Below are 71,274 nucleotides of genomic sequence, written 5' to 3'. Positions count from 1 at the left end.
CCTCCCTCCCTCCCTCTCTTTTCTTTCTTTCTTTCTTTCTTTCTTTCTTTCTTTCTTTCTTTCTTTCTTTCTTCTTTCCTTTCTTTCTCATTATAAATCTTAATACATTGCATTATTTCAATACAGGACAGAGATATTTATACAATATTAATGTAAGATGATTGACATTCTATTCTTTAGATAAGTTAGAGGGTTGAAAATGGAGAAGAGCTTTTGATCAATGCAATATTAATTACAGTGTAGGATGTCAATATTACAAGCATGAAATCATTTAACTTTTTCAGTCCGAGTTGAGTATGCCATTAAAAAGAAAAAGAACTGCTGAGAACTTCATCCAAGTGTGTGTTGTATGCCAAAGGTTTTTCTTGACAACTTCCCTGTGTCTATATACTGAAAACAGAGAGGACTTGTATCACGAGTCTACGTAAGAACAAGGCAAACTGCCAAAGCTGTCACAGCCACCCTGTTTAGTGATAATGATGTTAATGGAAGCCATCATGGACTAAAGTAGCCAGAATATGATGGCTTTATATTCATCTCTGAGTTTCATTTCATTTTCAGCTCTCTCTGGAAAACCTCAACCTATAGTAATGGTCTGCTTGGAACGTTTCCATTGTTCAAGGAAAAAGGGCTGCTGTCTTTGATCATGATTCTCTGGGCAGCATCTGCCAGGGAAATCTAAGTACAATTGCAAAGGGTGTCACTTGCATAAAAGTGTGAATTGATGGACTGAATGGACTTGAGGGAAGGAGCCATTAGGCTTTGTATGTGTCATGCAAATTTAGTTGCTTTCTTCTTCACATGTTTATATAACTCAGTGTTTTGCACCCTCAGCAACTTTAAGATGGACGAACAATTCATTAACAATATCCGTGAGTTCTGAGATCCATTTTGCATGGATAGCATTGTATCATTAGTTTGCGGACTTTCTGGAGCATTCTTGAATGACTCCCCCTACATGGACAACCTCAACTTTCATGAAAAGCAATGCCAAGTTAATGGTATAGTTAACCATCTATCTATTGCAATTTTCCCCAAATTAGTGATCGATAGACAGCAGTTTCCAGGGTTTTTTTTAAAGCTGGTATATGGGTTGGTCAGACAGTTCCATCTTCTGTATTATGATATCAATAAAATTATTATTAAAATATTATGCACCACTCACTACCTATTGCACAGTGCCAAATGTAGACCAAGATGATTTACAAGTGTTAGAATTTCCTCTTTTACACGTTTAACAGTGTCTTGATGGGCAAACTATTCCATTATTAAAGGAAAAGGGTTGGTATCTTTGAGCCATGGTGACCCAGTGGTTGGAATGAGGTATTGCAGGCTAATTTTGCCAACTGCCAGCAGTTTGATCCAGACCGGCTCAAGGTTGACTCAGCTTTCCCTCCTTCTGAGGTCGGTAAAATGAGGACCCAGATTATTGGGGGCAAATATGCTGACTCTGTAAACCACTTAGAGAGACCTGTAAAGTAGTGCGAAGTGGTATACAAGTCTAAGTGCTGTTGCTATTGCCCTTCCTTCTATCCATCCATCCATCCATCCATCCATCCATCCATCCATCCATCCATCCATCCATCCACGAATGATGCACAGTGGTTAGAATGCAGCATTGCAGGCCAATTCTGCCAGCTGCCAGCAGTTTGATCCTCACCAGCTCAAGTTTGACTCAGAATTTGCACGCTTCCGGGGTCAGTAAAATGAGGATCCAGATTGTGGGGGGCAACATGCTGACTCTGTAAACCACTTAGGCTGTAAAACACTGTGTAGCTGTATATAAGTCTAAGTGCTTTTGTTATTTATATTGCTAAACATTAATTTGCAGGTGTGAAAAGCTTTGCTAGCAAATGTCCTACTCATGAAGCCTTTAACATGTCTCCCACCTGATTCAGCATTCTGGTTGTTGCTGAAGTGATTTTCCCAGCTTGGTGCCCTGGACAAATGTTGCACAGCCCAAAGGCATGTTTCTAAATATGCAGATGAAGTAAGTCATGTGTAAATGAGACTGTGAAATTGCCATTTCTGCAATTCTCTAGAAAAGATTTCCCAAGGCAGCAGCATATGTCTTGCCAGACAAAGGTGTGTTTTGTAATGGCATAATACAGTTGTGCAATTGCAGTACTAAGTACTGTAATTCAAAAAAAATTTGGCTCCCTCCATTGGCAACAAATGCTGAGTGCAGGGCATGGAAAAATAACTGGAAGGACCACGGTAAGTGTAAGTGTGAGTGTGTGTGTGCATTTTGCAATTTAAAAACCAGCCATAAAAGCCAAGTAACATTTAGGAAAATCAGAAATCTAATTCACAAGCTTAATCTATTTAAATGAAAGTCCTACAATATTGCAAAGTGCGCATATCTCTCACGAGCGTAAACAAGACCAGCTTTTAAAAAAAACTAACCATTTAAATGATTTTAACATTTTAAAATTGTGTTTGGTTTAATTTTGTAATGTACAATAACTGGCTGTGCCCTAACCTACAAATCAAATTCAAATCTACTTAAGCCCCTTGAGGAGTCCTTGGGACTCTGCTTGTTATCTTGCAGACGTTTTATTCCCCAATCATTCATTCCCCATCAGTGCTAGCTGATGATGTTACCTAGTTGGGTAATGAAATGTCTGCAAGAAAACAAGCAAGCTCAGAGAGCCCCCAAGGACCCCACAGTCCTCTTCCTCTTCCTCTTCCTCCTCCTCCTCCTCTCATTCATTCCCCATCAGTGCTAGCTGATGATGTTATCTAGTTGGGTAATGAAATGTCTGCCAGAAAACAAGCAATTACCACACATACATGTCTGTGAGAAGACCCTGGAGATTGCTAGATACATCCTTGCATTTTTCTTGGCAGGATTTCAGTAGTTGTTTGCCATTGCCAGCTTCCTAGCTCTGAGAAAGCCAGACTAGTCCAAGATCACTCAGCTGACTTTGGGCCTAAGGCAAGAGCAGAACTCATGGACCCTCAATCTCTAGCCTCATCCATTCACCAGCCTGGCTCTCTAAATAATCTATGGTGTTCCCGAAAGGTGGTACCTTGGTACTCAACTGCTTTGAAACTCATCGAATTTGGTATTCGACACATTTTGACGTGAAATTTTTCTCCCGGTCCTCATCGTTTGTTTGGTATTCAATGCACAAGCTAGAACTTGTCGGTGTCGGCTGCCTTGTGGCTCACTACATTATTCCTTATGGGGGAAAAAATTGTTTGGTGCTGATTGTTTTTGGTGCTCATTGTACCTCACAGAACGAATTAACAATGAGTAACCGAGGTATCGCTGTGTTATGAAAAAGTTCTTTAGCATGACGAAGTCTGCTAGCAACACCAAATTCTTTAGACTGGTTCAAGCAGCACCAAAAAGAACTCTTCAAACTAGAGGAAAGGACTTCAAATAGCAAATCAATGTCTTGAGCAAGTGAAGAGCAATAACGGTCTTTGGACAAAATGCACACACAAGCAAGTCCCTGGTAATAACCAACCAAGGCAGATCCTCGGATTACAATGTGGAGGTCAACTCAATGTAAACATCAACTCAGAGAAGAGCTGTTGTGAAAAGGAAGATGAGGGAAGGAATTGCAAACAGAAACAGCCAGGACCATCATGTCTTTAAGAAAAGCTGTTTGTTTTTTTTTTTTTAGCAAAAGGGTGCACAGTGAAGAAGCAGAAAAATCAGAAGGCTTGACCAAATTTAAACAAGAGCGATTTCTCTATGAATAGTAGGCAAACCTAGGTAGAGTTTTGTTTTTAATAGAAAACAATTTATGAAAGAATTGGAATCAGAATCAAATATAATCATAATTGTAATCATAACTGTAATCATAATTATAATTATAATAGAATTGGAAGGGACCTTGGAGGTCATCTAGTCCAACCCCCTGCTCAGGCAGGAAACCCTAGACCATTTCAGACAAATGGCTGTCCAGTCTCTTCTTAAAAACTTCGTGTTGGAGCACTGCTGTCTGTTATTAAGTTTAACATATTTTTTTTAATATCGTTCTTTTTTGGTTTTCATCATTTTTTTTTCTCTTTTGTTTAACTGTGGTTTTCTGAATGTATTGCGGTAGTTTGTCACTGTAGCGGGGGGGGAGAGAGAAGTATATCTTTAATAGATTTTTTCAAGAGAGTAAAAGTGTATAAAACAAAAAAAGAGGGGGGGGAGAAAAAAGGAATGAAAAAAGCAAAAAAGAATAAAAAAGAGATTCATTTATGCCCTCTTCCCTTCTTTCCCTCAAGTAATTATCATCTTATTCTTCTTCCCATCCTCTTCGGCTTCTTTTAATGGCCTTGTCTGCATTTTGTATTCTGAAAAATAGCCGAAATAAATAACTTCCTAACAAACTTCCTGACAGTTAGAACAATAAACCAGTGGAACCAACCTGCCTCCAGAAGCGGTGAATGCTCCAACACTGGAAGTTTTTAAGAAGAGACTGGAGAGCCATTTGTACGAAATGCTATAGGGTTTCCTGCCTGAGCAGGGGGTTGGACTTGATGATCTCCAAGGTCCCTTCCAACTACTACTACTACTACTACTACTACTACTACTACTACTACTACTACTACTACTGTTGTTATTACTACTACTGCTACTACAGAAGAAGAAGAAGAAGAAGAGCTAGTTCTGATCCAGCTCTCAGCTAATCATCTCCTAAGTCACACCAAAAAGATAAGCCAAGCAGAACAGTCAGGTGCCTTTCTGCATTCTTTCCAAAGTGTCTACAGGATGAGTACCTGGACCCAACCTTCCTTATCTCCTCAGTACAGGTGAGCTCCGGCTTCAGCTTCCTTGTTTTGTTATGATCCTTTTTTTAAAGTCGTCACCAGGAGGCAGCAGATATCCACGCCATGAAAAGGAGACCACAAGTGCTGGCTATTTGCTCCAGGTAACCTGGCTAGGCTACCTCTGCGACAGGAAGAACAGGTGTAACAGGCCACACGTGAAATGTACAGCAAACATAGTGTAATAATTAGCATTGCAGAATATTGTGCAACAAGCTTTTCATGAGAAAACATTTCCGGAAGCTAGTGGGTTCGGACACTTCTTCGGGCACTTTTTAGTATTTCACGTACTTAACGTTTTAAGGTCTTATACTTGGGGAAATGGAAATGGGCTGATCACATAACAAGACGAACCAATGGCAGGTGGACCAAGGCAGTCATAGAATGGATCCTGCTTGATAAAAAGTGTCCACGAAAGAGACCTTTATTGCCATGGGTGGAGAAGTACAAGCAGTCTTTGACGTAGCACCACAATTGAGTCCAACATTTCTCTTGCCAAGTGAGACATTTGTTAAGTGAATTCTGCCCCATTTTATAACCTTTCTTGCCACAATTATGAAGTGAATCCCTGCAGTTGTTAAGTTAGTAACACGGCTGTTAAGTGAAACCGGCTTCCCCATTGACGTTGCTCACCAGAAGATTGCAAAAGGTGATCACGTGATTCCGGGACACTGCAGGATTTCCATTCGTGGACTCCCCCCTACTGTTTCTCTTAGCTTGTTGAAGTCAGCTCTCTTGAAATCTAGAAATCTAGCTACTTTGAGTTCTCCTTGCCTGCAGTAGGGAATTTATGCTCATTCTCTCCCTAGATCCCTCTTACTTTCTCTTCTTTGACTACTACTTAATTTTAGTAAACATTAAGTTTCAATATGGATGATCTTCTAGTTCCTTTCTCCACCTTTTGGATTAAAAAAAAATTGGCTGAAAGGCACATCAAAAACCTGTGGGAGCTCAATTTGATTCCCAATTGATATCAAGGTAGTTGAAATTCCATGTTATCACAGGTGTGTGTGTGTGTGTAAAAGATACTTTGGTCATCTGATTTGCAAAGACTTCATCTATGACTTCTGCTTGTAGTCCACACCCACAAATAATTCTACTTTGGTTTTCTTTTCCCCTTAATACTCAACCAGATACTTTCAGGAGAGTTTTCATCCTTGGGATCACGAAAGAGAGTCCACAGGATGTAGTGTTGACAGTGTTGGATTAAAAATGGGGAGACACAGTAAAGGTGAAGCCTTCTTTCAATCAAACTCAACTCCTGGTGATGACTATTGGGTTCTTCCAAGGTTTTAATTCCAATTTCACAGCTACAGTCCTGGGATTTTCGGCTGGTATCTCCATTCCAGTTGAGCTTTTTGAGATGAACAAAGGTCAGCCAGACTGTCATCAAGTTACAGCAGGTAAAACTGGGGAGATCCAAGTTTTAAAAACTCACCTCAAAGGAGTTATTAGAAAATCATGGGATATTTTTCTCTCTGTAGCTTAGATTACTGTTAATTTTTAAGTCTGGAACTTGCACTGTTGATGATCTTCTGGCTGTCACTCTCCAAAAAAGTTCGGCTTCTGCTTTCAGTTTAGAAATCTAAGACACATCTCCATTTTCTTTCATAATAATGATGTAGCTGTGTGGTTTAGTCTCTCAAAAATAGGAAAACCAAGGCTCAGCAGAAAACAAAGAGGATGTGAAACCGTGATTGAAGATCTCTCAGTGCTGGCAGCGTAGAGAGAGTTGAGGCATTTTCTGTCATCTTCTACTCTGATGAAGAGGCCAGCCCTCTTGCTGCTCCAGATGTAGAGGACGATATGCACCCTGAATAACAACTGGATAAATCCAATCTGTGGGCTAGATCAAAATGACTCCACCTACAGAAATTGAAGATTACCTGCCAATGTCAGTGGCAAAGATTTTCATCTGTCTGATCCTGAGTTTTTCCTTTGTCCTTGGAATCCCTGGAAATTCTTTGGTCATCTGGACCATTTGTGGACGAATGAAGAGGAAGCCTCCAACCGTTGTGCTCATCCTACAACTGGCCGTGGCTGATCTCCTGATTCTTCTGACCCTGCCAATCTGGATCTATTCTTTTGCCAACCAGTGGCCCTTTGGGATCGGCGCCTGCAAAGGTCTGGTGTTTGTCATTTACTGTAGCTTGTATGCCAGCGTCTTCTTCATCATGTGTCTCAGTCTTGAGCGGTTCCTGGCTGTCGTTCATCCCTTTGCTCTTCAGCGATGGAAGAAGACGATGGTCATCCACCTGGTGGTGGTCATGATCTGGTTCTTCTCCATCGTCCTTGGATCAGCTATCATCCCATTTCAGACCATCAATGACACCATAGGGGACCTGCAGTGTGCCACTCGTGAGTATGCAACTGAAGCTCAAGCTGTTATCCACCTCTTGTCTGAGACCATTTTGGGCTTCGTAGTTCCCTTCACCGTCATCTGCACCTGCTACATCTACGTGGGCAAAAGAATTGGGGCCATGGCTTGTCCATCCAAGCGACGCTCCACCAAGTTGATTACATCCGTGGTAGTGATTTTTTGTCTGTGTTGGTTCCCCCACCACTTTTTCAACCTCGTGACAGTCATCTCAGTTCTGCTGCAGGACTCAAATTCAGAGACCGCTCAAACCTTGGAGAAGATTTCAGAGGCAGGAGTGTGGATTGCGGGCGCAGTTATTTTTATTAGCAGTTGCATCAACCCGCTCCTCTATGCTTTTGCTGCTAGGAACATTCAAAGCAGTGCCAGGTTTACAAAGTTGTCCAAACTCTTCGAACAAGTGGCCCCTTCGGAGAGGCAGGAGCCCAACCTGGAAACAACTTCTCCAGATGAAAAAGAGGAAAGTTTGACAAGCACAGAGATTGTCTAGTGCCAACGCCAGGAAAAGTGTCCTCAGCCTATAGCAAGGACTTTCCCTAAAATTTAGACACCATTCTTGGCTTTTGATGAGTTTTTAATCAACCATCTAAATCCTACTCAGATTTGTTAATATGAAAACTGCCACATTTCTCTTGATTTTTTTTTCTAGACTGGGTTCTATATTTGTGTGCTACTTGGGTGTAGAATTCTGTGCAGTTTTGCACAGTACACAGCTCCAAATATCTGTTAGGTTTTAGATCTTCAGAAAGGAGGGACGGAACCATGCACTCCAAAAGTGATGGGTGTCACAACTGTATGAAGCCATTTGTGAATGTAACGTAATGCAATTAAATGCACTCTGGCTTTGTCACTCCACTCTTGGACTGTGATCCTGCTTAGACAAATAAAAATAGGATCGTCTTTAAAGATTCTTTTTCTAAGGAGGATCTGTGGTACATTATTGATTATGGCTCTTAACAATATCCAGATAGTTTCTCCAGCCCAGTATTTCCTGCTATTGGTTCAACTTCACAAGTGCTGGAGAAATCAAAAACTTTGCTCAATATTCTACGATTTGTTGATATTTTTGTATTGGTTCTAATGAAGGTAATTGGTCAACTGGTAATTGGTCAAAAACATCTCTTATCTGCTTTTTGTACAAAAGGAGTTTATTGATTAATGAGGTTTGAGCTAATTAGATGTTTTGGCATATATTTTGGCATGATAAATAAAATATGAGTTTGGGGGCTGAGTCCCACAAGGTGTAACAGCATAATGTTTTTCTAGGGAAAATTTCCTTTGCCAATGAACTATCTGATTTATTGTATAATTATCGGATGTATTATAATTATTTTTAAATTTAAATTTAAACCTCCAGATTACACCCTTTCCCCTCACTCATGCAAATTACTGGGCAATCTTTTATGAAAGGAGTGAAAACTATCACAACCAGGAAAACATGGACAGCTTAGTCTCATCTGATTCAAATATGGTTTACCCCCATGAGGCTGATAGAAGGCGTGCTTGATTTTTAGGAAACTCCAATGAATTTCCTAGAATCACGTTCAGGATCTTCTCAAATTGTTCAATAAAGTGAGCTTTATTGATGCACAGAGCGTCAAGTGAACAGTTGAAATTCCCCTCCAGAGTTGCATAACTTTTCATCCATTAGAGGAACAGAAAACTCACAGCTTGATGGATCAAACATCCCTTAGTTTGTGGTAGTGCTGCTATAAATGCTTTGTCCATGGCTACTAGTTTTGGAATTTCAGTAGATGTTTACCAGTTTTCTTGCATGTTGGATTTTACTGGAAATTCTTTCATCTCATAGTTTTATTTGGGTAGTGATTTGTTTGGTTTGGATTGGTGTGTGTATGTGTGTGTAGGATCTGCTTTTGTAATTTAGTACACTGGCATTTTTTTCTTTTTGTAAACTTCTGAAGATTGTGACCATCAGATTGTGACTTTATTAAAATTTAATAAATAAACCATTATTTCCTTTAAATTGCACTCTGCCATATGGATGTCATTGGCTATGGATCTTTCAAGTTGTTCTGATTTAGAAAGAGTGACAAATCTACAGTGATTTGTTCAAATGTTTACATCATGTTATGGTGGAAGAACAAAGCCCAGAATAAAATCAGTAACATTGCAGAAGGGCATAAAATAACTTGAGGAGATGGATTCTCACTAGTTGGCTGAACATGAATCCCATTAGAACCAAGCATAATTCACAAACTATAATTTAATGTGCCTTAAACATTCCCTTTTCAACCTCTATTTTTGAACGATAGAACTGTAGGAACTTAAAGAACTCATTACTCAGAGGAATTACATTCCTGAGGAGGATCCTGGTTATCCAGGCTAGGAAACAATACCTTGCCAGATCTTTGGGAAGATGGGAAAATAGCTTACTTTTGAGTTTCAGTTTTTGCTTTTGAGTTGAGTTCATCATGCATTCTTCCAAGCAACAATAGAGAAGTGGTTTTTTGCTGTCTTCTTTGGATCAGTTTCGTTCGTTTTGATTTTTAAACTTCTCAGTCTAGTCTACATCTCTGAAATTTCCAATCTTGCTTGTTTTTTTCAAGGTCAGTGCAGCTGGTCCCCTTTGGAAAGAATGCCCACCAAATTTAGGGAACCAGTTTTCTTAAACCTACTTACAGAGTCAAGGATTAGAAGATTTTGCCTGTTTGCCTATATTTAATGTTGGTGAAATACTTTCCATTGATTTTATCAGCTGGAGTCAGAGACCGTTTTGTCCCAGAAAAAAAATAGTTTGTCAAACTAAGGTCACTTAACAACTGAATAAGCTTCAGAAAGAAAGAAAAAAAAAAGTACTGCAAAAATATCCAGGCAACATATTAACTTCCAAATTGTACTGTGCTTAAAAATAACTTCCTTATCTCTATTCTACCAATATAATTTCCTTTTTTAATACAACGTCCTTATATATTATTTGTATTCTGCAATGTATTATTTGTATTGTACAAGAAAACAATTTAGGGGAAAATATAGAATTAAGAGGAAGAACAGGGAACTTGGTTGCTAACTTAAAAGACAAATTTGGAAGTTAGCAACAAATTCCAATCCCCTGTACTCCCTCTTAAATCTGTTATTGGACTGCACAGGACAGGACTTCAAAATAAAGGAATATTTTCAAACAGAGGACCGTTCTATTCCTGCAAAGATGGTTCCCAGCAATAATTCTCACACTTCGCTAGTTAAGGGACTCCTGGGAGTTGGCGTCCACTCATCTTAAAATGGCTAAGGTTGAGAAACAATGCTATAGACCAGGGGTCCCCAACCTTGGCAACTTTAAGACCTGTGGACTTCAACTCCCAGAATTCCCCAGCCAGCATAGCTATAGACCCTGCTATAGACCCTCATCCCTAAACAAGTGCAAGGATGCTTCATTCCTAGCCCTAAGATTTTTCCTCTGATTTTTCTTCTCCTCTGAAAGAAATTTTCAAAGCAGATTTTTTTTAACAAAGTCAGAAACAATAGATAGAACAAAAAAAAATATATTTTTTGTTAAGCACGGAAGTAATTACAGCACTTCACCAAATGATAACCAAATCAGCAGGATTGCATATCTTACTTACTCCTAGGGTGTATTTCTCCTAGTTCTAGTACAAGCCTGGGAACAAAGCTATTAGCTGCCTCCCCTCCTCAACACACCCAGTTTTTTTCTGTGCACCTTTCTGGCTCCAGCGAACCTGTTTGCTGTTCCTGGGCCCAATCCACTGTACAATCACTCCCAAAGAGAAGGACGAGTTATCCAGTACGAGAAATCTGGAGCATGTGCTTCATTCTTCATTGCTCATGTTTCAAAATGCATGCATTTATTATTTTATTTATCTATCCTATTTAGAAACCGCCCATCTCCCTCACTGGTGACTGGGTAGTTTTTAGTATAGGGACAAGGGCTGTATGTAGGATAGAGACAGAGAATAGCCTGTTTGACATATTCTCTCTGGTTTCCATTAAATCCCAATAAAAGATGGATACCAGGAAGAAAATTCCACTGATTAATTGTTTTCACTGTCAGGAAATTCCTCCTTAGTTCTAGGTTGCCTCTCTCTTTAACAAGTTTCCATCCGTTGCTTCTTGTCCTGCCTTCAGGTGCTTTGGAGAATAAGTCCACCCCTTCTTCTCTGGGACAGCCTCTCAAGTATTGGAAGACAGTTATCATTGTCTTCCTGCTCTATCATCGCTGGTTCTTCTCTTTGATAGGCTAGTCACACCTAGGTCCCTCAACTGTTCATCATATGTTTTAGCCTCCTTTATCATTCTTGTTGCCCTTCTCTGCATGTTTTTCAGGGTCTCCATTTTTTTTATTTTATTTTATCGTGGTGACCAGAATTGGATGCGGTATTCCAAGTGTGGCAACGAAAAGCCAAACTCAGTTGGTGCCCAGTGTACATGCAGCATTTTTTTTCTCCTGTTGTTGAGTCAAGTCAAGTCACAGACAGATCAATAGACTGCTGGCCAAGTCAAAGGTATAATTTTTGAAATCCTCTCCTCTGCCACCGGGCTTCATCAGAGACTTTGCGCATGGGTGAAAAGGCACTGATCCTGATCACCAGCCGGCTGCAGCCCCAACACTAGGAGGACTGGATTCCAATCACCTCCACCACAGCCTATTATGCATGGATTATTGACTACAAGAAACTGTGAAAAGTGACCCTTCCGTTTTCCAGGTCATTGGACAGCTAACAAATCCTCCACGTGCTATTCAGTAGCACAAGACCCATCTCTAAACAAGTCCTCCCCTGCCACCGAATAGGACAGCCTGTCTAATACAATAATTAGGATTTCATATCATCTGAAGCTGAGGAAAGGTTATCGGAAGTGATGTCTTTTCCAATTAGCAGGCAGAGATGTGCCATTTTACACTAAATGTGTGTCTTCTTAACAAGGCCGAGATTTGTATTGGCAAGCGAGGTGCTCTTAAGAATGCCTTCGGTATGGTTTTTAACTGAGTGCAGTTGTAATAGCAACAACATTGTCCAGACTGCGCCGATTAAAAGCCTTGCTTAGCCACAAAGTTTTATGTTAGTCTGCTTCCTAGCAAAGTCTTCCCTGCAGGGTTTCTGTAACGGCCGAGGGAAACTCAGATTCATCACTGTGAACTATGTGAAATAAGGGTTAATAATAATAATAATGATGATAATGATAATAAAACAAACAAACCATAAAGAGCAAAATGAGATCATTTGAGATAAGATGTAGATTTAGTTTCAAGAGAGCATCTGAATCTCAAGGACAGGGGAACTGTGTGGTTTTCAGAGTTTTAGGATTACAATTCTCAGCCTCCCTGAGGATTGGTCTTTTCCGTTGGGGCTGATGGAAGAGATTCAACCATCCCTAGAATGCTGCAGGTTCAACGGTCAGAGTTTTAAAGAGCTTTCCCTCAAGTGGATGCCCTCCAGGTGTGCAGGAGGTTGGGTGGGTAAAAATGTCCAGAAAGCAGCAGTAACTGTCCAATTGAAGCTGCTATCTTGGTTTTTCTGGCTGCCTTTCCCAATGCTTCTAGCTGGACTTAGTTCGCTATAATCCTTTGTACCCAAAACATCTGGAGGCACCATTTTGGGAAAGGCTGGTAGCCAGCAGAAGAAGGTTGCACTAGAAATGATGATAGAGTCTTCCAAGAATCCCCAAATAACCTGTACAGGAAAGTCCCTGTCTTATGGCCATCATTGGGACTGGAACTTTCATCATGACTTGTAATCATTTGTTTAGCAACCATTTTAAGCTACAACAGTGTGGAGAAAAGCCTTGTCCTCCCACTTACTACTGGTCCTCACACTTATAACCATCACATCATTCCCCACCCCAAAGTTGTATGATCCCAATTCAGGCCCTTGGCAATCGGCTCACATTTACAACTGGTTGCGGTCATGTGATCAAAATGTGCAACCCGAGGGTTTGTGGCATTCAGTTTATGACCACAGTATTTTACTTAGTGATTGTCGTTAAAATGGTCCTAAAATTGGGTCCAACTCTACTTATGACTGCAGTGGCTTAGGATGGAAATTCCAGTCTCAATTAGAGTCATACGTTGTAGGTATGGAGTCATACCTACAAACAGAGTTTATCTTGGATTCCAGGACAATCACTAATAGAATGAAAGTAGATTAAAACACTAAAGTTTTCTTAAATCGGGTGTCTTCATTCTTCCATTAAAATGTTAATTTTAGAAGTATCCAACTCTGTTGTTGAGTCATATTTTCATGTTTCGAGCACGTCTGCAGTCGGTGAATGCAATGAAAAATAGGTACGATAACTCGCTTTTCCTCTTTCGCCTTGGGATGGTGGTTCAGCAGCCAAAAAGTACAAATGCATCAGCTGCACGTGATGAACAAAACCACAGCAGAAGAAAAAAAAAATATCTCAGCTCTACGTTGGACAAAAGAAAGCTGCTTCTCCTAAAAATATTAAATCCAGAAGCCAGATGGAAATCTAAGCAGCTTTAATAGAACACTGATAGGTGTGAGCTGCAACGGATTCTGAACCATTTGTCTTCCAGGTGAAGAAGAGAAATAATTTTTCAATTATCTCTCTTAAGTCCTCCGAAGATGTTGGGTTACATGAATGAGAACTGAGAACAAGCATGATTAATCTTGCAAATTGCTCAATCGCTTGGTCTCTCCAAGTAACTGGGCAATCTGTAAGATATAAATTTGTGAAGGTGTCTTTTTTCAAGCTGTTCATTTCTGGCCCACAGCACTTTCTCTGAAATCAAGCCAGGAACAATGACCTATATATGATTACATCAAGATTGAGACAGAACAAACCATTATTTCTTTCATCAGTCAGAATTTCTCACAGAGGATGTCTTCATTTGTGGTGCCCATTCTACTGCTAAGGTGGACTCAAGCCACCCAATTTCCCCAGCCACAAACTGAGCAGAGAATTTCAAAAGCTCGTCCCAACCGTAAGGGAAGGACATGGGTTAGGACAGCAACCCAAGACATTTTGCTACTTGTGGTAAAATACAAGATGGCTTCACAACAGCTCCACCGTTCCAAGTACAAATTAAATGCATTAATTGCTAAATGGTACTTCGAGAATAACAAGGAATAGATTCCACCACTTGTCTTGAGTGCAGGAAATGTGTGCGATCCATAGAAAGATTCAAGCAACTCTTCATTTTTCTTTTTAAGCTCCAATGTTCCAGTACACATACAGATAGTTTCCAGCCAATCATTGGCTGTATGGCAGCAGCCAAAAAAGCCAATGCAGTCCTAGGCTGTATTAATAGAAGGATAGAATCAAGATCACGTGAAGTGTTAATACCGCTTTACAAAGCTTACTACGGCCACACTTGGAATATTGCACCCAGTTTTGGTCACCACAATATAAAGAAGATGTTGAGACTCTGGAAAGAGTACAGAGAAGAGCAACAAATGTTATTAGGAGGCTAAAAGCTAAAACAGAGGAAGAATTGGGTATCTCTAGTCTAGTGAAAAGAAGGACTAAGGACATCGGTGTTCTAGTATTTGAGCGGCTGCCTCAAAGACGAAGGAGTCAAGCTATTCTCCAAAGCACCAGAAGACAGGACAAGAACCAATGGATGGAAACTAATCAAGGAGAGAAGCAACCTAGAACTAAGGAGAATTTTTCTAACAATGAGAACAATCAACCAGTAGAACCATTTGCCTTCAGAAATTGTGGGTGCCCCATCACTGGAGGATTTCAAGAAGAGACTGGACAGCCATTTAATCGAAATGCTATAGACCAGTGGTTCTCCACCTGTGGGTTGGGACCCCATTTGGGGTCAAACGACCATTTCACGGGGGTCGCCAAACAACGCAGTCCGCCTTTTTTCCCCCTTTTCCTTAGCTGTGCTGCTCCCTTTTATTCTATTGGCTTTTGAAAACCAATAGAAGAGACTCTCTTGAATAGAGTCTAATTCTATTGGCTTTCAAAAGCCAGTAGGAATTGTCCAGGCTGTCTCTGCCCTGCTGAGCCCGCCAAAAGTCCCATTCTGCAAATGGTGCTGCACCAGTTGAGTAGTCCTCGACTTACGACCGGTTGAGTAGTCCTCGACTTACGACCGGTTGGGGGTCGCGGCATTAAAAAGGTTGAGAACCACTGCTATAGACTCTCCTGCTCAGCAGAGGGTTAGATTAGAAGACTTCCAAGGTCTCTTCCAACTCTGTTATTCTATGTTTTATATCAGCTACAGGTGCCAGATTAAAACAGGAGGCCGTTCCTGGCAATTGTCTTATTATCAGTGACCCCGCAGTATGCTGCCTTGACATTCAGTAAAATGTTAAACCTTTTAAAAGATAAGTTTAATTAAAAAGCAAGGGAAAGTAGCCTGCAGTTCAAACCCATTTATTTTTCAAGGATGTTTTAGGGGCACACGATCTTCCCTAGATAGAGAAGGGGGGGGGGATTGTTGCAGCCTAATGTGTTTTGAAATATGTCCAGAAAACAGAGAAATAAAAGTGAGATAAAATAACAGAGAGCAATCTTACAGGGTAGAAAGGAGAGCAGGGAATAACTCACCAGCATGTCTTCTGGTTAAATGAATGTTTGGGGACTCGTCCAACCGGTTACGGTTGCCATTTTGTGAATGCGTCCTTGCTGCCTCTATTCCTGATGTGCTCAGCGTTGTCAGCAAGAAGTCAGCCTCTGTGGGAAAGATGTTTGATTCAGAAAAAAAAGGGGTGAAGGGAGAAAAATTGTAAGTAGAATACAGATGCACTTTCTGCCTCCCATATTAGCTTGCTTCTTAATCTCACCCTGGGAATTCTAGTTTTCAAAGTCTGCAAGCCAAGTAAAGAATCCCAGAAAAGCCGCTGACATTTTCCTAGCTTGAAAGTTGACAAGGGCCCATTTCAAAAAAAAAAAAAAAATCCTACTAGGATGAAACAAGGAAACACCTCGATTCAGGTTGAAATCAAAGCTGCCAAGGAAAGCATGTTTTGACAAGCACATCAAATGAGGGTGATGGTGAAAGAGACTATAAATAATCCATGCTGGGGGAGTGTGCTCCCATCCCACTTCGCCCAAGGGTTTACACACTGGTGGGAAACTCAGATGCTGTGGTTCCCAAATTTCAGATATTTGTACATCTTCCCCCTTCCCTCCCCTCCCCTCCCCAAAAAAGAGATTCAACCTAGAAATAAGGAGAAATTTCCCGACAGCGAAACAATCAACCAGATTGCCTTCAGAGGTTGCGGATGCTCCATCAACAGGAGGCTTTGAAGAAGAGACTGGACAGCCATTTGTCTGAAATGGTATAGGGTCTCCTGCTTGAGCAAGGAGTTGGACTAGAAGACCTCCAAGGTCCCTTCCAACTCTTTTATTCTGTTCTGTTCAGTTCAGTTGTAGTCCAGCAGTAGGCTGGTTGATAATCAGATAATAGAAGACACTGGTTGATAACCAAAGGCGTCTATAGGATACGATGCAAGGTGCAGCAGAAAACCTTCTCTGTCCTGATCCAGGCCCTTTGGAACATCTTGCCCACTAAGGTGAGATTGGCCTCTGAGCTTCTATAAGAGCTTGAAGACCTGGCTCTGCCAGTTGACTTGGGGACCCTAATGGGGGGAGTACCACATTGTACATGGTTGATCGACCAAAAGCAGCTCCCACCTCCTTCCCTGGACATTCTACTCCCTTCTTCCCCATCTTTTAGTTTTAATTATCATCTGTATTTTCACTGTGCTTTTATTGTGCTTTTATACGTGGGTATATATCTATATCTCTATCTATCTATCTATCTATCTATCTATCTATCTATCTATCTATCTATCTATCTATCTATCTATCTATCTATCTATCTATCTATATGTTTTCTGAGGTTTTCGTGGGTGTTTGTATGTAGGTCTTTCGTTATTCGGGTTTTCTCCCGCATCAAATTGGAAGTGTCTTGGCGACGTTTCGACGAAGTCTCATTCGTCATTTTCAGGCTGATGTTTTCAGCTTCGTGCTCCTAGAAGCACGAAGCTGAAAACACCAGCCTGAAGATGATGAATGAGACTTCGTCGAAATGTCGCCAAGACACTTCCAATTTGACGCAGGAGAAAACCCGAATAACCAAAGACCTACATATGTATATGTGTGTGTGTGTGTGTGTGTGTGTGTGTGTGCTTTTATTTTGATGCTGTAAGCCACCCAGAGTTACCTTGCAGTGAGACAGGCAGAAAACAAAGTTGATAAATAATTAATTATAACGAGATGAGAAAAGCAGCATAGTATTGTCACAGGGCAAGCCCCGCCCTTTCTGTATATGCATTGGATGAGGCAAAGTGCTTACATAAAGGGGGCGGAGTTTGCCATCATAGTGCAGGGCTTCTTTCATCATCTGTCAACCCTTGATCCTTCCCAGAAGCAGCTCTCTTTGTACCATAATACAAGCTTTATTTACAGTCAAAGACTAGTGTCTGTTCCATATAAGAAGCAATAAAGAAAGTGGGAAGATCTTTAGAGAGCATTAAGCAAGATCATGTTTGTAAAAACATCTAGGAATATGAGGCTCATTTTGGCATAGTGGTAAAGGCATCAGGCTAGTAACCAGGAGATGGTGAGTTCTAGTTTTGCCTTACTCACAAAGCCAACTTTCCTGTTGCTCAACCTTAGGAAGAAGAAGGCAATAGCCAACCACTTCCAAAAATCAAGCCTAGAGAATTGAGGCAACTAGTCACCAAGAATCAAGAGGAGGCATACATAGACCTCCAAAATCTACTTATGTAGTTGACCAGCAAAGTTGTGCTTTGGAGCAGAACTTGGCAACCTCTGGACATCTCAGCTGAATGGGCCAGTTGTGGAGAGGAGTGTCAGTTATTCTCAATGTCCAGCTAAATAGAGACCATATTATTGGAATGATTTATGACAGAGATAAATTAAGATCCCATTATATCCTCCCGATTAGACCTTCTATTTTATTTTGTTTCGTTTAGAAGCTGCTCAACTCAAGGCAACTCTGGACAATTTAGACTTAACAGTAAGACGACCAGAGGAATAAAGAAAAAAACATGCACATCGACATTTTTTTTTAAAAAAATTACAATACACACAGGAATAACTGAGATGGGCTCTGAGACCACCCTACCCCAAGGCCAGGGAGAGAGGGCTGATCTTCAAAGACTTTCAGAAGCTCACAAGGGTGGGAACTTCCTTAATTAGGACCAGGGAATTGTTAGTTTTCTAACCCTATGCCAAGAATGCCAAAATGCTTCCAGCCCTACTGGTTTCATACTGGCTACAATTAAGAAGGCATCTATCCCTATCTCTGGTTCTGGGTGTCTCTAAAATAAATCCTCTTCTTAAAACAGAGGTGGGGTTTGGTTCTGTACAACATAAAATGGAACTATTATTTTCCACGGTTTGGAAACTGAACTCTTTTTGAAACACCCCAAAATTGCATTTGTTGTTTTTTGCAGTGACGTTAATCCCGTTGGATCCTACTCAGGTGAATCAACCGCCTTCTTTTCACAATTATTACTATTGGTCCAAGTATCTCCTTGCCGATTGGTACATTTGATTTCTGCTTCTCCTTCCCACTTTTTGTCCTGCTAAAATTTAAATTCTGTTTTAAAATATGACTCTGCTCTATGTAATAATAATAATAATAATAATTGTGCAAAAATCGATGGCACAATGGAAGACACAGTTGCAGATCAATGGTGAGAAGCTGGGAGAGGTTAATATCAAGAGAGGAATATTTCAAGGAGATTCATTATCACCATTACTATTTGTTATTGCACTGTTTCCTCTGTCAACAATACTGAATAACTCAGGACATGGTTATCAAACATCAAAAACATCTGCTAGACTATCCCACCTCCTTTACATGGATGATCTGAAGCTGTATGGAAAAACATCATCTGAAATAGAATCGCTGTTCAACACTGTCCGTATATATAGCCAAGATATTGTAATGGAGTTTGGCTTGGACAAATGTGCCACACTTACTATTAAACAAGGAAAAATAGTGAAAACTGAAGGAATCAAGATGCCCCATGAAAATAACATTAAGAGTCTGGATGAGGAAGAGTACTACAAATACTTGGGTATCCTTCAAGCTGACAACATCAAGCACACTGAAGTCAAGAAAAAGATTAGAGGTGAATACATCAAGAGAGTGAAGAAGATCTTAAAGTCCAAACTCAATGGAGAAAATACCATAAAGGCAATCAACACCTGGGCAATCCCAGTCATTAGGTACACAGCTGGAATAGTGGACTGGACTCAAGCAGAACTAAAAGCAATGGATAGGCAGACCAGAAAAATAATGACAATGAATCATGCCCTTCATCCACGCAGTGACATTGATAGACTTTATCTACCAAGGCAAATAGGTGGGCGTGGAATGCTACAAGTACATCAGATGGTTGAAGAAGAAAAAATGGCTTTGGAAGAATATCTGAAGAACAATGATGAAGATGCACTGAAATTAGTATATCAGGAAGGCTTACTGACTACTGGAGAGACCAAACTGGCCTACAAGAAAGACCAAATGAAGAACAGAATAGAGGCATGGGAAGACAAAGCACTACATGGCCAATACATGAAAAAAATAGCTGGGAAAGCAAATAATAATAAAACCTGGCAATGGCTAAGAGCAGGAAAATTGAAGAAAGAGACCGAGGGACTAATTCTGGCTGCACAAGACCAAGCCTTAAGGACAAATGCATACAAAGTCAAAATTGAGAAGACAGCAACAGACAGTAAGTGCCGCCTATGCAAAGAAGCTGAAGAAACAGTGGACCACTTGGTAAGCTGTTGCAAGAAGATTGCACAGACTGATTACAAGCAGCGGCATGACAAAGTAGCAACAATGGTGCATTGGAAGATCTGCAAAAAATATCATTTGCCTGTAAGCAAAAACTGGTGGGATCATAAAATAGAGAAAGTCATAGAAAATGATAAAATTAAACTGCTCTGGGACTTCAGAATTCAAACAGACAAGCACCTGCAACATAACTCCCCAGACTTAACAATTGTCGATAAGAAAGACAAAAAAGTCTGGATAGTGGACCTGGCAGTGCCTGGAGATAGCAGAATAGAAGAGAAAGAACTGGAGAAGATAACAAAATACAAAGACCTACAAATAAAAATAGAAAGACTGTGGCAAAAGCAAGCAAGGGTAGTACCAATAGTAATAGGCTCCTTGGGTGCAATCCCAAAACAACTGGAGCACCACTTGAACACCATTGGCATTGACAAATTTGCTATTAGTCAATTGCAAAAGGCGGCCTTATTAGGAACTGCTTCCATCCTGCGACGATACCTGTAATACCATCAAACATCCACATCTGCCTATCCCAGGTCCTGGGTAAGGACTCGATAGGTAGACAAAATGCCAAATCCAGTCTGAACATCTGGCTGACTGTGCGATGATCCATAATAATAATAATAAAGTTGGAAGGGACCTTGAAGGTCATCTAGTCCAACCCCCTGCTCAGGCAGGAAACCCTATACCATTTCTGACAAATGGCTGTCCAGTTTCTTCTTAAAAACTTCCAATGTTGGCGCATTCACTGCTTCTCGAAGCAGGTTGTTCCACTGGTTAATTGTTCTGTCAGGAAGTTGCTCCTTAATTCTAGGTTGCTTCTCTCCTTGATTAGTTTTCATCCATTGCTTCTTGTCCTGCCTTCAGGGGCTTTGGAGAATAGCTTGACTCCCTCTTCTTTGTGGCAATCCCTGAGATATTAGAACACGGCTGTCATGTCCCCCTTCGTCCTTCTCTTCATTAAACTAGACATACTCAGTTCCAGCAACCGTTCCTTATATGTTTTAGCCTCCAGTCCCCTGATCATTTGTTGCTCTTCTCTGTACTCTTTCTAGAGTCTCAACATCTTTTTTACATCATGGTGACCAAAACTGGATGCAGTATTCCAAGGGTGGCCTTACTAAGGCCTTGTAAAGTGGTATTAATACTTCAAGTGATCTTGATTCTATCCCTCTGTTAATGCAGCCTAGCACTGTGTTGGCTTTTTTTTTGGCAGCTGCAGCACATGGCTGGCTCATATTTAAATGATTGTCCACTAGGATTCCGAGATCCCTCTCACAGTTACTACTATTGAGCAAGGTACCAAGAATGTTCCAAGAAGACCATGTTTGAAAGTTGGCCTCTGGAAAACTCTGCTTTCTGTGATAGGTTTCCTTATTAAACATCCATAGCCAATCACTGGGACCTACCCTTTTGCCTGCAGAGATTTTATGAGGTCAACCTGTGCAGTTTGCTTTGCTCTTTCTGAGTCACCTGGGTGGTGTTCACAAAGGTGTGGCTGCCTCTCAAACATTCCCATGGCAACTAGGGCACAGTAAACTTAGAAGATAAAGTCTCCTTCAGGCTGAGTTCAGCTAACTCTCAGTGACCGGCCGATTCCTGCCATTTTGTTCACAACAATCTAGAAGTGGCTTGACGTTACCGTCTTCACAGAATTTTTTTTTCATTTCCCAATCTAGTCTACTATCATGGGGTTTCTTACTGGTCTCCTCCCCAAGCATTAACTGATGAACTATCTATAATGCCAAATAAATCTACTCTGTTGAAATCTAAAGCAGGGAATGCAGAGTTGTTTTCCTCTCCCATTTCCACTCTCCTTTTAAAGATGTTGGAATATCTGAGTCGAGTTCACCCGGAATCATAGAAGTTCTTGGAGTGATTTTGGGCCACTCCCTCTTCCTTAGCTCAGTCTCCTTCCCAGAATTGCTAATGAAGAGAGAGTCCTATGCAAATCCACTGGAGTTCCTAGAGGAAAAGTGGAAAATAAGCCTAAGGAGTAAATAAATAAATAAATCTGTTGACTTGACCAACTCTGAAGAATTGACACCATTGGGATTAGAGTCCCAATCCATCTGAAGGAAACCTGGCTTCAGAAGACCAACTTAATATAGTTCCCCATCAGTCTTCAAAAGGATTGGTCTTTCAGAAAGAAGCTACATTTTCACTCAATGTGTTATCAGCTTCTTTCCACCAGGATCTGTGGGTGTGTCTGATGTTACTCCCTTTAGGGCCAACCTAAAACAGTCAGTGGGAGAGGGAGGATGAGCAATAGAGAATGCCTGGGGAGGACTTGTAACCATTCCCCCCATTCTATCTTCTCAGATGTAATTCTTCCCTACTCATTTCTGCTAATTGCTCCTGACTGATTCTCAAAGATTGCCCACCACTGAGCAAAGAAGAGTGCCAGCTGGGGGATTGAACAGAGAACATCAGTCAGGCAAAGAGTCGAACAGAATAAACAAGGACCATGGATGGAATGGGCTTGGCCAGGTTCAGAATTGCATGTAGAACAACCTGCTGTGACCCAAGGTTTGATCCATTGCAAAATTCTGTTGCACAAAGGACAGCTCTTGGAAGGAAGACTTCCCCTTCAACTTTCCTCTGTTATTTCGCTTTTCCCAACCTGTGGCTCTTGCTGGATGTAAATTTGAGAAGTCCCAGCCCAGAGAGAGAATGTCAGAGGCTGTGTCATATGCTAGCAGAGCCAAGAAAAAGGTTTTTGGGGGCATTTTTGACTCGGGTACCAAAATGCTGTGGTTTCTTTGCTTTGCTTTCACAACCAAAGCTTTGTGTATGATCAGTGTGGTCTTCGAAGCCAAACTATGTGCTAAAGTGGGTGGGTGTGGAGCTGGCAACTGAGGACATCTGGGAAGGCCAGGTCAGGGCATGTCCTTCTATTAAATAGGATTCTGGGAGAGAGGAGCAAGGGACACCATATTCTGCACCTGTTGTGCATATACTTAGTATTTGAAAAAAAGTCAATATTGTCATGTCGTTCCTTGACTAATAAAATCCTACCACGGATTCATGCTGTTCTTTCCGAACACATTCTTATCCTCGATTGTCCCTTCCCTGGAAAATACCTGGGGCCAGCTCACCTGAATTTTTCCCAAACTCCGCCCTTTCTCCCTTGTTACCTACAACTCCTGCCTGCCACCCCTGCTTGTTGTGAAAGTCTATGCAAGATCAGTTCTTCTCAAGAAGGAAAGGAAGTAATCTGGGGCACAGAACATGCAGACAGCAAACTCAAAGGTGCCACCAAGTTAGATGGTATGTCTCCAGGGATTCAGGCAGAATTCTCCCTCCTAGTCCTGTATAATTTAAAGCAACTTGGGAACTTTGGCTGAGGAATTCTGAGAGCTGAAGTCCACAAGTCTTTAAATTGCGGAGATTGGAGACCCCTGATTTAAAGCAAAGAGGGGGGGAGTAAACCTCTCAAAACTAGCACATTTATTCTGACAATGCTCATATCTCATAGAACAACACTATAACAGGTCTGAACATTTCAGTTTCATTCTGCTCAGTCATTCATTCTGTTTGGAAGAAGGGGGAAAGGCAGAACAGAGAGGAATATCATTAAGCAGAATGATGCTTTGAAAGTTTAGCTATAGGCAATTAAATCAATTATCACCATGCACATGACCTGGGTTATAACCTGAAAACAAGAAGTTTCTACAAATATGACCAAAACAAGTCATGTTAAAGCAAGAAAATGTCTTTTCTTTGGCAAAATCCCAGTTTCGCTTAAACTTTGCTCGCTCTGAGCACCTGGAATCCCACATCACTGCAAAAATGCATCCCTGATGCTGACACTATCCAGCATCATTACAGAAAGTGGCATTTTATACCACGACAACTTGAGAAAAATGTCAAGATGGAAAGTGACAACCCATGGAAGAGAATGGCCGATAATCTAGGTTTGTGTGTGTGTGTGGGGGGGGAAATTGGCCAATAGGAGGGCCAATGAAAATATAGTTTGGTAGGGGAGTCCCCGTTTCACAACCTTTCATTTAGCAAGTATTCAAAGTAACACTGGCACTGAAAAAGTTGGGATGCGACTTGTCTGCTTACTTATGACCTTCACAGCATCCCTAAAATCATGTGATCAAAATTTAGGTACTTGGCCACTGGCATGTATTTACCATGATTGCAGCATTCTGGGTCACATGATCAAAATTTGCCATTTTCCCAGTCAGCTTCTGGGAAATGAAGGAAGGTGGATTTGCTTAACAGTGGCATGATTCATTTAATAACGTCTCTGGTCATGAGTCAAGAAACATTTGTGTTTGAAATGACACAGGGATGAAATACTTTCCATCAAAGCAACCAAAATGAATCCACTTAGTCGAGAATCCCAAATTCTTTAGGTATTGTGGACCTGGCTGAATTGTTGACTATAAAGAAGTGGGTTTTCTCCAGCGCCGTCGTAACTTCAAACGGTCACTAAACAATTGTTAAGTCAATGACAACGTCTAACAGTGAACCGATACACACTCTTATATGTACATATAATTAGCTCCTTTTGACAAAGACTCACTTCACAATAGACAACAAGCTACTCCCCCATTTTCAGAAAAGCAAAAACATTATTTCATCTATTACAGAGGTCTTCAAACTTGGCCCTTTTATGACTTGTAGACTTCAACTCCCAGAATTCCTCAGCCAGCATGCCTGGGTTAGGAATTCTGGGAGTTGAAGTCCACAAGTTATAAAAGGGCCAACTTTGAAGACCCCTGATCTATTGGCTCTAGATTTTTAGTTTTTTTAGTTTTTTTACTATTATGTATAACTTACAATTGTCTACTCCAACTTTCCTCTCAGAAAGAACTGCCTTGGTCTTTGATGCTTGGATCCTGAATTAATTTGCATTGTTCTTTATTTGTAATCTGATCTTTCTCCCAAAGGAGCTGGAAAGATCTATTAAAAGAGAACAATATATTCTTTAATTAAAAGCAGGGGAAGCAATAATTTAAAAATCTGTCGCAACACAGATTTTTATAATGCAAATGCTATATTTAAAAGCAAAGTTCATCCCAAAAGATAGTCTGAAATTTGACTGAGTGTTTGCAGGATATAATCATGAAATTCAAAATGGAGGTGACTTCAGCCAAAGCTCTACCTGTTGGATATATGTCTGAAAGCCTTAATAACTACCAACAGTGCTGATCCCTTTGCAGAATTCTTTAGATATGCTAGATAGCTGGGGTAGAGGAGTACAGAAATAAACTTGGAGAAAATATGTGGTGATCATGAGCTTAGCCAGGGAAAACAGGAAAGCATAGCAAAGAAGCTCAAGATTGCATTGCCTTCATTCTCTTTGGTATAAAAAGGAGGGAAACATAAACAGAAACAGTTTGGACTAGCAGTTAAGAAATCAAGCCAAAAACCAGGAGGTGGTGAGGTTTAATCCCACCTTAGTCATAAAAGCCAACTGGATGACCTTGGGCCAGTCACACTCTCAGACCAACCCACCTCACAGGGTTTGTAGTGGGGAAAAGAGGAGGAAAAAACATTCAATATATTTGCAGCCTTGAGTTATTTATGAAAATAATAAAGGGATATAAATAAACAGTCATTCTTTCAAGATTCTATTACGGTAGTCTCTATCAGTGTTTCTCAAACCCAGTGACTTTAAGACATGTGGACTTCAACTCCCAGAATTCCCCAGCCATGCTTAAAATTGCTGCTCTTAAGAAACACTGACCTATCACAATACAGTAGAGCAGGGGTCTCCAAACTTGGCTGGCTGAGGAAAAGTCACTAAATGAATGGTTGTAAGTCGAGGACTGCCTATACAGGAGAAGGAAATGTCTGGGGAAAGTGCAAAGCAAATTGAATCTGTCTGCCTTATTCCTAGCCCCCTCCAAGATGGCCGCTTGCTATACCAATCTCCCCCTCCACAATACAATACAATACAATACAATACAATACAATACAATACAATACAATACAATGGACTGTTTTCCTCTTCCCCCTCCCCACGTTGGACCAGATAACAAAGCAGCTGCTGTTAAAGGCATTTTGCAGACTCCCTTCACAGCCTACCTGTGCAAATGACCTGTGTGTTCCAGGCACACAATTCCATTTTCTTAGGTCCTGAAGGCCATTAATTTCTACTCAAGGGACAGGTATTCCCCCAGCCAGGTAAAGGAGACTCACACTACCACCCATCTCTGGACCAACAAACAACCTCAGTTTTAGCTTGAGCATCATATAAACAGAATACTTGGATGTCTTTCGAGTCGTCACTGGCCCTTTTAGGTTCCCAGGTTCTTGTTTTCTTTCAGCTTCCTCAGTTGTGAGGAGTCTTCCCCTGTAAGCTGTGATTCAGGCAACCTCGTTTTTTTCTATTATTTGGTCCCTTTGGACTTTGGGGAATGAGAAGTGGAGGTTTTCCCAAAAAGGGCTGCTAGAAAGGCTGGTTGGTACCCTCACAAAATGGCTGCCAGGATGGATATGACCGGTTTCCATTTTCCCAGAAGGCAAATTAGGTGAAATGGCTTCCTGCCCTCCATTCCAGCCACGAAGGGTGCTTTCCTTCATTTTAATTTCCTGTTTTTTAATTGAGAAGGGGAGCCACTTACAGCAAATGTAAGGAGCACCCTATTATTACATTTTTGTGGTACTTTCTATTTTCTAAGATATATGTGGCCTACCCACACCCTTGTGAAGGAAAGCAACTTTTCAAGTTTTATATAATAAATAATGACAAATGAAGAGGAGGTCTGCCAGTTTGCCTGAAATTATTTATATAATATTTCTGTTACATTGTGACCATCTCTAGAAAGACATTTACCTACAGCTAAATTAAGCAAGATTCCCTTTATAACACCAAGATGGAGAATTAAGATAGTAACTCACAAGAAGGATTCTGAAATTGGGATGAAAGTTCCTCCACCTTCAGAGTATTTAGCTACTCTATTGCCAGTTCTCTGCTTATTTATTTGGAAGATTTATAAACAAAATGTATGCACAATTCACCTATTTCTCTAAGTAGCTTGTTTGCTTCACTTAAAAAAAATAGAGTTCACCTTAAAACATAAAACCAGAAGCTACAACAGTAGCAAAGCGTAGGATATTTATTATGTGTTTATTGATTTATTAGACTCACCTCACTTTTCACTCAGAACTGAAGGCAGAATATAGTGAGGTGGTGCAATGCTTCAAATTGGATTATGTGTTGTGGGTTGTGTGGGATAGTACAAGTAGACCTTGCTTAACAATGGTAATTGGGACCAGAAATTCTGTTGCTGAGCGGCTCAACCATTAAATGCAACTTTATATCACTTCACCTGCAATTCCAGCAGTTACTAACTTAACAATAGCTGGGATTCACTTAGCAATTTGTGCCAAGAAAGGTGGTAAAAGGGAGTAAAACTCATTTAACAACTGTCTTGCTTAGCAACAAAACATTTGGGCTCAGTGGTGGTTGTAAGTTGAGGACCACAACTTACAAGTGCCCAAATCACAACCCTGTGGCTATGGGGATGGTGCAACAGCCACAACTGAGAGAACACTTGTAAATCCCACCAGTTCAGCTCTGTTGTAACTCTGAACAGTCACTGAACAAGCAGTCATTAAGTGAGACATTTGTACCTGTTTGCAATTCCTCAAAGCAGTTGTAGAGGGCCCACTGAAATGGGGGCTGCTTTAAAGATTCCCACCCGGGTGTTTTCTTTCAATACCTGTTAATTCCAGAGGATGTTTCTAGAATCTGATCTCAAGATTCATACCTTGAGGTATGAAGATTTAGCATAATCTCCTGCATGCAAAATGTGAATTTTTCCAAGGGGCTTCGTTGTTCAAGTTTAAGAAGAGAAATGCAGGTCTAAATAGATAGGGCTCTGTGGTCTGTGGCTCATACAGTGTAGCTGCTTTTAATAAAGACAGATTTTCTGCTGAGATTCATTTTAAAAGGGAATTGAAATTTAAACAGGCAATGGTTTTTTTTTTCATAGACATTGGTGATCTGCCAATGCATTTGGAAGACTTGTCCAGTTGGTCGCTATTCTTTAGAATCTTGTTTTCCAAACATGGCAACTCTTAGGATCTGTGGACTTCAACTCCAGAATTCTTGAAGTTATCACGTTTGAAAAACACTGCTTCAGAAGCTGGTTTTCTTCAACCCCAAAATGTTTTGCTTCTCCATAAACTGAGAAAACTAGCCTTAGAATTTGAGATTGTGGCTTTTGACTCACATCAGCAGGGACATTTCATTTTGTGCGAGTTTTGCCCTGTGGAGGATCCGGTTATAACTCCTACGGCTTTATAAAATGGACTCTTCACTTCAACGATTTTGGCCACATTCCTTGTGATCCAAAGAGAACTGTTCTTACGTTTCAGGTGACAGAAATAGGCAGGTGACCAGAGGGGAGCCAAACACAAAATATTTGGAACCAAAAAACCTTTGGAGGGAGCTCGTCAATGGTGGGATTCAAATAGGTGAACAACCGGTTCTCTGTGTGGGTGCCGCTTCTGGAAGTCCAGTCTGGGCCTGGGCAACAAAAAATGAGCTACCGGTTCTGCCAAAGTGGTGCAAACTGGCTGAATCCCATCACTGGAGCTTGTGCATTTTGGACAGGAGTTTGCATTCCACCTGCTGATAAAGAACTCCTGAAATAGAGGAGAGAGAGAGACAGAGAGGCAGAGAGCGAGAGGGAGAAAAAAAAATCAGAACAGGTTAAGGCGCTTCCTGAAATTAAAGTTAAAATTGAGAAAGGGAGTTTCCCTCCTGATCTCTCTTGTCTCCCTCCCTCCCTCTCCAACCAAACATACACAAACCCAATCAGGTAGATGCAGCTGGGCGTGGATTTTATTCCAGGTCCCACCTCTACCTTTCCTGCAGGCCCAATGGCCTCGCCTGTTGGGAAATTGACTCAGGTCATGTGCTTCTACCGAGGGGCAGGTAACTTAGGAAAAAGAGAGCTAGGAAAAAAAGATTTATTTTTTTTTAAACCTAGGCTGGGTTCCTGCCATGATGTCAGAGGGAGACAAACGGACTGCTTGTTAAATTTTATCCCCCAGTTAGACCTGGGGAGAAAGAGTTCACCTAAAATCCAGGTACAACGGCAAATAGATAACACTTTTTCCCCCTTTATTAGATATTATTTGAATCTTAGCTACCTTCACCCTGTTCCCCTTCCCCATAGTTCTGGCTTTTCTGAGATTGTCCTTTTTATATCTTCCCTTTGATCACTTGGGGAAAGGGGTGCCCTTTATTTGTAAGTTTTTGTGTTTGGCTTGTTTTATACTTTTTCTCTCTTTCTTTCTCTCTCTCCTTTTTTCTTTTTTCTTTTTTTCTTTCTTTCTTCTCTCTTCCTCCTTTCCCCCCCTCCTTTACCTCTGCTTTTGATTGTAGCTGTTCCCCCCCCTCTGTGGTCATGACGGCTTCTTCTCCGCACAGTGACTGTTTGGTGGTCTTGTTTGGGGCAACCGCTGGTGGAAATGGGGCTAAGCTGGGGTCCGATGAGAGGGAACTAATTCTGTTGGTGTGGCAAGTTGTGGATCTTCCCAGCAAGAAGGTATGACTTCCCAAACTCTTCATACGCTGTTGGGCAATTTGCAAAAGAGAGGCAGAAAAAGGAAAGAGAGGTGAATGCATTTAATCGAGATCCCTCTTCTCTCTCCTTTCAGCCATCCCAGTGGGATTTCTGCTTGAGCAAAGAGGGCTGAAATAAGCTTTGCTTTTCTCCCCCAAACTTGGCTTGGGGGTGGTGGGGGCTGGTGGGATGGGAGAAAGCAGGGAGAAACTATTAAGTTTGGACCAGTGTGCAATCAATGAAAACTCAGTTCAAACTTTCCCCTTGAAATTAATGAGGAGAGCCAAATCCAGATGACAAAAATCCAGATTACTAAAGAATTAAATCTCCTTACCCCCTTGTTCTCGGTCAGTAGAAACATTTTAGCGACTCTAAAGGCTTCTTGTAAAAACTGACCTTTTAACCGTGTTTGGGATATTGGATATGTACCTTTTTGTTTCTGTGTTTGAAATCAGGCCTGCATGTTTGCTTGGGAAACCTGTCGCTTGATACAGGGAATTAAACTGGAGTGGGAGGAAAACCTGTTTTTATGCAACCCAAAAGAACTAGGTCCAATCCCTCTGTTTATTCGCCCCCCTCCCCCGGCCCCCAATGAATTTCAGATGAATAATTTGAAAAAAAAAATCACAGAGGGAGGGTCAAGGGCTGCCCCTGGGATCCCTAAATCGAGTCCATTCTGATGGGATCATCTGATTTTTTTCTCCCCCACTATACTAGAATGATGCAAGAATTGCAGCTGGGTCTCTTAAAAATAATCTATATTTTTATGGGAAGGCTGTGAGTCTCCTTGAAGGCAACGATGGGATGTTTGTGAAATTAGCAACTGCATCTCCGAGCCATCCCTTCCCGTTTCGATGGGGCCAGCTGTGGTTCTAGTTTCCTTTTAATACACATTATTTTTACAGTCGCTCCATCCAGTTCCTGGAGTTTTACTTTTGTCTCTCCCCTCCCCCTCTCCCTCTGCTCTCTTTGTTAAACATTTTCAGGTAGGGACGCTGCACAAATGCCTGGTGAAGGCAGACAATTTGGAACTAAGCGAGCCTTGCCGAGAACTGACAGGGTTAACCCCCGAAAGCTTGACCAAAGCAGAGCCTCTGGATCGGGTTCTCCAACAGGTGAGGGTTAACTTGTGAATGCAGGGAGCAGGGTTCCAACGGATGCAATCAAGCAAAAAGGAGACTTTCGCTTTGAAAATTGTCAAGCAACTGCAGTTGTTCACCCCTGCCAAGTAAAGCATGTTTATTCTACACCAAGGCTGGCTGGCACCAACTGCCACGTGTGCGGCCACATTGGATGGGGCCTGCAGCAGCTGAGTTCAACCAGTTAACCCTAAACCCATGCGCCGTTTGCTTTCCTTTCTTTTGAACCCCACCGTGGCGTTTGCAGCCAATCTGAACTGCAGTTAAGCCAGGGTTTGTGAATGTAGCCAACTGACGTTTATTCAGTAAACGGAGTTAAATCAAGCCTAGCTTAGTTGTGTGGAATGATCACTGTCAATGGTGTTTAGTTGACCAGTGATGAATGCTAGAAGTTGGTACAGTTAGAAAGTGCAAATGTGAGGACAGTCCGTAGCTAAAACATCTCTCCTTCACTATAAATTACTAGTTTACCACCATGTGCCCAGTCTTTCATCATCCTAGGGAGTGTCTCTTTGGTTTCTACCTGAAATGTACCAACTCTTCGTGTTACCTGTCAACTACTCCTCCATGAGTTGTTCAGAGAATCTTTTTTGTTATTATTGAAAATCCTCGCTTGGTATCGTGTGTGTGTGAGCTATTTTAAAAACTTGGATGTCCTAAGTCATTGCTAAGAATGATTACGACTGGAACGTTCAGTTAGCAAGTTCATGTTGACCATTTAGATATAGATGAATATATTAGTTGCTTAACTAAGTAGTTGTTGAACACAGTGACAAATCTGCACAGGCGAATTCACTTGGAAATTTTTTAGATGAGCTTAGATGACTTGTGTGGCAGTTTGGTTTGGAAGCTTTCAAGGATTGTAATAAACTTCTGAAACGTGTAACGGAAATTTAGCATCCTTTGCAGCAAGGGGTCCTTCAACCCCTGGGCCACGGACCAGTACCATTGTATGGGGACTGTTAGGAACCGGGCTATGCAAGTGTCAGGCAAGTGAGTAAAGCTTCATCTGCACACATGTATGATCTAGGTTGCACACAAAATCATCCTCTCCTTCCTCCTGCCCCCAGTCTTGGGAAGACTGTTTTTCTTCTCAAACCAATCCCTGGTGCCGGAAAGATTGGAGACTGCTGTTCTGCAGCAAAGTTGTACAGGAGCCAGACCATAGCAAGATATCCCAAAGCATATGGGAAAATGCTTAATTAAGTTCAACACATTTTAATAGTGTTGATTTGATTTAATCTCCTTGTTTTTAATGATGGCCAGCCTTTCAAGGTAGGCCAGATTAGGAAAAAGAGACCAGGTAGATTTCCAAAATTTTACTTTATTGATGTGGCATTGAATAGCAGAATTTCAGAAGCTGACAAGAGTTCTCTCTGTCCCCAGATTGAATCAAGGTCAAGGCTATTCCGAAATTTTTGTTCCTACTTCCCACTTTCCCAGGACTGAGTAGCTGTTTCCCATCCCTTAACCCAGGGTCTTCAAATTCGGCCCTTTTATGATATATGCACTTCAACTCCCAGAATTCCTCAGCCAGCGTTTTTCATCATCTTTTTAATTTAAATGTATTGCTTGTAATGGTTTTTAATAGATTGTTTTATTATACATGCCTATGAGATGGATGGCTGTACAAATCCAATTCAGTAAATCTTACTCATCTAGGAGACACCAGGTTGAAGAAGGCTGACCTAGAGTTTTAGGAAGTTGGCTTGCATGCTTGGTAGAATATCACGTGATTGGTCTGTTCTGGCTTAGAACAATGTATGAATTCGCCCAGTACTTTTCTTTCTGACGTCCTTGCGGAATAACGTTGCTCCTTTTCTGTGGGTTATTCTAAACACGAGGAATAGCTTGGCTTACTTAGTTCAAATCACATGTGAACGTAAATATTTGCTGGAAATTGGAGGAAAAAATTGAAAGTAGATAAATGCAGTTGCAAAGCTTTGTTGAATGTGTGTGTGTGGGGGGGGGGGGGTTTGCATCTCCTTTGAATCACTGCAAGTGGATTTGCTGAGGAGGTGAACCCAGTTACTAGGTTGCTGTTTCTTTGACAAGTATCTGTCTGGAAAATAGACCTGAATATGCTGTGTTGTTTCAAGGCTGCTGGTGTTTTGTGTTTTTTTTTCTCTTCATGCTGAGCTGAATCACCCTTAATTACAGGAGAACAGAAGCCTCTGGAAAAACTGAAGTATTTTGAGGGGGGGGGAGGGAGGGAGGAGGCATGATATATTTCTATTCTTTCACTCTCCAGTTGGATAAATTTCATGAAAAACCAGTTAAGATTGCAAAGTGAGTTTTGGTGGTTTAGAAATTATTCCAAAATGAGTATTCTGGCTGCAAGTTAGATCTTGCCCTGCTTCTTTCAACCAAAGACAGCTGAAGCAGCTTAAATACACTTTGCCATTCTTCTGCCTCCATGCCTCCCTCTCAGTCACACTTCTTAAGCAACACACCGTAATTACATTCAATACTTTTTATTAGACAGTATCCTGTTATCACCAATTGCAACTTAGGTTTACCCACCCTCAATGGATTTGTCCACCTTCGCCTGCTGTACCAAGTCACAGATTGTTGTAATCGTGAATAATGGGAAAGGCCACAGTTGGCTGGGTACACAAATTAAATTATGCTACGATTTAAAAAAAAACAAGTTGTACTGCACAGAAGAAGCCCCAGTGAATAAGCTAATTAATGCATGATGAAAATCACAAACTGTAAATCATTCTCCCCCCCCCCCACTCCACTTCAAAGGTTAATGCAGTCTTGAAAAAGCTGGCCTTCTCTGGCCCCCTTGCTTTATAAGGCCACAGTGACTGAGTTCACACATTTAAGTTCTTAAATGCTTGTTGAATCAGCCAACTAGCTTCACAAATTGTTGTATCTATGGGTCATGGTTTTCAAACCCAGATTGCTGAATTCACATGGACACGCTAAGCCAAAACCAAACTCCAGGCATCTTCGGGTACAATGTGATATGTACACCAAGGTGATTCAAGACCATTTATTGCAGTGGTGGCGAACCTATGGCACGGGTGCCAGAGGCGGCACTCAGAGCCCTCTCTGTGGCACGCGCGCCGTCGCCCCAGTCCTAGGCCTTCAGCTGGGTTTTATAAAACCTTTTCGCTTTAGGCCTCCACCGCCATGTGCAAAAAAAAAAAAAAAGGTTCAATCAATCAATTTCATCTTCTCGTGAGAAAAAAAAGATCTTGCAAAGTTGGAAGAACTTTTTAGTCCCACCCAGTCTGCCATTACCACCGCAGCCACGCCCACCCAATGGGCCATACCCACCCGGCACCCAACGATGCATAAGTGGGTTTTGGGTTGCAGTTTGGGCACTCGGTCTCTAAAAGGTTCGCCATTGTTGATCTATTGTCTAACAGAAATAGAACAACAGATGTTCTTGACCATTTCAGGATACCTTTGCCAAGTCTGAAGAACAGAATCAAGAGGCTGTGCAAAAGTCAGTGTGCTAAAGTAAGGGCAGCTTTTAGGAATACAGGTAGTCCTTGTGTTACAACCACAACTGAGCCCCAAATTTATGTTGCTAAGTGAGGCATTTGTTAAGTGAGTTTTGCCCCATTTTACGACCTTTCTTGCCACAGTTCTTAAGTGAATCACCGAAGTTATTAAATTAGTAACCTGCTTGTTAAGTGAATCTGGCTTTCTCCATTGACTTTGCTTGTCAAAAGGTTGCAGAAGGGGATCATGTGACCCAGGGATGCTGCAACCGTCATAAGTATGAGTTAGTTGCCAAGCATCTGAATTTTGATCACACAATCATGGGGAGGTTGCAAAGTTCGTGACTATGAAAAATGGACATGTCATTTTTTTTCATTTAACTCTGAATGGTCACTAAGTGAACCGTTGTAAGCCAAGGACGACCTGTACCAATAGAAGACAATATTAGTAGCTCAGGGTTGAACAGTGGCGTCCTTGGTGCCCACCGAGCTTGATTGTTTTCTTGACGTTTCATGACCCAACTAGGTAGCATCATCAGTGCTAGAAGGGAGTGGGGTTTGCAGGAAGGATGATGATGATGGTGGTGATGGTGATGATGATGGGGTCCTTGGTGTCTTCTGAGCTTGGTTGTTTCTTTGTAGACATTTCATGACCCAACTAGGTAACATCATAAAGGGGGAAGGGAGCATGGTTTGCTCTCTGCTAGAGAATGAATGAAAGGTTTGCCAAAAAAAAAAAAAACCCAAGCTCAGAGAGCACCAAGGACTCCAGAATTTTCAAGGAATGTTACTATTCTTGGCAAGGGTCCCCCAAAAGGCCTAATACAATGCATGACTTTGGACGGGAAAAAATGACATGTATCCTAACAATGTCTGGCCCTGCGAGCATGGGTTTAGAAAGGGAAAGTGGACCTCCAGGCGATTCAAGCGAGCAGACTTTGGGCAGACCAAGGAAAAGCAGTCAGGTGAGCCCCACCCTCTGCAGGGTGTTAGCAGATTGCTCTTTGTCCTGGTGAACGAAGCCGGATTTTTGTGGAATTAGTTAACCTGAACAATAGGAGTGACACTGTATACTTTGCACTGTAAACACACAGGCTCCTTCAGAAACACCGTGAACCTTGAGATCGGCAAAAGTATCCATGGGAATGCACAGTCTGAAGACTTGCAAACATGTCTTTGTGCTTATCAGAAAGAAATACAAGTACACCTCAACTTATGTGGTCACAATTCAGGCGCTTGGCACTGAATTTATGATGGGCATGTATTTACGGCAGTTGCAAAGTCCTAAGGTCCATGCAATCACCATTTGCAACCTTCCCAGCTGGCTTCCAACAAGGAGAGTCCATGGGAGAAGCCGGATTCATTTCACAACCGCATAATTCACTTCACAATCGCAGTGATTTGCTTAGCACCTGTCACAAAAGTCGTAAAATGGAGCACAACCCAACCTTCTTGCTTAGCTTTGAAAACGTTGGGCTCCGTTGTCATCGTAAGTCGAAGACCCCCTGTGTTAAGGAGGCTTTCCTTAGCAGCAACGGCAGCTTGATTTACGCAAGGCAGTTCTAGGCTGGTTCCCTTTCCTTGTTTCTGTTCACACTGAGTCTAGACAGTCACCTGTCCGGGCATCTGTTGGCAGAGGGATAGAAAATGGCTAGTCTCTATTTTGCATTGTTGGCAATGTTTTCTAGTGTATTTACGCGCCTCTGTTTATTCGGAGATCTTGTTCAGCTTCCAAGTTGGCTGTGAAGACGCTTGTGCTTTTTTATTGACCATGTATATTTTATTTAAATGGTGTCAGCTAATTCTCCCTGGTTCTTTTAATTCCCACTGAGGATCTTCTTGTCTGTTGATGGAGAATTGAAAACACGGAAACCTGTCTCAAAATAGGAGTTGATGTAAGGTCAGGTCCATGTTAGAAGACGTTTAAATAGATAAGATACTGCTTCTTTATGCTGTCAAGTGCACAATCTCTCAAAACAAAGTGTGGATTTCCCTGTTTTATGGTGTATCCTGAATAAAAGGGGTGCAAACGTAGAGATGTTTCTTTGGGAAGAGGATTTCTCTGATTTAAGGTAAAAAAAAAAATCCTTCATATCAAGCTTGATTCCTGCTGTCTACATGGACAGGGCCATGTGGTTCTTTGGCAAGAATAAAACATTGTGTATCTCTTGCCAAGAGTTGTATTTTGCTACGTTTTGCTTTTGTTTTTTAAAGTTTGGTCTAGTGGTGAAGGTGCTGACCTGGAAACCAGAAGACTCTGAGTTCTAGTCCTGCCTTAGCTGTGAAAGCTGGCTGGGTGATGTTGGGTCAGTCCCACTCTTAGCCCAACCCACTTCACAGGGTTGTTCTGGGCAAAAGAGGAGGAGGAAGGTGTGTTGGATATGTTTGCCAATTTGAGCTATTTGTAAAGATAACAAATACCAATAAATAAATATAAAGTAGGAGGAAAGAGTATTAGATATGTTTGCCCCCTTGAGTTATTAAAATAATAATAAAGGCAGGAAATAAGCAAAGAAACAAATTAATAAAATGTTTGTTTAGAATCCTGGGATTTCTTGGTAGTTCTATCCAGATGTTGTCCAGCCATGCTTAGCTTTTCAAGCTCAGCTAATAAGATTTTAGGTGCAGAAAAACTGCTCAGTAGGTAGAGGTGAGCATCTCAGGTGGAGAAAAGAGGCAGAGTTGTAAGTGCACATCAATGGGACGTATTTGACTGGAATGGTGTAAGGTAGTAGTAGTAGTAGTAGTAGTAGTAATAGTAGTAATAATAATAATAATCATAATCATAATAATAATAATAATATAACACCCTGGACTTAACAATTGTCAATAAGAAAGACAAAAAAGTCTGGATAGTGGACGTGGCAGTGCCTGGAGACAGCAGAATAGACGAGAAAGAACTGGAGAAGATAATAAAATACAAAGACCTACAAATAGAAATAGAAAGACTGTGGCAAAAGCAAGCAAGGGTAGTACCAATAGTAATAGGCTCCTTGGGTGCAATCCCAAAACAACTGGAGCACCACTTGAACACTATTGGCATTGACAAATTCGCTATTAGTCAATTGCAAAAGGCGGCCTTATTAGGAACTGCTTCCATCCTGAGACAATATCTGTAATACCATCAAACATCCACATCTGCCTATCCCAGGTTCTTGGTAAGGACTCGATAGGTAGACAAAATGCTAAATCCAGTCTGAACATCTGGCTGACTGTGCACTGATCCATAATAATAATAATAACAACAACAACAACAACAATGTGGTGGCGCAGCAGTTAGAGTGCAGTACTGCAGGCCACTTTAGCTGACTGTGTTCAGCAGGTCAGCGGTTCAAATCTCACCGGCTCAAGTTGACTCAGCCTTCCATCCTTCCGAGGTAGGTAAAATGAGGACCCAGATTGTTGGGGGCAATGTAAATATATATATACATTGCTTACTGGTGTACACCGCTTAGAGAGTGCTTGCACTTAAAGCGGTATATAAGTCTCATAAATAAATAAATCAATAAATAAATAATAATAAAAAGTTGGAAGGGACCTTGGAGGTCTTCTAGTCCAACCCCCTGCTCAGGCAGGAGACCCTATATACCATTTCAGACAAGTGGCTGTCCAGTCTCCTTTTAAAAGCCTCCTGCCTCTCCCCCACTGAACCCTTTTGCATCTGGAGATGTTGAGAATTGTCTCTTTCAAACCATTTTAGTTGGACTTGATACAAGCATTGCCCATTTCTGGTTTTTAAACTGTAGATATAGAAGTGTGTCTGTACATATGGGACGGATGTGGAGTTTAATAACACAAAACAAAGCAAGTGTCAACTGTTTTCCCTTGTATGTTATTCCACTAGGATGACGGCTTAAGACTCAAGAGTGTCTGGGCGAAAATGCTCTTGGTCATGCATTACAAGCTGAGGTTTCCATTGCCCGTGTGACCGTAGCATTAGCGAAAGGTACTTCTTATGAGTACAGGGAATAGTATAGGTATTCCTCAATTTATAACAGTTCATTTAGTGACGATTCAAAGTTACAACAGCAGTAGAAAAAGGTGACTTGTGACCGTTTTTCAGGGTTACGACCTTTGCAGCATCCCCATGATCAGATGATCAAAATTCAGATGCTCAGCAACTGGTTCGTATTTTGTGTGGTGGCGCAAGAGTTAGAATGCAGTAATTCAGCTCACTGTCAGCAGTTCGATCCTGACAGGGGTCAAGGTTAACTCAGTAAAATGAGGACCCAGATTGTTGGGGGGGGCAAAATGCTGACTCTGTAAACCTCTTAGAGAGGGCTGTAAAAGCACTGTGAAGCAATATATAAGTCTAAGTGCTATTGCCATATTTTGTGATTTTGGTGTGCATAGCTATGGCGAGAGGGCGGTGTTTATTATAGCAAAACATTTTGAGCATGTGTTCCCTCCTTTGGTTTTTCCAACTTCAACGCATCTACTAGTCACCCTTGCACCTGCAGCAAATCATAGCTCTGAAGGGTAGAAATGGGCATGCCAGATGTTTCTGAACTCTCTCCCATGCTATTTCTATAGCTGCTAGGAGTTGAGATCCAGGAACATCTGGAATGCCACAGGTTAAATAGGACTCTACGAAGACATCTTTCAGTTCCCACCAAAAGCAACACAGAAAATAGGAGTCTATGGTGGCTGAAGATGATAGGAACTGAATTAGAACACTTCTAGAAGGGACCAAGCTGGAGACGAAAGAAATAAACATACTTCAGGTGCCAGATTAGGATATTGTCTTAAAACAACACAAAATAACATGCTTTCTTTGAGTTTACCAGAACTCAGGTAGCGATGGATAGTGTTGAAGTGGAAGAGTAGTCATATATATACTGTCTGTCCTGTGAAAGAAGATTGTAGGCATCCAAATTATGTTTTAGTGATTTGGCTCAGGTGTCTATTTGCAACTTGGATTCTATCTGAGAATCTCAAGGATGACGAGAGCACAACACTTGTCATCCCTGATTCTCAGCTTACAAAACAACGAAATTATAGGTTTCTATCTTTAGGGAACAGATGCATTTGGGAAAACTAAAGTAAAGCAAAATAGAGTAATTTTTATTATTATAAAGGAGGAGATAATTTTAAGTAGTTGATAGGATAAAAACAAAATGGAAGATAGATTGGGTAACTTCAGCTAGATGTTGGAGAGCTGTATACCTAAGGAATAAAGTTTTAGGTTCAGGTATTAGAAACATCTGAACATTCTTCAAAACTCACAGATAGCAGAAAATTATGTTTTTTCTCTCTCTCTCTCAGACACACACATACACAACCACATACAAAAGTACTTGTCCTAAAGGTAGCCTTTATATGTTTCCATGCTAAAGAAGGATAAATAACAACATCTTCCAATTATGACTTCTCTTTACTTAACTTGCAGGATTTATCATCTTTCCTTCAAAATTTCTCAAACGGGTGTACACTAAATGTTTACAACATCACTAATTAAAAAGCAGAGTTACTGAAATGGCAGACAGGCTGGTTCTTAATAAAAAGGGGGGGTTATAGCAAGAAAGCATTTGAGTCAAACTGGGGGGGGGGTTTCTTCTAAGAGACATCAGTTTGTGAATGAACGCCATAATCATCTCATTTATGAACAGATGATTGTATTGCATTTGCCTCTTAGCATTTACCAAGGTCCAAGCCCTACCCGATTTTTTTAAAGTAACTCTTTAATCAAAAATAAGTAAAAGGAAATGGCTATGCTACAAAGAGCCATTATCAACCTAATGTTCATTTCATGCACTCAACAAAGCTTTGTGTATATTCTCATGTCCTGAAGCTAAAATGAAAGATTGCCCACCTGCTCAGAAATCAGACAAATTGGTAGAAAGTATCCTGGGAGAAAAGGAGGAGGAGGAGGAGGAGGAGGAGGAGGAGGAGGAAGAGGAAGGGAAAGAGAGAGAGAGAAAGAAAGGAAAGAGAAAGAAAGAAAGAAAGAAAGAAAGAAAGAAAGAAAGAAAGAAAGAAAGAACCTCCTTATAAATTGGCCTCCTTATAAATTTTTGGCAAGTGTTCGTATCCAACACACCAGCCATTTTGTGAGATTGCCCCAGACGTGCTCTGAGAATTCCAGATGTGCTTGTTGTTCTCTAAAGATTGTGGCTCTGTGATTGAAGAGATGTACATCTTGAGTTGAAGAGGGTCACCTCCATGCCTGTCCACATGTGCTTAATTAACCAAGGCTAACACCTAACAAACAGAGCTGAGGCTTTCCCACTCACTGCCAGCTAAGTCTGCAGGAAATGGGCAGGAATTGGGGGTAGAGATGCAAAGTTTAAAACAGAAAGGTGTGTGGTTTCCTTCTGAGATTCCAGCAAGCTGATTAATCAGTTGCAATTTTGTTTCAGGACAAACCTGTTCTGCAGCCTGTTACTTCTTCCTCCTGTATCGAAGGGTGTTTTTCACCGTCTCACAAAACTCTTTGCAAAAACTATTTGATGGTGTTTGGGAAGAAGCACAAAAAGGGAGCAAGCAGATATTTGCCATGACTCTTGGGAAAGTCTATCCCAATGTAAGAGCTATTGTTTTCTGACATTTTTGCTTTTTGTCAGGAAAAAAAAATTAAGAAAAAAAAACCCCAAGCAGGAATGCTCACTCTGCTAGATTCCTTCCCTTTTGATTTAAAAAAAAAAAAACAACCTGATTTGGTTTGGGCAAAAATGCCACTTCACCAGCTCTTCAGTAGGATGTAGGTTACTTGGATCGGGGCAGGTGGAAACGTAAAGTTGATTAGATATTGAAACTTTTTCCTTTTTCCATTTGACTGGGGTGGTATTAAAGTCTCCTACCTTGGAGGCTGGACTAGAAGACCTCCAAAGTCCCTTCCAGCCCTATAGTTCTATATTCCATGGATTGATGTTCTAGGGTTCTGGGGTTCTAGAGTTCCATGATACTATGGTTCTATGTTACTATGGTTGTTGTTAGTTGCAAAGTCATGTCCGACCCATTGCAACCCCATGGACAACGTTCCTCCAGGCCTTCCTGTCCTCTGCCATCTTCTGGAGTCCATTTAAGCTCACGCCTACTGCTTCAGTGACTCCATCCAGCCACCTGGTTCTCTGTCATCCCATTCTTCTATTGCCCTCCATCTTTCCCAGCATTAGGCTCTTCTCCAGAGAGTCCTTCCTTCTCGTTAGATGGCCAAAGTATTTGAGTTTCAACTTCAGGATCTGGCCTTCTAAGGAGCAGTCAGGGTTGATCTCCTCTAGGACTGACCGGTTTGATCGCCTTGAAGTCCAGGGGACTCGCAGGAGTCTTCTCCAGCACCATAGTTCAAAGGCCTTCATTCTTTGGCGCTCAGCCTTTCTTACGGTCCAACTTTCACAGCCATACATTGCAACTGGGAAAACTGTGGCCTTGACTATACGTACTTTTGTTGGCAGGGTGATGTCTCTGCTTTTTGGTATGCTGTCTAGATTTGCCATAGCTTTCCTCCCCAGGAGCAAGCATCTTGATTCCACGAGCTTGATCCGTATTTCTTTGACTGGCTTGATCCTTAGAGAGTTTTGGGAATAGGTGTGCAGGGGTCCTAATGCTTTTGCGAAGATGGCATAATGCATGGTCTCCTTCCTTCCTTCCTTCCTTCCTGGCTCAGCTTTGCCCTACAAACAGCGGGAGAGTGTTGGGTAAATACGGCAGGACGGTGCTTTGCAATCAATACCACTGCAGAGCCTGTGCTAAAGATCACATTGCTACAAGGCCCTGTCCTTGAGGCGTGGGGAGGTGGAGGGAGGGACAGGCAACCGACAAACAGGGAAGTGTACAACAAAGGTTTTGTGCCTGTGTGTACATGTGTTTCTGTGTAACTTGTGCAAAGCCCTTTCAAACTGGTTATTATGGGGTCATGATGTTTTGCAAAGCTGTCTCTTGGGCTCCCACAGAGAGTTGGGGAAGATCTCTCTTTCCACAAAGGAAATAATAAATAGGTTTAGATATTTTCTTGTTTCTTTCCCTCCTGCCCCAAACTCCACCGGAGGTAAAAAAGGGACGGAGGGATGAGACTGGAAAAAAAAATATATATGAAAGGATCCTCCACCTGGTTCTCTCACAACAACCAATGATCCAAATACAATCATCATCTACATTTTCAGCAAGGTCTTCCAAGATTTGATATTTTAAGTTTGACATTCATTTGATGAGTTGACTGGGGAACGGGATAATTATGCAGCCGATTAATCCTGTTTAGTATTTCTGCCCCTTTGTTGATTCTGCAAAGGGGTCTTAAGGGAGTTTTGCTAAGTGTGCCTAGGAGATTTCTGCCTGGTGGAGATTTAAGGAGAAATACAAGAAAACAGCCTTCCTATCTAGCCATTTTGTAGTTTCATGGTGGACCACAATTCCCATTTCTTTGAAGCATCATGTGGGGGCTAATAGAAGTTGTGATTCAACACAAGGAGGTTGTTAGTTAAGACTAGAAAAGGGCTTTCTGTAAATACAGAATATGGTTTAGATCAGAAGGGCCAGTCAGTTGAAGAGGATGGCTATTATAAACACTACGCAAAAGCAGTGCTGTTTATCATTATTTTTCTTCCTGATACCCAAATTGAGGCTATTGTTTCGAAGTCTTGCTTTGGTCACGCCTAAACATCTGATAGCCAAAACAGGAAAATTGGGGGTAATTCTTTTTTTCAGCCTATCAACAACTCCTTTTTAGGGGTTCTTCTGTTTTGGGAACAGAAGAAAAAAAACTTTCCCCAATATTTGAGTTTTCCTGAGATATTTGTATATGTCAAATCAGATGACGGCATTTAAGGGAAGGGACCTGGAACATGCCCACCCTGTGTAATTGGTGGAACGGCAGATGTAGCCAGTCTGGTCTAGTGGTTAAGGCACCAGGCTAGAAACCAGGAGACTGTGAATTCTAGCGCTGCCTTAGGTATGAATGCTAGCTGCGTGACTTTGGGCCAATCCTCAAGAGATGGTGAGTTCTAGTCCTGCCTTAGACATGAAAGCAACTGAGTGATTTTGGGCCAATCCCCAGGGGCCAGTGAGTTGGGCATGAAGCCAGCCTGATAAGTTTGGGCCAATCAGTGGGAGAGGGCGAGTTCTAATCCTGCCTTAGGCAGGCAAACAACTGGGTGACTTTGGTCCAGTCACTTTATCTCAGCACAACACACCTCAAAGAGTTGTGGATGTTATTGTTGTTGTGGGGAAAATAAGGGGAGGAAGGAGCTTTAGGTAGGCTTGCTGCCTTGAGTTATTTATCAAAATAATAAAGGGTGGATTTAAAAGAAAAATCTAAATCTACTGGCAGTTGGTGGTCCTGCAGATGGCCTGGCCCTGGGCCATTCAAGGACTTTAAAGGTGATCAACCCAGAACCTTGGATTGCACCTGAAAAAAAAAATCAGCAGAGGTGTAATATGGGCGAAATCTGGAGCACCCCAAACTGCTTCTGTGTATCTGTGATGACTGGGCAGCCTGTGTCCACCTCGCCAGACAATGCTCAGGAGAGCCTCATGTCAGGTGGACCAAAGAGGCTGGTGGCAGGAAAAGGACAACCGTGCCAGTTGGGAGGGGGGGTCTTTTACTCTTAACCGTGGACCCCATGGCTATGAGAGCAGGGCTGCACTCAGCCTGTCAGAGGGAACGCATCAGGCAGACAATGGCAAGTAACCGCTGGCTGTTGACAAAAATAGGACCGGCCTCTGAATGGGGATTAGGCGATTCTTGGCTTGCTTGAACAGAGCTTAACAATATGGAGAGAAAGACAGCCTCCTCCAGTCAAACGCCCCTCGGGATGACTTCACAACATCGGCGACGGCAGTGCTTTGCTGGCTTCTGGGAGGCTTTTGAAACATCCAGGGATTTTTTGGGGGGGGGGGTAATCTCCCAGCTCAATATGAAGTCAGTGAGAGGGATTCTTGGTGCTCTCTGTGCTTGGTTGTTTTCCAAGGACCCCACAGTTGTCTTTCTCCCCCCCCCTCCCCTCCCTCTCCTCTTACTCTTCTTCCTCCCCCTCCTCACTTTTTTTCAGGGAGCTGGTAACTTTGGTCATTAAATGAACTGTTTCAAGTTGAGGACTATCTGTAGTCCTCCAAAAGTAAAAAAAAAAAAAAAATAGCTTCAGCTTTGTGCTGTGCATTTATTACATACCACAGCTTATCAGCACAAGATCCTGGGGTCCTTTTATCAACCTGGTGGAATAAGTTAATAGAGGAACTAAAGGCCAGGCTCCACAAAGGGAGAAGTTAAAAGATTACTTTGCCTTTATTTTGCCTGAAAATCCGGAGAATTCTAATCCTCCTATCATATGGGGATGAGCCTCCAGGCTAAATGGGTTGCAGATATAGAAACATTTTAAGCAGTTTGTTTTTTTTTAAGAAACACAGGCGTGGAACAAGGTGTTAATTTGAAACGGTGCTACCCAATCCCTTCTAAAACACAGAATAATTATTCTATTTGGACATTGTCACAGCCATAAAGACTACAGGTAGTCCTCAACTTATAACGGTTTGTTTAGTGACTGTTCGAAGTTACAACAGCGTTGAAAAAAATGAACGTATGATTGTTTTTTATGCAACCATTGCAGCCTCCACATGGTCACGTGATCGGAATTCAGCCGCTTGTCAACTAACTCATATTTATGACAGTTGCAATGTCCCGGGGTCATGTGATCCCCCTTTGCCATCTTCTCAGAAGGGAAGAAGGGGGAAGCCAGATTTCACTTAACCATGATACTAAGTCAGGGGTCTTCAAACTTGGCCCCTTCATGACTTGCAGACTTCAACTCCCAGAATTCCCCAGCCAGCATGGGAGAACTATGGCCCCTTCATGACTTGTGGACTTCAACAGCATGCCTGGCTGAGGAATTCTGGGAGTTGAAGTCCACAAGTCATAAAAGGGCCAAGTTTGAAGACCGCTGTACTAACTGCAGTGATACGCCTAATGACTGTGTCAAGAAAGATGATAAAATGGGGCAACACTCATTTAACAACTGTGTCGCTTAGCAACAGAAATTTTGAGCTCAGTTGTGGTCATAAGTCCAAGACAGCCCTTGCCATTCTGAAGACAAGGGCTGAAACAGGTTTGCAGATCAGCATCTGTGGTTTAAATGGGATAACTGAATTAGCAAAGCCCAAAAAGCTGGCCTGGAGATGGGTGTGCACAGATGATAGGCAAGCGTTCCCTAACCTGGGCACTTTCTAGATGTGTTTGGAGAGATTCCAGACCTCAACAACTTTTGGCCAAACATATCTGAAGGGTACAGTATCGGATTAAGGAAATGTTATTTAAATCATAAACAAACCACCGCCAACAACAACCCAAATGCGTGGATGATGGGTGACAGGAACAGAGAACTGCAGAAATAGTAGCTGCTGGACAGAGCCGTCTAAGCAAGCTGTGTTTATATTTTTCATAATTTGTAGGTACGTGTCTATATGTATGCAAATTTAATGAAGATCTGCACAGTTTGTTCTATATAATAGTAGTTACGTAATTCTGCAGAGAGTTTGCTGAGTAGGCATCCGTTGTACTAGTCTCTGTTAGGGATGAGCTACCTCTTATTTGTAATTGTCCTGTTCTTCCCATTCCTGAAATCAAGAAGAGCTCAGTGTAAGGTTCTAGATTTGTTGTAGGGGAATGGCAGACCCCGGGGGTGGAGTCAAAAGAGGAATCAGCCTAGAGCAGGGGTAGGCAACCATGGCTCTTTTATGACTCTTGGACTTCAATTCCCAGCATTCCTGAGCCAGCATGGCTCAGCTTGGAAACCTCTCCCTTTCCCCTCAGCATGGCTGGCTCAGTAATTCTGGGAGTTGAAGTCCACGAGTCATTAAAGAGCCAAGGTGGCCTACCCGTTTAGAGTTTCTATGTAGCCACAAATGGACTAAGTCAAAGCCCTCTTGAATGCCATTGACTTTTATAGTGCTGAGACTTGAGTAGATGACCTACATATGTGAAGTTCCAATTAAACTGATGCATAATTACTCATTCATAGGAATTTACTCAATTCATGGTTAGCACTGAATGAGGAACTGCCTTGGGAATATGGGGGGGGGGGGATGGCTTGACTGGAAAGTCAAAACAACATCCTCATCTTGAAAACAAAGTGGTAGATGATTTCTGCAACATGCCAAGAAATGGTGATTGCTTGGAATTAGTCACTCAAAGTCAAGTTTGAATAAGGATGTCTCTATTATTCTTTTCCCTTCCCTCCTTCACATCTATGGCCCTGTCTTTTGTCTACTTCCTTCCATATTTATGTGTAGGTGTAAACTCCCTCAGCATGATACTGATTGGGTGTAGCTTTTAGTCTGACATGAAAAGCCCCATTTTCTCTTTTCTTCCTTTGTTGCCTGGCCCATGGACTAATCTTTGTTTGTGCACAGTTAAGCAACAGATAAGACCTTAAAAACAAAGGAAGAACAATATTATTGCTCCGTTGTGAAATTATTGAATCCTAGTGCTTCTAGGATAATCTTCTACAGTCTTAATTTCACTTTTTAGAATTGAGTTGAGTGACAATAGAACCCTCTTTGGCAATCCTTTTCACGGTTCCTCCCGTTTTCAGCCCCCAAAATGGAGGCAGCTCCTGCATGTAGGAAGATAAGCATGACCTGCTATTAAATCTGTCAACACGCCTTCGGTGTCTTCTGTTGACAAGGCCTACCTTTGCTCAAACAAGAGACAGTCAAAACCCACGTTTTGGTGTCCGCCTAAACTTTTACATTCAGCTGATTGTAAAGCAACAACATACAATGAGCAGCAGAAAACACCCTTTAAACAAGGCGAGGCAAACCTTTTGCAGCTGCTGAGTGGCATAAAGTATGTGCCATAGTAGCATAAAGAGTGTAACACAAGGAGTTGCTTTGCTGCCAAGGGAAAAAAAGACAGGTGCTGGCCTTCCGCCAGTCTCTGACTGGCTGAACACGCCACACGGCTTGTCTACACTCCCACTAAATGGCCAGAATCCCGTTTAACTGGTTTTGGAATCTGCTGTTCCATCAGGTTTTTCTCTTCTGGGCTCATGTAGCCTTTCATGTAGCTTAAACTTTTTTTTAAAAAAAACCAGTGCTGCATCTTGACAAATGTAAAGAATGTCGCACAGGATGTTGTGCTCGCACTAGCCACAGCTCAGCCGAAGCCAGCAGGTTAAGGAATGTTTTAATGTACAGGCAGTCTTCGGCTTACAACTGCAATTGGGCCCAAACATTTCTGCTGCTAAGAAAGACATTGGTTATGTGACTTTTGCCCCATTCTGTGACCTTGCTTGCCACAATTGTTAAGCGAACCGGTGCAGTTGTTAATTTAGTAACACGGTTGTTAAGTGAATCTGGCTTCCCCATTGACCATTAACTTTGCTGGTCAGAAGATCGCCAAAGACGATCCTGTGACCTCCAGGACGTGGCAACCGTTGTAAATATGAATCAATTGTCAGATGTTTGAATTTGGATCACTTGACTATGGGGAGACTGCCACAGTCATACATGTTTTTTTTTCAGTGCCCTTGTAACTTCGAACAGTCACTAAATGTGCTGTTGTAAGCTGAGGATTACCTGTATTTCCAAGCCTATTCAATTGTGAGATGGGAATTTAGGCTGCAGACTTGTAAGCGTGAATATATTCCCCTTCTCTTTTCAGTTCAGCCAACTGGTTTCCAGTGATCTAAAGGTCTTGGGAAGGAACTCATACACTTTCTGTACCGATGGCCAGCCCCTTATTCGACAAGTTCTCCATCCAGAAGCATCCAAAAAGGTAAGCTACGAATGGGATCCTGGCTACTACTCAGGACAACGTCTTGGATCGACACCCAGGACTCACTGACTTTCTGCTGGGACTCCCGGTGCCCTTCAAATCTGAAATTACAGGGAAACTAGCATGGCTAATGGCCCTCATAACTTGACAATTACGGGCTTCCGATTACAACACATCCCCTTCCTTTAAGTTTTATTTTGAAAGCGTCTTTGTGAAGTCAACATCCAAGCTCAACCCTTTTTTAAAAAAAATCCTCTATGTCAGTGTTTCTTAACATCAGCAGTTTGAAGATATGTGGACTTCAGCTCCCAGAATTCCCCAGATGGCTGGGGAATTCTGGGAGTTGAAGTCCACCCATCTTCAAATTGCCGACGTTAAGGACCACTGCTCTTCATTTGGACACAAGAACTGTAATTTCTTCAGATCATACAAATAACACCCTACAAAAAACACACCCTTGACTCTTTTCTAATCTAGCAGAAAGTCATGACTTTTTCATGTCAAACTGAAGAATTCCTTGTGACTTATGCAGATCATAAATCAAAGAAACTACACATCTGAGGTTTACTATTTCCTTCTTCTGGGGATAATTTTTTTTTCAACTTGTCAGTGTGGTTCACAGCCCTAGGATGTCCTCCTAATAGGCCTGACTAGCACTTGAACAAGGCTGACTTCAGTAAACTTTTCAAAATTACACAAGCACAGACAACATATTGGTAGAATGTATAGATAAGTGCCCCCAGTCTGGCTAGTTTTAAGGCAATAGGATTAGCATAACTCTTGGCTAAGCTTTCTAATTTGCGAGTGAAAAGAGCTTTTGAGTTCAAGACTGGTGTTTCTATTGATGATCCATAGGAAAAACGTCTTATTGTTTTCAAACATATTCTAAACACTAGAAGAATCCATGACATCTTGCATCTAATGGAATCAGTTCAGTGATTTTGATTGAATTAGGGTTCTATATTTAGTCTAATTTAACTAATGTAATGGTCTTAATGTTCTCTAACATTCCCTTGTTTCCTTCTCCCATCCAGGAACACTTGGGAATTGCAGTTTTAAATTAGCTTTGTCAACATTCTATGTTTTATGCTAAACTACTAGACTCAACTGGTTCCAAATATTCATTATCTCCTTTTTATGTTATCCCCATTATAGAATCTTCTGCTGTCCGACTGTTTTTATTCATTTTATGATCTACGGAAAGAATTTCATGACTGCTATCCCAGCTCAGCCGCTGTCAAGGATCAAACTATACAATCTATGGCAGAATGTATCCTTTGCAAAGTTGTGTCATAAGCAAAGTGGAATTTCTGACCTTCCAGATGTTGTTAAGTGACAACTCCTAATAGCCTTCATCCTTGACTAGGCTGGTTGGCTTAAGTTGAGAGTTGCAATTCTATAATATCCAATACACTCCAGCTTTTCTACTTCTGACTTCCCTTTTTTCTAACACAGGGATATTTTGAAGCATGAAATGGGCTCTGAATGGGTGCTACCAAGTCTTAATCTGAGTCTGTCAAAATGCTCCTTTTAGAAGAAAGAGCAGATGCATTCATCATAAGGATGAAATTGGTCTAAACATCAGTGCTATCAAGCATTGTAGATAAATGCAACAGTACCTAGGAAAGCCTCAACACACATAATCTTTTACTGTCACTGGAAATCATTTTGTTAAAACTAAGGAAAGAAAGCATAGATGTGCACAAAATACTCATATGCAACCTTTTTGTCTTTGCAATTCCTGGAAAGTAAGGATTCTGGAACTGTGGAAGGCAGAAAACGCTGTGCAATGAAAGCTTCTTAGCCATATGAAGTCAGGATCACATCAAAGCAAAATCAAAGCCTACCAGAGAGAAAACAGCATCAGACCAGTGTCAGCTGGCAAATAGTTCCATAGGGACCCTTGCTAGTGAAGGCAAGAGATCTAGGGTCCAAACCATAAACATCCCTATTTATTTTATTTTATTTATCAAATTTATTGGCTGCTCATCTTTTCCACAAGTAACTCTGGGTGGCTTACAATATTAAAAAGTAAAACTATATAAATAGAACACTACAAAACTATAAAATATAAAATGTAAAATGCAAAATATGATCGCTAAAAGCTGGGGAGGGAGGCCCGAGGGCAGGGGTAGGCAACCTTGGCTCACCTTGGAAGCCTCTCCCTTTCCCCTCAGCGTAGCTGGCTCAGGAATTCTGGGAGTTGAAGTCCACGAGTCATAAAAGAGCCAAGTATGCCTACCCCTGCCCTAGGGTGAGGAGGGGGGAACTGCAATCTAATATTAAACTATAAGCCCACCTCCAACATGACCCCTCTCCTTTGGAGCTCCAGGCCAACTGGTAGAGCCAGGTCTTTAAGCTCTTACAGAAGGTGAGGCGGGTGGGAGAAGACCTCACTCTCAGGGACAAGACATTCCAGAGGACAGGCACAATGGCAGAGAAGGTCCTTCTCCTGAAACTTCCTGGCCAATAGGGCCCACAGCATGCCTCCTATGTCAGCACGGGTGGGACAGGGCCATCTCAGTGGGATGAGATGGTCCCTCAAGTAGCCTGGACCCAGGCCATGAAGAACTTTAAAGATGTTTGCCCACACCTTGGCTTGTACCTGGAAGCAAGCTGGCAGCCACTGTAGCTCATGGAACAGTGGTGTTTCACGGGCCGCTCTTGAGGTCCCAAGAACTGCTCACAGTTCGTAAGCATCTCTGTGGTTGGTGAAATCCTTTCACCGTCTTTTCTTAAACTTGTCATCTAGATATCGGCTATGGGATAGATGAAAGCGAGGAGGACTTTGGAGTATGGCAAGTGAAAGCCATGGTAGCCATTGTTTTCAGCATGCTTCCGGAGACATGCAGTAAGTGAAAATCTGAGTCTTATTCTGGGCCTGTTTTTCTCCTCCATCAGAAACATCTTTTCTCTCCTTGGTGTATGCCCAGGGTCTTTCACGTTTCCATTTCGGTTTGTTTCAGATCACAGGTTTACCACCCCAGAAACAGTGAAGTACAAGTATGAAACAGGACCCTGGTGAGTGTTGTCCCCTCATAGGATGGCACCAAATGGAAGCTGGATGGGTGGGGTGGGGTGGCAGAGATGACTGTGGAGTACCTGGAGCCTGGTTTTAATCTTATTTCCAGCCTTTTATTCCTGGGAGAAAAACAAGGATAGCAAGAAAAATCCCCACTTATCTCAAACTCTGTAGAAAACCCAAAGTTTGGGTCCTTGGTCACCATTTTTGCTTTCTTCATATTTGATATTTTTTCCTCCCAGGGCTTCCTAAATGCCAAACATGATAAATATATCACTTTTGGGAGCCAACACGAAGGGTGATCTTTAGAGAAATATGCAAGAATCTAGACTAAGAGGCCAAAGCATTCTATAAGCTCTGGGAAACAAGATAATATCACAAAAGCAGCTGAGGGAAAGGTCTCCCTGATTTGTAAGGTGGGAAACTTAAAGTACTGTCAGATTTGCAAGATTCTGTTATTGTAGCCCAGCTCAATAAAGTATCCTTCTGGTTTTCCTGTGGAGTTGATTTTCTGGTTTGGTCTACCTGATTGCTCTGACACTTACTTAGACTTAGGTCTTCCACTGTCGTACAATACATTGGGCTAAAAGTTTTCTCCAACAATTTTGGATTGGTTTCTGTTATGGCCTGTGAATATTATTGCAATACAGGCTGTGCATGTACAAGAGTTCATATTTTCTCAGTTTTTTGTTATTTTTTATCTGTTTACTTAATTTGGAATAGTGTCCAACAGAATTTTCATGAAAGGTATTTGGAATAGAGTAGAGTAGAGTAGAGTAGGGTAGGGTAGGGTAGGGTAGGGTAGGGTAGGGTAGAGTAGAATAGAATAGAATAGAATAGAATAGAAGTAGAGTAGAGTAGAGTAGAGTAGAGTAGAGTAGAGTAGAATAGAATAGAACAGAACAGAACAGAATAGGAATGGAGTAGATTGAGTAGAGTAGAATAAGAATAGAATAGAATAGAATGGAATGGAATGGAATAGAATAGAATAGAATAGAATAGAATAGAATAGAATAGAATAGAATAACAGAACTGCCTGTTGAGGACTGCTTGTAATATGGTAATAAAGAATTGTGTCAGATTAATTGCTGATTTATATTGTCCTCTCTTTCTTTTTGTAGTAGTAAATCAGAAGCAGTGGACAATGAAACGGTCATACGTGCCCGAGGGCTTCCTTGGCAGTCTTCGGACCAAGACATAGCTCGCTTTTTCAAAGGCCTTAATATTGCCAAGTAAGAAAGTTGCCTATGGAGATTCTCGATCATCCAGGTCATGGTTGTCCCAAAGGTGTTATTTTCCCAAAAGGCAACTGGACTTTCTTGGTCTTTTCTTTGAAAACATTTGGCTTCTGATCCAAGAAGAACTAAAGAAGCTTCTTGGATGAGAAGTAAAATGTTTTCAAGGGAAACACCCAAACATTTTGGGACTCTTGTGGAAAACGAAAGGACTCTTACAAATTCCAGAGGGTTTTAGCAGAGAGATTTATTGCGCAGGTTCAGAAGCGATAGCAATTCTGAACCCCGAGGGTGGGTTCAGACTTCAGTTTTATACTTCCTTTTTCTCAGAAACAAAGGAATACACATTGTAATACATTAGGTTAGTTTCTCACGGGTATACAATGGAGAGTTTGCTACATACACTGTATCTAAGTGCAATACATATTAGGTTAGTCACATACTACTAACACAGCACTATTCCAGTAATTATGCAGACACATAATTATTCTAGTGATTGTTCATCATTCCACATTAGGACAAGTAAGAAGATAGGGTTAATGCTGTCTGTTTCTAGCTGGATATCAAGGACCATTTTACTTTTCTGTTGCTACAAGTCTTTACGTCTTCTGCCATGGTGATCTTAGATGTAAAGAATTCAGGGCGAGAGTTCCATACTTAAAATTGGGGGACCCTGACAAATCAGTGTGGACAACAAACCTCTGAAGAACATGAAAAATTGCTGGGTGATGTCTTTCTCTAGAACCATCGAAGTCAAGACTAGAATGTTATGTTCAGCTTTCTGCAGAGTCAAGACAGAGAAGACAACAGCTGTTGTTTCTTCTGAAATCTGGAAGGAACAAGGCCTTCTAGATATTGTATAATCAGATACCAACAGAACTAACTGACTCTGCATTCAGCCCACAAATTCCGTTTTGGGGCTGATTTCCAACTGCTGATAAAGTCATTGTGGTTTAACAATCTGGCTTAAGTTTTGTACTTTCTCAGTACTTTGCCACCCCCACGTTTTATAATCTGATGTCCTGAAGAATTCAACATTTCAAGTTGTTTTGGTTAATTCTAATTAAGCCAACGTAAAGCTGTGATCTTGTTCATCAGTTTCGTTATGATTGCTTTTTATAGGCTTCTGGGTGTTCCAATTCTTTGTCCTGTTCCCCCGCCCCCCGTATCCCCTCACAATGGTTTAAACCAGGGGTAAGCAATTCTGGGAGTTGAAGTCCACGAGTCATAAAAGAGCCAAGGTTGCCTACCCGTGGTCTAAACATACTAAAAGAGCAATTTTTAGCTTTTACATTGTTGGAGAAGGACTATTTCCTCACAAAATACTTGAAATGGACATCTGGAGCTGAGAGAATTTCACTACAACTTAAACCCTACCTTCCTAACTCACGTTCATTGCCTCCTCTTTGAATGAGATGGGAGTAATTTTAATTTGCAACCTCACAGCTCTTCCTGGTGATTTGAGAGTGCATCCCATTGATTATTATAAGAGATACCATTTTATTATTTTTATTGCACCGTTATTGTGTGTGGCTTTGGAGCAGGATTGAAATCTTATCATCCAAGACTCCGTTGCCTCAATAAGCTTCTCTTTAAAAATAGCGCCACTTTGGAAGAGAGCTGGATATGGTCTAGTTCATTCTCTCTGGGGGTGTCCTTGCTTCCCCTTTCTTCTAGAGGTGGTGTGGCCTTGTGCCTGAATGCTCAAGGAAGGCGAAATGGAGAGGCTTTGGTGCGGTTTGTCAGCTCTGAGCAGAGAGACCTGGCTCTGGAGAGGCACAAACATCACATGGGAAGCCGATACATTGAGGTAGTGTACTTAGCTATCATTGATTAATTATAACTAAATAATATACTGGATGTGTGCAAAGAGGATGTAACAGTCATTTACTTAAATGCTTTACATGGCTGTCCATCTCACTACCATCTTTCTGGACAGCTGGCAATGAATGAAGACTGAAATTATAATAAAAAAATCAATGTATCCATATGCCAGGAGGCCAAATAGATCATTCCAGCTTATGATCAATAATAAGAAACCAGCTAACAGAGTTTCCCTATCATCCCAGCCCAATAGCATGAAGGAACAACCAAGACTTTATCATGACTAACAAGGGCCATCCAAACCTCCAGCTACCTTCCCTTTGTATACTGGCTCTGCTGCCAATAAAATTGCATTGAAGGGATATGGAGCTTGACCATCCTGTCAGTACTGGTGGGTCAAAGGGAAACATTCAGAGTGATCCTACAAATAATTTGGCCCTTGGCCATACAGGGCTTTCTTATGATAGCTACAGTCTTAAACTACACTTGGAAACGTGATGGAAGCTAATTCCCCTTCTTGAGCAGTGGTGTTCTATGAGTGTTTTATAGATGAATTAAATATACTTTTACATGAGTACTTCTAAATCTACAGAATAAATGTTCTCAAGATCTCCTGATGTTCCATTTTCCTTATGGAGCACTGATCTGGTAGTTCCAGGTGGTATCACAAACCACTTCTGGAAAGCTAGATTGGTGTGGTCTAGAGGAGAAGTATTCCAAGGTCTTCCCAAATATTATGTCCTAATAAATCTAGTTTCATAAAGGGTAATCTTGGTTTTAAAGACAAATGTGTATAGTATGCTAATGTAACTCATCAAATATCTTGACATCTGTCACAATTATTGTCTTTGCCTTATTTTGTTTCAGGTTTACAAAGCCATGGGAGAGGAATTCCTGAAAATTGCTGGTGGTGAGACCTTTAGAATAAAACCTATTAAGCTTGTGATCCAAATTCTATTGCGAGAAGATCTTTTTAAGTGGCTATAAGAAATGATATAAAAGCCGACATACCAAAATTCCTTTTTGGATCCTCAACATGGACATTGCCAGGTTTGGGCTGGGGGATGGTATACAAGTATCTTATTGTTAGCTAAATAGTTGGGAGTTGATTCAACAGATTCAGAGATGGAGAAGGTTGTTCCAAATAGACCAGAACCAGGAGACCAAATGTTTGATAAGCGCTTTATTGGCATGACTTAATGAACTAACCAACTATACTTTAGCTTACCATGCTGTGCAAACTCAGATTAATGATTAGTGATTAGTGTCTGGTTCTGAAACTAATCACTAATCATTAATCTGAGTTTGCACAGCATGGTAAACTAAAGTATAGTTGGCTAGTTCATTAAGTCATGCCAACAAAACTATTGACTCAATTTTGTAAGCTAACCACAGGCAGGTGTATAGTTTATTTATTAGATTATATCTCCTCTTTCATTTGTACAACCCATCGTAGTACATGTTTTGTTCTCTTCTTCTAATATCCTTAGAATAACAACCCTGGAGATGGGTTGGGCAGGGAGGACTGGCTCAAAGTCACCCAACCAGCTTCTGTACCTCAGGGAGGACTAGAATTCACAGCCAACCATCTCCTCGTCCAGCACCTTCACCATTATACCAAAACCTAGAACTAGAAAGAATTCTCAATTTCCAATTTAAATTTGCAATGTTTTCTTCCTCAGGGTTAAGTATAGGACATATGCTTAGTGGTCATCTCTTCTGTGTAGGCACCTCCAATGAAGTTGCCCAGTTCCTCTCCAAGGAGAACCAAGTCATCATCCGGATGCGGGGCCTCCCTTTCACCGCAACGCCCGAGGATGTGCTGGGCTTCTTGGGCCCCGAGTGTCCCGTCACCGGGGGCAAGGAGGGCCTCCTCTTTGTCAAATATCCAGATGGCCGGCCAACTGGAGATGCATTTGTGTTATTTGCTTGTGAAGATTACGCACAGAATGCTCTTAAGAAACACAAGGAGATCCTGGGCAAACGCTACATCGAGCTCTTCAGAAGCACCGCAGCTGAAGTCCAGCAGGTTGTAGTAGATGTTGAATTCTGGGCCTTTGGATCTGTTTTACCTTTTTTCATTGGGCCTCCCTAGGGCTAAGAGTCACAGGCAACTGGTGCAGAGATCTAGGAGGAATGAGAGTTATTTAATCCTAGAATAGGACATAAAACAACCTTTGGAAGTTATCCACTAATGTTCAGGGCGATGAAATGAGTTGGATGATCTTTCTTAACTTCTCCAGAGGAGAAGTCAGCCCCACTAGGAAGACCGACCATGAAAGCAGCTCCACAGGAAGACTAACACTCCTTTTATTGAGATTAGCTATCACAAGAGAATCTGGCATGTCTGATTATGTTGTACTTCCTACTGCTACCATTTATAATTCAGTGACAGGAAGACGTCTGTCTGAGCCACTTCTGAACATTATCTCATAGTTCCAGACTTAAAAGATGTTCCAGCCCTTTTGCCTTGCTAACAGTTCCTATGTATTTTCAGCAAGGTCATCTTCCCTACTCTCCAGGGGGGAGCATAGTTTCCAAGCCAGAAAAGCTAAATGCATTCATTGCAGTAGTCCATACGCACGGTATCATGGCTTAGCATGATAACCTGAACCTATTATTTTGTTAGAATTCTTTCTCTTCACACTTTCTGCAAAGCGCTTCAAGTAGAGGAGGTGACATCATTTTGATTTCATCGTTTTGATTCCAAATGGGGAATATAAGCCACACAGAGCGGGCCAAACAAGGATTCCCCCATTCACAGAGATAGCAAATTAGTCTTCTCGGAAGAGGAGAGAGGGCAGTCAAGGCTGAATTCCAGAGATGCGGTCATCTACACCTTTTCCAACAAAATCACAAGCAAGGATCCCTTGACACCACTTAAACCCTGGTTGGTTTCCTTGTGGCAACCGCCTTCTAGGCAGACTGAGGGAAGATTGACCAGGTGGTCTGCAATCAACTTTAGGACAATAGTGTCTCAGACAGCTGGCTGGTTTCCAGTTGTCTGTTAGGCAAAGCCCAAGAGGGACTTACTAGAAATATTCCCAGTGAGATTTGAAAAGCCAGGAGTTTGTGTGTATGTATTTGTGTGTGTGTGTGTGTATGTGTATGTGCAGGGATTTCTCCAAGCTTATTATTTTAGCCAGATGGAAGCTTTTCCTTGTGCCACAAAAGAAAGCCTGAATGTGTTTATGAGAGAAGCTGAGGCTTTCCTAAATCAGCCTGCAGCAGTCACACTAAACAAAGGGGTAGGCTTTAAGGAATGGCTGCATTTGCACAGATTTCGGACATAAGTGCTCAATGAGAAGTTAACCATCACCTTGATTAAATGAATTAATCGAGCAATAGTTTAACTGAAGGCAAAAGGTTGGAGGTCACTCAAATATGAGCGATTTAGTAACATATTGATACAGGGAGACCTCAACTCTTCATTTAATGACCAAAATTATGACAACACTGAAAAAGCGATTTATGATCATTTTCCACATGACTTTTGCAGCATCCCCGTGATCACATGATCAAAATTTGGATGCTTGGCAACTGGCATGTATTTACGACGGTTGCAGTGTCCCAGGTCATGTGATCACCTTTTGCAGCTTGATGAGCAAAGCCAATGGGGAAGCCAGATTCATTTAGAATAGAATAGAGCTGGAAGGAACCTTGGAGATCTTCTAGTCCAGCCCCCTGCTCAAGCAGGAGAACTTATACCATCTCAGACAAGTGACTGTCCATCCTCTCCTTAAAAACCTCCAGTGATGGAGAGCCCATGATTTCTGGTGGCAAGCTGTTCCACAGGCTAATTGTCCTTACTGTCAAGAATTTTCTCCTTAGTTCACTTTTGCTCATAAGCTGAGGACAGCCTAGTCCACATCCAAAGAGTTCTTCTGTTCTCATTCTTGGTGAACTTTCTCCTTCCTCCAGGTTCTCAACCGATACATGTCAGCCCCGCTGATTGCTACTCTTCCTGCCCCAATCGTCCCTGTCATCCCTCCTCCTTACACCATCGCTGCTGGCAGTGTGCGAGACTGTGTCCGCCTCCGTGGCCTGCCTTACACAGCTGGGATAGATGACATTCTGGAGTTCATGGGCGACGCAACTGGGGACATAAAACCACATGGAGTTCACATGGTTCTCAACCAGCAAGTATGAACAAGTTCGATGTCCTCAAACTTTGGGAGCCATTGGCTTCAAACAAGTGCTCAGAATCTTGCTGGACATCTCACAGAGGGGTTGACCTAGTGGTAGAACACAGCACCCATAAACCAGAAAGTGGTCATGAAGGTGGTCTTCTGCCATTCAGTGAGCCTCAGCTTCCTTTTGTCCTTTTTCTGGACAGCTGGATCCGTGTTTAAGGAAGTGATCCATAATTGCTTCCCCCCTCCAAAACAAAATGTGTTTGTGAAGTTTATGAGATCTTAAAGATTTCTCAAAATAATCAGTGCTAGTTTATCCCAAAGGTGCTTTCCAAAAGGCCAATGCAAGTAGATAAATAGGTACCACTTCGATGGGAAGGTAACAACATTCCATCTGCCTCAGCGTATAATCATGCTGGCCACATGACCATGGAAGTGTCTTCAGACAATGTTGGCTCCTTCGACTAAGAAACAGAGATGAGCAGCATCTGCTAGAGTCCGAGATGACTGTGGAGAATGGCTTTCCCTTGACAACACAGTCTTGCAAATCTGAAAGTACAGTCTTCTCTCATCTTCTTTACAGCCTGAGAAACAAGGGAGGGTCCCTCCTGAGCCTCTTGCTCCACTCAGTGTCCACTGTGGGCTTTGCTGTCTCTTATCTGACCATGCACTTCTTCGCTCTGTTTCTCAAGGTGTCATGATTCCGACATATGAAATTCTTCAAAAAAACTTCGAGGCATTGTTTACTTTAAAGAGTCTTTATTTGAGCAGCAACATATCAGCACTTACATAGTACAAGCCAAAATCTGGATTCCCCTCTCCTTGGCACACAGTATCAAACACAATTCCCTCCTCTCATTAACAGTCATAAATCACATTCTCCAATTAGTTTGCCTTATCGTCTCTTCTTTCAAAAGCTCTGAATTCACACACTATTACAATATTGTTATGTCTAACTAACTCCCATCACATTCCTCCACCTCCTCCCCCACTATCATCTAAGAGTAAAGCATAAGAAAGAAACAGGCTGCATCTCCATATGTTGTCAAAGCAAGAACATCCCAATGTTAGCAGCGTTGACACAAGGTCTTTCTCACACACACCCCAGGCAGCACAGGCTGCAGGCGGGAGATAATTAGGGTGGTAGGCCATCTCTTTGGAAAAGTGATACAGCCAGCTTGGAATGCTGAATGTAGGTTTGTTCCTCTCTACTTCGCAAGGCACTAGCCAATGTTTTCCTTTCTTTCCTTCCTTCCTTCTAGGGCCGGCCCTCTGGTGATGCCTTTATCCAAATGAAATCTTCTGACAGAGCCTTCTTGGTAGCCCAGAAGTGTCACAAGAAAATGATGAAGGACCGTTACGTGGAAGTCTTCCAGTGTTCAGGAGAGGAGATGAATTTTGTTTTAATGGGTGGCACTTTAAACCGTAGTGGCTTGTCTCCGCCCCCTTGTAAGTTACCATGTAAGTCTTGAGTCCTTCGCGTGCTCTGTGCTGCTCCCGGTTGACACGCTGGTAGGTGCTGAGGGGCAACAGAATCTGGCTCATTTCTTTTGGGGTCCCCCACCCCGATCAGGAATCAGCTTTCTGGGGTCAGGCTGGGACTGCAAGCTGGGTGAAAAATGAGATATGATTGGCAGGTGCTTTTCTGAAAGCTGCTCACAGTACGGAGGTACCAATGTGGGCAATTGGCTCCAACGCTTTTCAAACAGGGATTGATTTTTGCTTCCAGTTAACTTGTGGTGTGTTGCTAGAATCACAGTGTTGCTTTCTTTTGGGGGGGGGGTGGAATATCAAACTGACCAAACAACAACAACAGAGGATATCAGTGGTAATAGTAACAATGTGATGTTGACATTAAAGGAACAGAAAAAGAAAAGAAAAAAAGTGACCTGGAAAATTATATCCTATGCAGGTCTGTCCGGAAAATTTAGACTAAATTGCTTGCAAACCACGGGTTTCTGCCAAAACAGACCTACAAATGCTGGCTTATCAGTGGTATTAACCATTCAGGGTTGCAAAGCCAGTATGATTTCATCTTTCCTTTGTGATTGAATCATTTTTTTTGGCCATCCAGTATGAATAAGAGGTCTGAGATGAGGACTACCTATATAAGAACATCCTTAGCCAGGTCCCTGCAATGTGTTAAAAATTGCAATTCTCCAAGTTTCTCTTTCGTCCTCCTTATTTCTTTCCTCCAAGAATCAAGAGAGTCTGTTTTTTGGGCTGCAGTTTTGCTAGTGCTATAAACGGATCAGGATCTAATCAGTTTTAAATCCACTATAAATAAATGTCAGCTTTGGCCAAATTTCATTAGCTGGGTTTGGAAGCCTTTCTGCTTTGTACTGCCCTGAGATTAATGTTATTTTAACCAAGGGAAGACTTAATCTACAGAGGCCGCCTCTTGTTATTGAAGACCGAGGATCTCTCGGGACAAACCAAGAAGGACTGATGAAATCTGTTGGGTTTACGTGGCCTTGTAAACAGTGTTTCTGGTTGCGTTGAGCATCAAAGAATGACAATTTGTGATTTGGCTTTTGCGATGGAAAGAGAAAGGGAAAGGAAAGGAAAAGGGATGGAGAAGGGAACAAAAGGAAAGGAAAGGGGAGAAGAGAGGAGAGAAGAGGAGAGGGGAGGGGAGGGGAAGGGATGGGATGGAGAAGGGAACAAAAGAAAAGGAGAAGGAAAGGAAAGGAAAGAAAAGGGGAGAAGAGAGGAGAGAGGAGGGGAAGGGATGGGATGGAGAAGGGAACAAAAAGAAAGGAGAAGGAAAGGAAAGGAAAGGGAAGGGAAGGGAAGGAAAGACATGGGAGGGAGGGAGAGAGGGGGGAAGGAAGACCATTCTGTCAACCTAAATCTTGTTTTAAAGCTTCTTTTGCTTAAAGCTCAGAGTAACATTCACAGGAATAGTTTTGCTGCTTTCCGATAGAGAGGAGATTATACTCCTCTGTTCTGAAATTGGTCCAGCAGGGACCTTCGCATCCTTGCCTCGCCATTCCAGCAAGACACTTTTGAGCCCAGAAGCCAAACCCTGGAGAGCCCTAAAAGGACGGCTCAGAATAGACAAAGTGGGCCAGTGCGCTTTGTGGAAACGGTCGCGTTTCTCCCCTGGCTGACAGGTGTCCCCGAATCTATTTGTCCATTTGTTTTTTTTTTCCAAGTCAACTTCAGCTGCCCAGCAGAATCTCTGCGGCTGACGTGCTACCTGGTTTGCTTTCTCGTCTCTCTCCAGGCCTTTCTCCTCCCGCCTACGCTGCTTTTCAAACGGCGGCCACCGCAGTGATCCCAGCAGAAGCCGCAATCTACCCATCACAAGCCCTTTTGGCTCCAACCAGGAGTCAACAAGCTTCAGCTGCAGCCGCAGCGGCCGCAGCCGCCGTCACTCCAGCTGTCGCCTACTACCCTGCTCAGGCAGCTCAGCTTTATATGAATTACACAGCTTACTACCCCAGGTACTGTGGAAGGCTGACGCGTATTTGTCTGAGCCAGTCGTTACGCTTTGGGACACCCCGTCCCCCCAAACTCGAGCAAAAAAACCCTTGCAACTCATTTAGATCACTGAGAGTTTTAATTGTCATTTACGTTTCTAGTCCTCACAATATTTGAAATGCATTTTTAAGATGCTTCACATTTAAGATGGAGGAGAACTGATGTTGTTGATCAAGGGCCAGAGAGGAAGAAGTTTTACCTCTGAGGAACGTAAGGCGCTCAATCAAGGACAAAATACTGTATGAATCTGAAGCCGGCTCCTCAGTATCCTGGATTATTAACAGAATAACAGAGTTGGAAGGGACCTTGTGGGGGGGGGTCTTCTAGTCCAACCCGCTGCTCAAGAAGGAGACCTTATATGATTTCTGACAAGTAGTTGCCTAGTGTCTTCTTATAAGCCTCCAGTAATGGAGCACTTGTTCTCTGCTTGAAATTCAGCTGGTTTTTGATCATTTTGACTAGTTTTTTTTCCCCGTGCCTCAGATCTCCTGGCAATGTTGAAACCCACCCTTCTGTATAACAGCCAACATGGCCAATGTGCAGGAGTTTGAATCCTCTTGCTTGCTTTATCTTTGGATCGGGGCAGGTAACAAACTTGTCAACAAATGCAAAAGCTAATAAAGATTGTCTGAGGATCTGGAGCTGGGAAAAGCTTCAGCCTCAGTTCGTTTGGAGAATACTTGTGTGTCCCCGGCGGTCACCCTGGCCCAGTTCCAGGCCTTCCCAATCTTTTTCTTCCACCCCCCCCCCCAAAGACTCTTGGGCAGAGAAGGGATATTTAGCTGGGTCTTTCCCCAGGATTCCATGACTGCCTTCCACAGCTGGTGCACGGTGGAGGAAAAGCTGAGTTGGGTTTTACGGAATTTGCAGGCCACTGCTCCACGTCTGTCCTTGCGTTCTCCAAAGTCACTTTTTCACCTTCAAATCCAAACTGCAGCATAGCCCTGGGACATAATTTATTTTTATGCATTCCTGTTTTGTCCTTCAAAGGGCAGAAAGTGCTGAGAGGGCTTAATGCAAGTTTAAGAAGGGAACTAGTGCTTTCAGTATCGTGAAAAGGTATTTAAAAAAAAAACAAGCAGAGGTACAAAATTAGTACAGGCATGCCAATGAAAATATCCAAGGTCTGTTTGGAAGCAAATGCTGGAACGCCATGTATGTGAGGTCATCATTGGAACGGTGAGCCCAACTCACCCCGGCCAGATGCTCTCAGATTATGTTGACTTGCGGTTCCCAAACTTAGTAAGCATCTTAGCTTTGTCTGCTTGTGGGCCTCACCAGGGTAGAATCCATTAATCACATTTTGTGGGAAGTTCTCAAATTCCACTGGGCTTGTGGATTTTGGACACCCAGAATTCTCTAGGCCACTATGGAGTTCACTGAGAATTCTGGGAGTTGAGGTCCACCCATCTGGTGGCACTCATGTTGGAAAAGTGGACATATATGTTTCACTGGAAGATAGGAGTAATGGGTATGAACAAATTGTTGCAAATCTGGAGGCTCCAGAGCAGTGCTTTTCACTCTTGGTGGCAGTTTTTAAGATGTGTGGACTTCAGGTCCCAGAACATGCTGGCTGGTATTACTGGAAGGACTGGGCTGATCTAATCTAACTGGAGCAGCTTTAGAGGAGGATTTTGATGGCCAAGTTAGAGCAATGGATTTGCAATGACTTCCACAGTTCAACGTGCCCAGTCTTCTTTGCAAGCAAGTGGCTGTGGGAATCATTTATTCAATTCCCGTGGATTTAGAAGAGGACTTATCAATCTCAGCAACTTTGAGACGGGTGGACCTTAACTCCCAGAACTCCTCAGCCAGCGCTGGCTCGGGAATTCTGGGAGTTGAAACCCACACATCTTAAAGTTGGCCCTAAGGTTAAGAGACATTGTTGAAGAGAATCAGTTCCCAAGTCTTCTGATCCAAGTGACGTACTGATATGTGGGAAACAGCCCTTCGGCCACCATGTTCTGTTCCTCTTTCTTCAGCCCTCCAGTGTCTCCAACCACTGTTGGCTACATCACGGCTCCACAAGCCGCCGTTGCGGCCGCTGCCTCGGCTTCCCACACTCCGATGCTGCCTCAGGCAGGCGCTCTTGTCCGGATGCAAGGATTGCCCTACAATACAGGAATGAAGGAAATCCTCAGCTTCTTCCAAGGGTATCAGGTGAGTGCCCAGTCTTTTGTCTCGCTTTCCTCTTTTCCTTGTAAGGAAGTCTGTCAGGGCAAGATGGGCGCTTCCCAAATTTCATTCTTGAGAGATGCTCAGAGGGAGCCGCGGCCTTTCTAAGAATTTCCAACGTGGGAAAACGGAAGACCTAATATTAAATCTTCAGTGCAGTGGGTGTGTAAATGTAGAGGTAGTCCTCGACTTACAAATCATTTGTTTAGTGACCATTCAAAATTAAAACAGTGGCTTATGACCATTTTTCACACTTATGGCTGTGGCAGCATCTCCATGGTCATGTGATCAGAATTCAGACACTTGACTCATTTTTACAACGGTTGCAGTGATCCCCTTTTGCGACCTTCTGACAAACAAAGTCAATGGGGAAGCCGGATTCGCTTAACAAACACAATTACCAACTTATCCACGGCAGTGATTCAATTAACAACTATAGCAAGGAAGGCCGTAAAACAGGGCAAAATCCAACGGTCTCACTTAGCAACAGAAATTTCGGGTTCAGTTGTTGTAAGTCAAGGACTATCTGCATCACCAAGCTAACAGGACCCACGAAACTTTTGTTTTTAGTGAAATGGTGATGGGGCGAGGTGTCTGTGGTTGAAGAATATCTGTTGAATTAGAGAATGTGCCATCGGTGTGATGTTGTCATCACCCAGGTGACAGAAATTGGATTTGGGCGACACCACTTTTGCAATGACTTTATTGCCCAGATGATGCCTTTTGTCCATTTCCATCACTTCAGTTGCCACGGATGTTTCATCCACTTAATGCAAAGTCTGTCCCAACAAGATCTGGCAGAATAAGGTTTCACTCTACAGTATATACTGTATGAACTCGGGTATAGTCCAATAAAGTGGTATAATAGCAAAGAAGGTGACCTTTTCTTTTAAAAAATTACGGTTTTTTTAAGGTTCTGGGTCATTTTATCTTCAACATGACCTTTAAAACTCTGGTTTTTGATTCTTGGTAGATCACTTTTTTTTCTTGGGGATACAAGATGCATTGGTCTCCTTGCCTCTAACTAATTCTGTTACCTTGACCAATAGGTAACACTGAAGGTGCCCCCTCGTGGCACGCGCTGGTATTTACTGGCGAGGCATCTTTGTTCATGGCAAGAAACAGCTCTTACGATCCAAAAGGGTTTCAAGGTGTCTTCAAACACCTCACTGCCTGTTCCAAATTGAGATTGCAACCTTGTCTTGGGGTGGGTTTTTCCCTGCGTGAAAAAACAATGCAGCCGGCAGTCAGCAGAAATAGCCTGCAGTACTACATTTTAACCACTTCACCACCAGGGCTCATGACCTTGTGGATGGTGGCTACTAGTGGAAATGGAGGTAGCTGAGAGCCAGTGGGGTATAGTGAAGGTGTTGGATTGTCACCATGGATGACTTTGGTCCAGTCCCTCCCTCTCAGCCCCATAGTTAGAATGGTTCAGTATGGAAGTTTCTTAAGGGATTTTGTATCAGCCCCTATAATGGTATGTGAGAATGACCATGGCAGACAGCAGGAATGGTGATTCCCTGCTCTTGGGGAAAGTTGAAACAGATGCTGGAGAAGGAAAATAGCTGCAACGTTTTTGCTGTACACCTGCCCTAAATCCTCCTTTCCATTGTCTTTTAGTCATTCTGCTCTCAGTTCTAAAGTCCTTGTTCCTCATTTAAAGGGTGGGGAAGCCCTGCTCCATTTTACATTGCTTGTGAACAAGTTGCCGGGGGCTGACATTGCTGAGCAAGTGAGGAGGGAGAAGAAACAGGACTTTGGTTGGGGGTTCAACTGAGCGAAGGGAATGGTCGGGGACGTGGCTGGTGCTGGTGACGATTACCCTCTGTGTGGGTTTAGAGCATTGCTTGTGGCAGAGCTAGTTGAGGTAACCAGCCAAGGAAACTCTCTCAAAACAAACACTTCATGTTCTTCTTCATGTTCTTCTGATCCCTTGTTGTTGTACCTCATTATCTGGATGGGCATCAAGAAGGCAACAAACCAAGAACAACGTCACCAAAGGCAACTGTGTGAGTGGTGAGGTGATCTCAGTCATCTGCCCCAAGCAGTGGAGCCCATTGTCCTATGGGTTGTGTTGAAGAAGCTGCTAGACTGGGTCCATGTGACTGACTCGTGTATGTCCATATCTCCTTTTTTCTGGAAAATGGGTGGGGAGGCCATGTTCATCCTAAGGTGTTTTTATCTGTCTTCTGTCTTTTATCCCTAAATAGAAGGCAAATCTTGGTAGCCCCTAATTTCCTTTCTCTCTCCTTTATTCTAGAGGTGTCCCTGTTTTCTTTTTTTCCTTTTCTATTCATTATAGACAAAAGCAATGTTTCTTTTACTCTCTCATCCTCCCTTCCTCCTCTTCTAACGCATGCTGAAATAAGGCTACCAGGAAGTCCTCAACCTACTGCCTAGATATTTTGTCTCCAGGGTAAGATTCCAGAGACTGGGAAATGCGTGAGAAGCTGCTCTTTACTTCAGGCTGCCTTACGGCTTTGATGTATTTATCGGACCATTCTGGAAACAGAACCCTAGATTAAGATGCCCTGGTTTGAATCTAAGATTGGAATTCTTGTGTTCGTCATCATAAAATGGCCTGCCTCAGATGCAACAGGAAATCGTGGTTTCTCAGTGAATGAGTTCTCCTGATTTCCTTCTCTGAAAGCACTTTGGATCCTGGCTTGTTCTTTTCCACTTACAATCCAGTTGCAGTTCGAGATCTCCACTTCTTCTGAAACATAAATTTGCCAGAAGCTTAGGCAATACTGTGTCGTGTTTAGAGACCAAGGCAATCATCTCCAATCGGGGCAAGCGAAAGAATATGATAACATGAAGCTCGTTGTAGCTGGTTTCCTTTGCTTCCACTTGTTGTCTAAAGTCCCCCTGGGTTCTGAACTTTTATCACCATTCAGCAGGTGTGGGAGAACACTGGGGTGATCTGGATGTAATGGCCGTGTGTGGTACTTTCCGTTGGTTTCCCCATCTTTTTTGCTCTTCACACTTCCAGTTGCATATTCCCACAGCTTTTCTTAAGTCCTGGCTAAGCTTGATCATCAACCAACCACACTGAGATGAAATCAACTTGCTCCTATGAAGACATAACTTTTAACGAACGAGCTTTTTCACAGATTCCCCCCCCCCAAAAAGTCAAGTCTAATCAAAGGCCAACGGCTTGTTTTAATGCTTGCTGATTTCAGTGGCCAATTCTCTCTGGAAATTTTGAAAGCTTATCCCGGAGGCCTTCAAACTTGTCCCTTTTATGACTTGCCCACGTAGGCACTGAGAGCTGAGCTCAGCTAGAAGGCTCTTGATTATTCAACGTGTTCACAGAGATATTAGATAAACTAGGTCTCCGATTCTAATTTATACCACCAGCAGAATCAAAGTCAGGTGCAGCCCTTTTCAGAAGGTGGAAAATTAAATGTGCCGAATTTAGATCGGCCCCACCAGGAGCAGTTAAAAAGGAACAGAGGAGAGGAAGTTCCATCCCAGCCAAATGATGTGCTGTGGAGGTAGATGGGATGTGGAATTCCCCCAAACTGAGCAAATGGCTAATTTGGTTAAAAGTAGGGGGGGTCTCCAAATTTGGCAACTGGTGGACTTTTAATTCCCAGAATTCCCCAGTCAGCATGGCTGGGCCAGGCAATTCTGGGAGTTGAAGTCCACAAGTTATAAAAAGGCCAAGTTTGAAGATCCCTGGTTTATCCAAACAAGTTTTTAAACCACCCCCAGTTGGGCTTAGCTCTGAGGCAGGTCTCCTTCACTTCCTTTGCTGATGGAAACTTTCAACCCACCCACCCACCTTTTTAAAGAAAAATGGCACGTGCTGATGGGGGGAAAGGGTGGCTTGCTGGTTCAAGACCCTCCCGTGTTCCTTCTCTTGCTGATCTTGTGTATCACACTTGTACTGTAGTATGCTCCTGACGACTACAATGGCCTCATTCAGCTGAACGACCAAGCAAGGAGCGTGTTACAAGCACCGAAAGACTGGGTTTGCTTGTAAGTGTTGGTAACCACCAGAGAAGGTAAGCTTGGATTGGCCGAAGCGCAGCTCTTTGGTGGTGAATGGAAATGATTCTATGGGGAGATGATTTTTGTTCCTTTTTCCTTTTCTTTCAAAAAAAAAAAAAACCCCGAAAAAACCTCCAAACCAACCAATCACGTTTCATCCTCTCTTCCTAGCTCGTGATGGGATTTTGCTTGCTAACACTTCCTTGCTTGGGCACCTTGCATGACTCCACTAACCCAACGGTGATGTTGATCGTCTCAATGTGTTTGTGCTTCGGGATGAACGTTTAGGACAGGGGGTCTTCCAACTTGGCCCTTTTAGGTCTTGTGGACTTCAACTCCCAGAATTCCTCAGCCAGCCTGCAGGGGTCTTCCAACTTGGCTTTTTAGGACTTTTATGAGCTTGTCTGGCTGAGGAATTCTGGGAGTTGAAGTCCACAAGTCCTAAAAGGGCCAAGATTGAAGACCCCTGATTTAGGAGAATGTTGGGAGGTTGGACTTTTTGAAGTTTGCGCGGCATTCTCATTCTGGGTTGTTTTTTTTGTTTGTTTGTTTTTTTGTTTTAAACGAGGGTTCCTTCCTGCAGCCGTCATCAGCTGTGCGGGCCACTCTCCATTGGTCCTATGATCAGACCTGGAGCAGGAAAAGCAAAATACCCTGCCTTTGATTTGGGACAGATGGAAGAGGAAGCATCATTAATTGGGGTCCTGATTATTCTTCCATTTCTCACTAGCTGTATTTTCCCCAAATTGTTGGTTTAAATGGCGGAGGTTATCTTAAGTATAACAATGAAAACTGTTTTGGTCTAACATTTCTTTTTTGGCAGGATGGATTATAGGAAATCAGCTCCTTTCCTTCCTAAATTTGATGTTTGTTACTATTGAATCTCTTCTATACCCTTCTTAGTGTTTGCTATTTGTGTGTGTGTGTGTCTTAAAAGTGTGTGACTAAAGATTACCAACTGGATCTCCCAGACAAGCAATTCTAGAAATTAAAGATCAGAATAGAAAGGATAGAAAGGCGAGCAATCAATGAAATTGAGAGTTCCTTGATGCTCTCTGGAGCTTAGTTGTTTTCTTGCAGACGTTTTATTACCCAGCTAGGTTACATCATCAGTACCAGTGAGTTAGTGGGGTAATGAAACATCTGCAAGAAAATGCTGAGCTACAAATATTCTCCATCAGTATATGAAATTATGACCTGAAAGGGGCTGTCAAGAGTTACCGTGGCTTGTCCATGTCCGTTGGGTGCAGTCTGCCTGTGTGTGGTTTCCCATGGGGTCAGTTTTCAGAGAGGGGTCCGTGACCTCTACACCTTGGTCCTCTCAGCTTCCGTTTTAATTTCCAACAGTACTCTGGAGCAGACCTGGGCATTTTATGGCCCCACCCCCACATCTGACCCTTTGGCATTCCCTGTCTGGCCTACTACATGAAGTCAGATGGAAATCACATGTAAATAACGACATGCCGTGCATGCAATAGAATTCAACTGCTTTATTTTTAAGGCAACTGCTATTCCCCCCCCCCAATTTACATAAGTGTGTGCGTGCACGCCTACGCACCTTCACAGCCCTGTTGGTTTGGCTGTTACAGTCCCATTTCTTCCTGCAACCGCTTGGGGAAATGAATTGCCCATGCCTGCTCTGGAGTAAAGATCTGGCAGGTGAACCTGGTAAGATTCCGCCCTCAGGTATGGAATACAGGAGGGTTTTTGCAGCTCTTCTCAGGAGATCCATGTAGTCCAGAGAGGAGACCACCTCTTTCCAGGTAACTTCAGCTCCATCATGTTTAACAGGCTCTTAGTTCACATGGTGGCATCGGTCCCGAATAAGTGTCTGTCAACTTCTCAGCCTCCAGTGGGGAAGAGAAGCCGAGATGGCCTCTTGGTTCTGTCTCCACCTGGACCCGGCCGCCCTTTTGATCCTCTTCCCTCCGTTGTTGCAGCTCCATGCAGACTCCGTCCTTCCGCTTTTCAACTTCAGCGGTCAGCCTAGCGGAGAAGCTCTGGTTACTTTTCCCAGCCTGGACTCGGCCAAGAAAGCTGTGTCTGAGCGAAATGGAAGCCTCTTGGGGGGCCACTGTGTGGACCTCTGCCTTATCTAGACCTCCACCCCACCCCTGTGGATCCGAGTGTGGGGAACAAGAACAAATCTCCTCCTTCCTCTTCAAAGCAGCCATGTCTTCCCCACCCAACAGCCTTTTTCTCCTCCTGGCAGACAGAGCCATGTCCTCCCTAAAGCAGATCAACCAGGAGAGAAGGAATGACAGCTGTTCCCTAAACAGCCTGATTAATTGCTCAAATATTATCAAGACAAACTCAACTGAACTACTGAAACACTGTAGATTTTAGGTTGTTTTTTTGTTTTGTTTTATATATGAAATACAAACACATAAAAACAATTTTGCATTTACCATTTGGAGAGAAAAATGGTTTTATTTGAAATGCAGACTTGCCAAAGCTCTTTCTCTTATTTGGAGTAGAAGGGAATTCCATCTCATCAAAAGAGAAGAATCTTTTGGGGGTTTTTTTTGTTTGTTTGTTCCCATAAAAGGTGTCAAATCAAATTATATTTTCCCATTCCCTTTCCTTACTTAAAAAGAAAAAAAAATGTCCAAATAAATGACAGAATAAGCTTTTCAGTTGAATTATGTTTTCCTGCTCCCTTTTCTTAAAAAGAAAAAAAAATGTTTTTGTCCAAATGCAATGAGAAAATGAGCTTTTCAGTTTTTCTTTTAATTTGTTTTGTGAAGTAGAACCTAAGTAAGTAAAGCCATATCCAATTTTCAAACTGCCAACCTGTAAACTAAACAAAGGTAGAATCTTAGTAGGACAATGACAGCACATAAACATGAGGACTAGTAAATAATATATGTTGTTTTATTTAAACATCATAGTGCTCAGATACTGTAATTTTGTTTTTGCTCTAGTTCACATGCATGCCATTTGTTTACAATATTCATTTGTATATTATGACACAGCAAAGAAGTTGAAATCTAAGTCTAATTAGTGCATGTTTTTTTTTAAATGTACGTATATACATGTTCAAAGAACATAGTTTTATGTTGTGTAGTGTGTGCCGAAACATCTGTTGTACAAGCACTAAATAATTTTGGTTTTAACTGTGCCTTGATCAGGATTCTTTCGAAATGTGCAATAACAACGGAGGAAACCAGACTGAGACAGATTGGACTCCTGAGTACCTGTGAATGCAGGGATATATTTTTTTTTTGGTTCGTTTGTTAAATAAACAACTCTTTGAGTAGTACTTAAAAAGGAATCAGACCTGCCCTGGCCTTGAATTGGTGTATGCTTCTTTATATGATAAGAAATAAACGACGCTTGCAGGAAAATGGACTTGTCTCTTTAGCTTCTCATAACTGGAGCCAGTGTTGCAAATCAGAACATATTTTGGGATCCACTGGTAATTTAATTAGCACTCAGCATGTACAGAAGGTGCCGCATTGGCTATCGGTAACTGAATTCCAGCACAAAGTCTGTTTGAAAAAGAGCTTTTTCACACGTACCATTGGCGGTTAATAATCTTTGGAGAGCCAATTTGGTCTGGTGGTTAAGGAATCAGGTTAGAAATCAGGAGGTGGTGAGTTCTAGTCCTGCCTTTGCTATTAAAGTTGGCTGGATGACTTGGGCCAATCACCAGGAGATGGTGAGTTCCAGTCCTGCCTTA

At 42.2% G+C, this 71,274-nt stretch overlaps 2 protein-coding genes and 1 long non-coding RNA gene across 6 annotated transcripts; 2 read left to right on the top strand and 1 right to left on the bottom strand.

Moving 5' to 3' along the window:
• The first annotated feature begins 6,414 nt into the window (after positions 1-6,414).
• Positions 6,415-9,134, top strand: LOC120312601 (leukotriene B4 receptor 1-like). Its single transcript, XM_039353508.1, has one exon. It carries the CDS (start codon positions 6,630-6,632, stop codon positions 7,638-7,640), a length of 1,011 nt encoding a protein of 336 aa, XP_039209442.1. The 5' UTR covers positions 6,415-6,629; the 3' UTR covers positions 7,641-9,134.
• Positions 9,135-27,738: 18,604 nt separating this feature from the next.
• LOC120312602 lies at positions 27,739-29,337 on the bottom strand. The gene is made up of 2 exons (XR_005557924.1): positions 29,218-29,337; positions 27,739-28,490 (listed from the first exon to the last, which is right to left on the bottom strand). It is a non-coding gene; the product is annotated as an uncharacterized LOC120312602 (long non-coding RNA).
• On the top strand, positions 28,759-70,941 carry ESRP2 (epithelial splicing regulatory protein 2). Of its 4 annotated transcripts, XM_039353507.1 has the most exons (17): positions 28,796-28,937; positions 29,236-29,398; positions 30,403-30,531; positions 47,605-47,718; positions 48,874-48,988; positions 50,471-50,569; positions 50,685-50,739; positions 51,862-51,972; positions 53,653-53,785; positions 54,667-54,709; positions 55,527-55,828; positions 57,721-57,942; positions 59,195-59,393; positions 61,162-61,381; positions 63,401-63,578; positions 67,495-67,606; positions 69,533-69,669. In XM_039353507.1, exons 2-16 carry the CDS (start codon positions 29,258-29,260, stop codon positions 67,582-67,584), a joined length of 2,151 nt encoding a protein of 716 aa, XP_039209441.1. In that variant the 5' UTR covers positions 28,796-28,937; positions 29,236-29,257; the 3' UTR covers positions 67,585-67,606; positions 69,533-69,669. The 4 variants fall into 4 exon arrangements, with proteins under 4 accessions (XP_039209440.1, XP_039209438.1, XP_039209441.1 ...); XM_039353506.1 differs by lacking the exon at positions 29,236-29,398 and having other exon boundaries at positions 28,759-28,937; XM_039353505.1 differs by lacking the exon at positions 67,495-67,606 and having other exon boundaries at positions 69,533-70,941.
• The last annotated feature ends 333 nt before the right edge of the window (positions 70,942-71,274 follow it).

Source organism: Crotalus tigris, unplaced genomic scaffold, assembly GCF_016545835.1.
Source record: "Crotalus tigris isolate CLP2741 ecotype Arizona unplaced genomic scaffold, ASM1654583v1 scf7180000018525.42219311030:4301911, whole genome shotgun sequence".
Classification (NCBI taxonomy): Eukaryota; Metazoa; Chordata; class Lepidosauria; order Squamata; family Viperidae; genus Crotalus; species Crotalus tigris.
Note: the sequence above shows the minus strand (reverse complement) of the source record. Positions and strands in the feature narration are given on the sequence as shown.

Bases quoted from the DNA above. Each gene is read 5' to 3' on its own strand.
- LOC120312601 (XM_039353508.1), top strand. From the start codon at position 6,630: ATGACTCCACCTACAGAAATTGAAGATTACCTGCCAATGTCAGTGGCA.
- ESRP2 (XM_039353504.1), top strand. From the start codon at position 28,761: ATGTGCTTCTACCGAGGGGCAGGTAACTTAGGAAAAAGAGAGCTAGGA. The intron at 53,786-54,666 runs GTAGTGTACTTA...ATTTTGTTTCAG, and splicing joins TGGGAAGCCGATACATTGAG to GTTTACAAAGCCATGGGAGA. The intron at 63,579-69,532 runs GTGAGTGCCCAG...CCGTTGTTGCAG, and splicing joins GCTTCTTCCAAGGGTATCAG to CTCCATGCAGACTCCGTCCT.